Raw genomic sequence first — 72,089 nt, 5'->3', positions numbered from 1 at the left:
ATATGGTAAACTTTTGTAGCAAACAGTAAATTAGCATCCACAGTCCATGTAATAGAGTACAGCTGTTTGAACGTACGTGGAGGAGAGAACTAGTGGGAAGTACCAGATGTACTTTAAATTCTATAATTCTCATTCTGAGCAGCTTTACCTATGAGATTTCCATTCCAGATATACTTTAAACCCCTCTCACGCTGGAGGCGTTTTTCAGGCACTTTAGCACTAAAAATAGCGGCTGCAAAGCACCTGAAAAATGCCTCATCTGCAATCCCAGTGTGAAAGCCTGAGAGCTTTCACTCTGGGGTGGTGCGCTGGCAGGACATTAAAAAAGTCCTGCAAGCAGCATCTTTGAGGCACTTTAGGAGCGGTATATACACCGCTCCTAAAGCGCCCCTGCCCATTGAAATCAATGGGCAGTGCCGCCAAAGCGTCTCGGCAGCGGCGCTTTGCGGGCACTTTTAACCCTTTGTTCGGCCACTAGCGGGGGTTAAAAGCACTCTGCTAGCGCCCGAAAAGCGACTCTAAAACTATGGTAAAGTGCCTCTAAAACTAGTGGCGCTTTACCGCTGATGCCCCCGCGCTGTCAGTGTAAAAGGGATCTTAAGTGAAAATGACTCACTACAAAAAAGTAGTAAAAAAATACTTGCAATTCTGACTATCACCCTGATGAAATACAAAAACATGTTATTATTTGTTTAATGAAAAGCTTGCAGCCATCCTGCATGACAAACTCAAAGAAGGTTTAAAAAACCTAGCACCCCTTGGATAACTAACTATTTAGGGGGAACGTATGGATGAAACGGCTGATTGTGAATTTATTTTATTTCCAAAGCGTATAAAAAAGGATTGAGAAAGGGATTGTTTGAGATTGGAGATTTGTGAGCAGGATTTTTACTGTAGAGACTGAGCACAGGAGAGAAAAAGGAAAAATGAGAGGGGATGAAAAAACTGGGGAGTGGAGAGATTTATGAAATGAGTAGGTAGGAATATATAGATTTTCAAACTAGTTTATTGTTCTAAATGTAGGCATTGTTTTCCTTTATCATTTTGGGTTAACAAGATCCAATAATGCCAAGGTATACTGAATTGTGTTTTCAAAGAGAAAGTCAGATCCTCTGTATGTTTGATCTTGATGAGTTTGGTTACCCACATGTGCCCTGAAGATAGGTCGATCAGTATTGACATTTTATATGCCCTTACTGGTATGTATATACTAATTGTAATATAGGAGGAAGAAGAATGCTTCCTTGGAATAATGTTGTGACAGACTTACCCGGAACAGAGGCTTTTAGAGCGGACTGTAGGCTAGCCTCTTGCCTACTGACTATGGGCCCTGGTTTTTAAGGGAACACTACTCTTTGTGAGGTGTATGCCTGGGAGACCCTTGGAGTAATGTTACTTTGGATTCAAGTCCATGGCTTCTCAAGACATACAGACTCTGGGACTCTAGCCCCGGGGTCCCTGTATAGGGCCTAGCTGCCTCATTACCAATAGTGACTGCTTCACACTCTGAGACTCAAAGCAGATGGTGATGTTATCAACTCAAGCCACCAGTCTGGGGTCACCTGCTATAATGTGTTTATTGTAAGTAGGGCTAGTGTAGTAGTGTCTTTCACCCATTGTTAATTGTGCTAATTAACACACCTATTGGCTGCTAGCAAACTATTGTGGGGATGTGTTTATACTTGCAATAATGTGTATTGTACTTTGTGAGCTCGATGCCAGAAAGTCTGACCTGAAGTGGGGATATCTGATTAATCACAACATTGTCTGGGTGGGCATTGAGTCACCTAGGCTGGTTTAAGTGGCTAGTTAGCGCATGTTAATTATATTCCTGTGTACAGTTTGTATTGTTAGGGTAACATGATCAGGAGGAGGATGTCCTCCTGTGTAGTATTAAGTATCTATATGCGTTTCAATAAAAGGCCTTTCTTTTGGATTTTAGCTCACATCTTGTCTGTGTACGATGCTTGGGGTAAAAAGGGCTGGTATTAGCTCTTGATCTGCTCGGAAACAGTTTGGAGGGCAGGAAGCGCTGGTTGGCCGAAGGAAGCACCTAGACGGGGGTGCCCAAGCGGTTCTGTCACAAATGTAATCTGCAAATTTTTGGGATGACTGTCTAATTACTTTCCAGAATATTTTCAGTTTAGGACAAGACTAAAATTCTTTCTCAAATCTCCAGAAGTTGGGGGATATCTTGTGGGAGACTGAATGTAAAACTTCAGGGCTTCTTTGCTGCCTCATCACTATTTGTATTTATTGCTTATTGACAATTTCAGAGTTAGATGAATGATCTTCCCCTTTTGTTCTGGAGTAAATTGTCCATAGGTCTTTTTCTAATTTATTTGGCAACAAAACTACATAGTCATTCTTGGGGGAAGGTAGAAGGGAGCATTTGAGGGTAAAGAATGCTGAAATGTACCAATTTCTGTACAGATATTTTCAAAACTTGTAAACGGTCGATTGAGTCCGGTCTATAGAAATGGTTTATTGGATGAAATGAAATGAGAAAATTATGAAAACATTATGTAATCCAGAGGCGTGGTTGGTAGGGTCTTTCCTCTGAAGCTTTTTATTTTTATTTAGCTTGGGCACACTTCCTGTCCAATTTAAATAATTAGGCACACAGATTGATGCAAAGCGCTAGTGATATGACCACATGTGGCTCCAAAATATACCAGTTTGAGATGCCTACATTACAGCTTTATACTGTAAGCTTAGTACCGTATACATGACACATGGCAGGTAATTTACTAAGGGAAAATAGGTTGTTCACTTTGCAAGGGAAGTTGCACTTTCAAGAGAATTTTCCCCAGAGCTTAGTGAATGTGTTGAAATGTGCAAGGGAAATAAAAAAAACAGCACTTTTGCTTGCACATGATTGGGTGATGGAAGTGAGGCAGCCACCTTGGTACAGCAGCTGGACTTTATTTCCTCATGTCAGAAGACTAGTGGGATAATAGTTAAGCAGAGGGAGCTGTGGAGCAATCACAAATTCACTGAATAAATCACACAATAGCAGAGATATCATTGGGTACAGCTTCCTCCCCAGCAAGGAGAACAGTGAGCAGCACAACAGTGACATCACCAAATTTCACTCAAAATCTTGTGAGGCTATCAGTCAAAGCAGTCAAAGGCAGCCATGCCTTACAACGGCCCACAGGCTGAACAAAAAAAAAAAATCCTTCATTCGTGCTATTTCCCTGCTGGCTGTCAAAATACCCAAACAGCAGCTGGATCTGGGTGGATGTAGCCCCTCTTTGGCTGACAATTTTCCACCTGGCAATTTTTTAGTTGAAGGATGTTGGTGGGAGGGGGCCAACAGGGCCACCAGCTAAACAAGTTTTTTTTTTTGGCTCAAGCGGGCAAAACTAGCACAATGTATGCCTGGCTTTAGATGATATCATACTAGAGCTATGATATTCAAGGCATAGGAATTCCAGGCATATGGTTAACTTTTAGGTCTTGTCCATACGGGAGGCTGGGGAGATGGTAAAAACAGGAGGTTGATCCACATTTTAAAGTGGTTGTAAACCCACTTTTTGAACTTTTACCCATAGGTAAGCCTAGAATAAGGCTTACCTATAGGTAGTGGAAATATCTCCTAAACGTGCGCCGTTTAGGAGATATTTCACTTGTAGTCCACTGGAAATTCTAACGGCGCATGCGCGGGGAAGAAACGAAACAAAGTGCCGTTTCTTCCCTAGCCTATGCCATTAGTCGCGCCTCCCGTGCACATGCGCGGGAGTGACGTCACGTGGCTCTGGCGAATCACAGAGCCGGAGTCCACGGCCCGGAAGGAAGAGGGCCAGAAGATGGACGCTGCCCACACAGGGGACATCGCCGGATTATTTTGCAGGTATGTGGCACATAATGGGCTAGTATGCGATGCATACTAGCCCATTATGCTTTTCATTTGCAGGCTGCATCAGCGAGAAAAAGAGGAAGTAAAACCCATCAGGGTTTACTTCTTCTTTAACGCTCTTGACTGCTCCCTGTAAACTGTGCCAAGGCAGCAGATGGGGGTAGTACAAAATTATACAGCATGTTGCATTTGGCATGCAGTACCACCACCAACTGTCACCTATGCAAGTGAATGGGTCACACCACAACCATGAACCAAATGCTTGGCTCGCGGTTGCGGCATGGCATTTTAATAGATAATCCCTGTTTGAATAATTAAAAAAACGACGGGCATTCCGAAGACAGCAGTATTGTCTCCTGAATGCCTAGCAGTTGCTGCTCTGCCACCCTCTGAAAACCGATCCACCTCCACCCATGTAAACGAGGCCTTAGGGTACTTAGGCACATTCTAGATGTTCCCTATAAGACAGCAAATATTTGCTTTTTGAGTTCAGTCCATTTTATAGGTGCACATTCTTAATTACAGTAACCTATACAACCAGAAATAGATCATTGAAACCAGACTAGGCTGATGCAGCACCCTCCTAGATGGTGGCTAGGCTGCTAGGAAATTGTGGAGCAGTTGTGGACACTGTGGAGAAACTTCATTCAAACTCCTGCCCCATAATCTGCCTACATCTGTGTATCAAGTCAACTGCATTACAGGACTGTATATAGAGGTGATGCAAGTGAGTGACACCTGGAGGCAGGAGTTTTTTCTGCCTTCAGGATACAGACAACTGCCACCTCTTTGGTTGTTTTGGGGGTAAAGCCCAAATCTTTAGGCTATGTGAGAGCATAAAGGAGGCTGGGCTTGTGAGAGGAATCAAGCATCAATCTACCCACTGGTGAATATTATGCATCACCCATTGCTACCAAGGGTCAGGATTTCAAGCCTACAAAGATAGAGCTGGGAGAAACGGAGCCAAGGGATCTGTCTGTGGCTGCTCTACTGGAAGAAAAGAATAATTAGGGCATCAATGGACTTTTCTGGTGCATGAAGGTATTCCATACATTGATTATAACAATCTCTTTATTAAAGTAAAAATAAAATCATCGTATTAAAAGCTTCCATTGGTCTCCCATATGCAATACATAGGCTGAGGAAGTCCCGCCCCCCTTTAGGGACGTAACGCGTACGGCACTGCCCACGTTGTCTGGATCGTGACATCACCCGCGCTCCGCTCGTCCATCCGATGTGGATCATCCTTTCACTTATGCTGCTTTCCTCTGCACTGGGGTACAGTGCGATGTTTGTGAGTGTTTTTATCTGCTTATAAATAAATCACGTTTTAGCCATCAACAGAGAGCACTAGATTTCCTTTATATTTTACATGTCATGACTGCAAGATTATCTTATTGCTGAGGCTTGACCGGGATCTGCTTATATCGCCCCCTGTTTTTATCCCCGTGAGGGAACTGCTGATTTGACCTGACTGATTTTATTCAGGGGTCCATCTATAGAGGTGAGCGGCTTGTGCTACCGAAGGTGGAGGTCCATGTCACTACAGTCACATAATCAACTATTGCATGTCACGATTATCACTGAAGGAATTGCTGGACTTGAATTGGATCTATTTTAAATGGACATTTATTGACTGTTTTATTTAGGATTTTATATGCGCTGTACTGCTTTTTCCATATATTCCAAATACATAGCCCTACTGGGACATCTCATGTTCCCATTGACAATTTTTTTACAAGTTTTGACAATATAATACACAGTTAAGTTACATTTCATAACTTAGTATACCTTGTCCAGGGGAAGAAAAGAGAAATGTCCCAATCCATAACGCATTTTGTGGATTATTCCGCTTCTTCAGGAGAAGGGGGAGCAGGGAGTGAAGGAGGCAGCAATTTAATAAATCTAAAAGATCAAAAAATACAATCATAACATTATCTCATATTAACAGTACTGCATAACATATTTATTCAATACCAGTGGTATAGTGAACAATCCAATCCAGGGATGTCCAGTGTCAGCGAAACCCTACTAGGCATGTGCAATTCGTTTCGTTCCGAATTCGTTTTTTAACAAATTTCGACAAATTCGTTAATTCGGGAATATCCGAAATAACGAAAACCCGTTTAACGAATTTTTTCCGAATATTCGTAAATTCGATAAAATTGGACATTCGTAAATTCGGGCATTCGAACATTCGTACATTCGCAATTTACATTCGTACATTCGTGCATTCGTACATTCGTACATTAGTAAATTAGTGAATTCGTAAATTTGTAAATTCGAAAATTCGGAAATCTGAAATAATAGTTAACTAATAATAACTTAACTATTAGTAATTACTAGTAACTTTTAATTTATAGGTATTGTAATTTCCTTTTAAATTTGGCTGTTAGTGAACGTAACACGTACAAATTTATCCGAAGTTATAAATGATCCGAAAAAACGGAATGGAACGTAATGAATTAATAATAATAAATAACAATAATAATAATAACGTTTTATTATTATTATTTATTATTAATTTGTTCCGTTCCATTTGTTTAGATGCAGCATTCGTTTTGGATAATTCGTAACTTCGGTTAAATTTGTATTTGTTACGTTCACTGACAGTCAAGTTTGAAAGGAAAATACAATACTTATAATTTAATAGTTAGTTACTATTTTAGATTTTTGAATTTTCGGGTTTTTGGATTTTCAAACTTCGAATTTTCTAATTTACAAATGTACGATATTACGAATGTACAAATGTAAGAATGTACGAATGTTCGAATTACGAATGAACGAATGTACTAATGAACGAATTTACGAATTTACGAATGAACGAATTTACGAATCGCGATCATAACGAATGACCCGAAAAATAAAAAAAATAATAAACTAATGAAACGAAAACGAAAATAAACGAATTTTTTTGGTTGTGCACATGTCTAAACCCTACCACTGGGCACAACACACAAGAACACCCATTCACCCTGGAGGCGGGCATGGGGGGCACACAAAAAGAGAAAGGATTAATAGTATCTTCTAGTAGTGTAGGATAGTATAAGTAGTCAGTAGGCTTTGCATTTTTAGGATGAGGACTGTCTCTAAGGAGACAGTGCTCCACATGTGAGCTGTGTTTTCGGTATATTAACTGTGTTTTTTTTGCAGGTAATGAGAGATCTACACTTCAGGTGAAGTGTACAGTAGCTGTTTGATAATGTTTTGAATGCACTAACTAATTATTAGCTAGTGGTAAGGCTCTACCTAGCCAGACTGATCAGGGTCTCACAGGCTGCAGGCTTGATTGCCTCTCCCTGCCTTCTGGAAGGCTCCAGAACATAGGAGTGGAGCAGGTCAAATGAGTAACCTGAATATTTATGGGATCATGTTGTTAACCTTCACAGCAGATATTCAAAGGGTGCTGGTTTTCCTGAAGAAGCAGGCTTTGACCTCTGAAACGCGTCAAACGAACAAGCTGGCCCCGTCTGGATAATCTGTTCAGGGGTTTAATGATTTTATGTACTTCATGATTGTAATGATATACTGTGTAAAAAACTATTTGTTTGCATGCTCAAGCAAAATGTGCAACCATGTTGGATTATAACTTTTATAAGATGAAATAAATTATGTTTGTTACTTTTTATATATAAATGGTGTGGTACCTTTAAAGTCCTGCCTAACTTTTTCTTAGGGATTCTTTTGTTCTTTTTCTACTTCTCAATATATCTGCATGAAGGTCAAATCATACGTTCCTGAGGTTTTGGGATTAATGTACACAGTTCTTTATTTTTTTATTTTACCATGGGATTTGAAGAAGTGAAACCAGATGTTATAGTCCCTGGTTATCCGTGGGCTTTGTACACAAACTTCAAGCTTCTATAAATGAAGCTGTGGTCACAAAATATGTAGAATGTTTTGCTCATTTGCAGAAAAATTTACACAAAATAATGTACTGATGCCAATCTTGTACATAGCGCACCGAAGCTATGAATATAGGCAAGAGGCGGTACTGGAAAATGTTGCTTGCAAGGGGCAACTACGGCAGATCATGTGACTGCTGTGGGGCCCAGAGATAAAAATTTCATTGGGTGTGTTTTATAGCAGAAAGTAAAAAATATTGTTTTTTTTTTTAAATTGTCTGTCTTTTTTTGTTTATAGTGCAAAAAATAAAAACCGCAGAGGTGATCAAATACCACCAAAAGAAAGCTCTATTTGTGGGGAAAAAGGACATTCATTTTATTTGGGAACAGCCTCGCACAACCGTGCAATTGTCAGATAAAGTAACACAGTGCTGTATCGCAAAATATGGCCTGGTCACTAAAGAAGTTGTAAACCCCCCCCCAGAAAAAAAAAAAACCTGTTAGGCAAAATGAGCTGGTAGTAGCTCATTATGAAATACTCACCTTAGAACGAGGCCTCTCAGCGGCGCCAGCACACCGCTGAGACGGCTGTCATCTTCCCTGGTGTGTCTTCCGGGTTTGTGGGCTCTGGCGCTTTGATTGGCCACAACTGCGATGACGTCACTCCCGCACATGCGTGCGGGAGCCACCGGTCACAGCAGAGGGCCCTGAAAAAATGGCATGGGGGATTGTTCCTTCAGAGCGCATGCGTTGATATAGTTGGCGGCGTATACAGTAAATATCTCCTAAACAATGCAAGTTTAGGATATATTTACAGTACCTATAGGTAAGCCCTATTATAGGCTTACCTATAGGTACAAACAAACCAGGGGAGTTTACTTCCTCTTTTAGGCTGCATTCACACCTGAGCGTTTCAAAGTCGCGTGATTTTACGGCGTTTTTACCGTGATTTTGTTCAGATAATCAATGTAAAAGGCAGAAAAACACCTGTAATCTGCCCCAAAGAAGCTCATGTTCTTTTTTGAGATTAGGGTGTTTTTCAGGCATTAAGCTGTAGGTGACAAAACGCTCAGATGTGAACAGGTGCCATTGAAATGAATGGGATTTTGCTTGTTGGGCGTTTTTTCCGGCGTGTTATGAGCTGAAAACGCTCAGGTGATGCAGCCTAAGAGGGTAAAACCTTCCAGACTTTACCTCAGCACTTCTTCTCCAGCACACTACTTTGGAGCACCTGCCGCACTCTCCAGGCTTAGTTTCCTGTCACACCATGACTAGGCCACACTCTGAATAAGTCCCAGTATTTCATTACTTGATGCCCTTTTGTAGGTAGGGGTCTACGGTACCCCTCTTTGGTAGCAACTGATTTAGTTCAGAAGAATAAATGTGAAGGACTACTGATCCCAGCAAGTCCAATTGCAAATCCTGCTTGCCCTCCTGGCTGCAGCTACTTGACACAGAACTCCCACAGTCTCTCCCTCTGGCTCCACATCCAGCTCCCCTGGCATGTCTCTTGCAGGGCTTTCCACTCACCGACACCTGACCTGGATCCCTCCTGAATGACTTTACTCCGGACATGCTGACCAACTGTCTCTTCCAGCTCCTGTTCCAGGACACCTCTCCATGACCGTGTAAGAAGAGGCTCCCTCCCAGTTCCCCGCCTGAGGTACACCCCCCCCCCCCAGAAAGGGGGTTCCCTCAGACACGACAGTCTAACACTCCATCATCAAGTTCACCTAGCCGACCATTCCCACCCCAGTAGGCTGACCATAGGTATATGTAGAAAGCCTGCCCCCTGCCAATCCTAGTTGGGAATTGGTCAGGGCTCCCACATGCACCCCATGTCACTCCAGCTCTCTGCCCTGCCTCCTTTCCAAAACCTTCTCCCTGGAAACAGAGGAGGTGCCCAAGAGCTGAAGCACATGTCAGTCACCTACTTCTATACTAAGCCATTCCCCTGCCCCCAGATCAAAAACAAATAGGCCTAGCTCACATCATAGGCCTGCCTAAATTTACCTGCACTGGCAGCTTACACAAAAACCTACACTAGCACCTACCTATCCAGGTAGAGGGTGCTACAAATGGTTTAAAATAGTAAAAATAACAAAAGCACTGTGCAGAGCAGCATACAATCCTCGCTGGCTCTGTATAAACAAAGGTACATAAGTGGGTAACAATTTCTTTTAAAAACGAATTTTATTTTTAAACAAAAAACACTTTTTATCACCTATAAATTTGAATACACTATTGACCATCAATAAATTTAATAAATAAGTCCAATCCAGCAAACATGGTGAAAATGCACCCCTATGCCTTGTTTTATATTGGACAAAACACAACCTAGGGTATACTAAAGAGAAAGTGGGAGTAAAATAAGCTCCATGGTTAGTGTCACTGTGATAAAGTAAGTCACATCATTGCTGTCAGTGGGGAAAAATAAAGGTTATATTACCGGTGTCAGAGGGATAAAATAAACTTCTTATATTTGGCATCGGTGGGAAGAACTAAACTCCTTATTGGTGTCAGTGGGGTAAAACCAACTTCATATAATCTGTGTTAGAGGCATGCAATATATATCATTTATGTGATGGGAATACAATAAACTCTATATCATCTGTTCCAGCGGGATAACGTAAACACTTTAACATTGGCGCCAATGGAAGTAAACTACCGTATATACTCAAGTATAAGCCGACCTGAATATAAGCCGAGGCACCTAATTTTACCATAAAAAACTGGGAAAACTTATTGACTCGAGTATAAGCCTAGGGTGAGAAATGCACAGCTACTGTAAGTGGAAAAGAGGGTCAACAATGCCCATTTGCAGCCTCACTGTGCCCATTTGCATGCCTCACTGTGCCCATTTGCATGCCTCACTGTGCCCATTTGCAGCCATAGGTCCCCCGAACTTCAAACTCAATAGTTAAGGGTTCCTGGATGCCCCCTAGCTGCAGCCAAAATTTGGGGTCTCTGAACCCAAAGGGTCCCAAAATGACATTGCTGCAGACAGACACAGTTGACCAAATTTTGGGCCCCGTATCTTGGGGCCACTTGGTGCTAGGAACCCCAAATTTGGTGAGCAAACCTAGCACTACAATATATCCAAAGCTGGGAGTCCTAGCACCAAGTGGCCCCGAGATATGGGGCCCCGAATTTGGTTCAGAAAATGTCATTCTCTGCTGCAGAAAATTGCTTGACTCGAGTATAAGCCGAGGGGGTCATTTTCAGCACAAAAAATGTGCAGAAAAACTCGGCTTATACTCGAGTATATATGGCAAGTCCTGATTTTATTGTCAGTGAGAAAAATAAATCACACATCACTGGGATCAATGATTATTTTATCCCACTGACCAGGGCCGGCCCAAGACGTTGTGCTGCCTGGGCCCAAGAATGAAATGCTGCCCCCCCCCCCCCCAAAAAAAAAAAATCACGCCCACCAAAAGGCCCCCACATTCATTATTTTATATCATTATAACTAAAATTAAATTTATCAGAAAATCAGATTGAAAATGCCATAAATCTTTTCCCTATTTTGTAGACGCTACAACTTTTACCCAAACCAATCAATATACGCTTGTTGCGATTTGTTTTAAACAAAAATATGTAGCAGAATACATATTGCCCTAAACTGATGAAGACATTTTTTTTACAGCCAATATCTATAGGAGGGGTTTCCACCACACCATCCCTGCTAAGTTCCATTTTATACAATGTCTTATTTTCAGTTTGATGTGTATTGTATGTGAAGTTACGTATCAGAGACCGGTATTGTCCTAATATTGAAGCTTATTGAAATTTCTATACATTAGAGGATTCCACAATTATTGTTAAGTTATTGATCAGTAAGTTAGCGCTGCACTTTTTTTTCTTGTAGTTTGGGAACCCATAACAGTGCTTAGCGGCAGGCCTTTTACTGACACTTTTTTATTTTCCCTCCAGTAGTTTATTGTAAATAGTAGTGTGGTGATTACCTATTATACTAAAGATTGGCAGGTGGCATTAATAAACATCAACAGATTTCAGCTGTGCCCCACCATGCCAGCCCCCCATATACAATGTGCCTGGCTGCTGAGTTCATCGCCCCATCCCTGCACTCAGTGCACTAACTGGCACTGATTGGCAGCAATGGCAGGCAGCAATGATTGGCACTGATGGGTGGCACTAATTGGCACTAATAGAAAGCACTGATTGGCAACACTGATAGACAGCACTGATGGGCCCTGATTGGCACTACTAATGGCACTGATAGGCTGCACTGATTGGCACTAATAGGCAGCCCTGATCGGCACTGATTGGCAGCATTTAGTGTAACTAATTGGCAGCACTGATAGTCAGCACTTATAGGTGGCACTCATGGGCATTGATTGGCAGCACTGATAGGTGGCACTTATTGGAAACACTGATAGGTAGCATTGGTTGGCACTGACAGGTGGCACTGATTGGAAACACTGATTAGACCTGACAGGCAGTGACAGGTGGCACTGACAGATGGCACTGACAGGTGGCATTGATTGGAAACATTGACACTGACAGGTGGCACTGATTGGAAACACTGATTGGTACTGACAAGTGGCACTGATTTGTACTGACAGGTGGCACTGATTGGCACTGACAGGTGGAACTGACAGGTGGCACTGATTGGCACTGACAGAGGAGAGGGAGTTTAACACTGAGACAATATTAAGCTTAGTGAAACTCTTTCATGTAATGTAATTGCATGCAGAGAGAGACCAGCTGTCAAAATTCAGCGGTGATGTCGGGACCCAATAGCTATCAAACACCAGCCAATGATTGGGCCGCTTAAGAAAGGGGACAGGGCCACATACAGGTAGCGGCCCGAGCAGATCCCATCCCATTGGCTGGTGTTTGATAGCTGCTGGGTCCCACCCACCCCCGACATCAACACTGAATTTTGACAGCTGGTCTCTCTCTCTGCATTCAGTTACATTACAAGACAGTGTCACACACTGAGCGGCTCTGACAAGCAGAACGATCTGCTCAGTGTGAAACTATCTCAGTAGGGGCTGCACACTGATTGGATGCCGTCCCTCTTAAAATGCCGCCTGGGACCATGGGCCCACTGGGTCCCATGGTAGGGCCGGCCCTGTCACTGACACCCACGATGGAACTTTTTCACTCCCACTAACACCAACAATGGGATCTTTTTCTGACTGTCACCAAGAGGGAGCTTTTTTCTCTCTTTTAGTAGAACAAACTGTTTATTATGGTTGTATGTAAAGAGAGAGGATGCTGCAATATTAAAATAATCGACACCACAACAGGACCTATTTTACATTCACTGACACCATGAGAGGGTTTGTTTTTCTTCCACTGACACTATAACAAGATTTATTTTACTCCCACTGACACTACATCAATGGGAGCAATACAATCCCATCCTTGGTATAAAAACACCCCACATAACTGATTTCAATAAGTGTCAGTGGGATAAAATTAGTTCCATTATTGGTGTCAGTAAAATAAGCCCTACCTTTGGCCCCTGTATCTCCCCCTATACATTGTGGCCCCTGTATATCCCCCTATACATTATGCCCCCTGCATATCACCCTATATATTGTGGCCCTTGTATAATAAAGGTGCCCGGGACAGAGATGTCAATTACGGGATAGTCCCGGGCAATCCAGGACACGTGGGCACCCTACGTTTGGCCCCTGTATCTCCTCCTATACATCGTGGCCCCTGCATCTCCCCCTCTACATTGTGGCCCCTGTAGCTCTCCCTCTACATTGTGGCCCCTGTATCTGCCCCTCTACATTGTGGCCCCTGTAGCTCCCCCTATACATTGTGGCCTCTGTATCTCCCCTCTGCATTGTGGTCCCTGTATCTCCAACTCAACATTGTGGTCCCTGTATCTCCCCTCTACATTGTGGTCCCTGTAGCTCCCCCTCTACATTGTGGCCCCTGTATCTCCCCCTATACATCATGGCCCCTGTATATCCCCCTATACATTGTTGCCCCTGTATATCACCCTATACATTGTGGCCCTTGTATAATGAAGTTGCCCGGGACCGGGGACATAGATGTCAATTACGGGATAGTCCTGGGCAATCCAGGACATGTGGGCACCCTACCTTTGGACCCTGTATCTCCGCCTATACATCGTGGCCCCTGCATCTACCCCTCTACATCGTGGCCCCTGTAGCTCTCCCTCTACATTGTGGCCCCTGCATCTGCCCCTCTACTTTGTGGCCCCTGTAGCTCCCCCTATACATTGTGACCCCTGTATCTCCCCCTATACATTGTGGCCCCTGTATCTCCCCCTATACATTGTGGCCCCTGTATCTCCCCCTATACACTGTGGCCCCTGTATCTCCCCTTCTGCATTGTGGCCCCTGTATCTCCCCCTCTACATTGTGGTCCCTGTATCTCCCCCTATACATTGTGGTCCCTGTATCTCCCCCTATACATTGTGGTCCCTGTATCTCCCCTATACATTGTGGTCCTTGTATCTTCCCCTCTACATTGTGGTCCCTGTATCTCCCCTATACATTGTGGTCCCTGTATCTCCCCCTCTACATTGTGGCCCCTGTATCTCCCCCTCTACATTGTGGCCCCTGTATCTCCCCCTCTACATTGTGGCCCCTGTATCTCCCCCTCTACATTGTGGCCCATGTATATTCTCCTCTACATTGTGGCCCCTGTATATTCCCCTCTACATTGTGGCCCTTGTATCTCCCCCTCTATATTGTGGTCCCTGTATCTCCCCCTCTATATTGTGGCCCTTGTATCTCCCCCTATACATTGTGGTCCCTGTATCTCCCCTCTACATTGTGGTCCCTGTATCTCCCCTCTACATTGTGGTCCCTGTATGTCCCCCTATACATTGTGGTCCCTGTATCTCCCCTCTACATTGTGGTCCCTGTATCTCCCCCTATACATTGTGGCCCCTGTATCTCCCCCTATACATTGTGGTCCCTGTATCTCCCCTCTACATTGTGGTCCCTGTATCTCCCCCTATACATTGTGGCCCCTGTATCTCCCCTCTACATCGTGGTCCCTGTAGCTCCCCCTCTACATTGTGGCCCCTGTATCTCCCCTCTACATTGTGGTCCCTGTAGCTCCCCCTCTACATTGTGGTCCCTGTAGCTCCCCCTATACATTGTGGTCCCTGTATCATCCCTATACATTGTGGCCTCTGTATCTCCCCTCTGCATTGTGGTCCCTGTATCTCCAACTCAACATTGTGGTCCCTGTATCTCCCCCTATACATTGTGGTCCCTGTATCTCCCCTCTACAATATGGTCCCTGTAGCTCCCCCTCTACATTGTGGCCCCTGTATCTCCCCCTATACATCGTGGCCCCTGTATATCCCCCTATACATTGTTGCCCCTGTATATCACCCTATACATTGTGGCCCTTGTATAATGAAGTTGCCCGGGACCGGGGACATAGATGTCAATTACGGGATAGTCCCGGGCAATCCAGGACATGTGGGCACCCTACCTTTGGCCCCTGTATCTCCTCCTATACATCGTGGCCCCTGCATCTCCCCCTCTACATCGTGGCCCCTGTAGCTCTCCCTCTACATTGTGGCCCCTGTATCTGCCCCTCTACTTTGTGGCCCCTGTAGCTCCCCCTATACATTGTGGCCCCTGTATCTGTCCCTCTACTTTGTGGCCCCTGTAGCTCCCCCTATACATTGTGGCCCCTGTATCTCACCCTATACATTGTGGCCCCTGTATCTCCCCCTATACATTGTGGCCCCAGTATCTCCCCCTCTACATTGTGGCCCCTGTATCTCACCCTATACATTGTGGCCCCTGTATCTCCCCCTCTACATTGTGGCCCCTGTATCTCCCCCTCTACATTGTGGTCCCTGTATCTCCCCCTCTACATTGTGGTCCCTGTATCTCCCCTATACATTGTGGTCCCTGTATCTCCCCCTCTATATTGTGGCCCCTGTATCTCCCCCTCTATATTGTGGCCCCTGTATCTCCCCCTCTATATTGTGGCCCCTGTATCTCCCCCTCTTCATTGTGGTCCCGGAGTGCCCACAGTTCGGCTCCTGTGTGTTTTCCATATTATGGTTCCTGAGCGCCTCCTACAGTCCGCTCAGGGTGTGCGATGCTGGCTGCCCCCCAGGAGGTGGCGGTGTTGTTGTCATGGCCTCTTCTCCCTCACATTCTCTATGATTCTGGAGAACGCAGAATGCCTGATGTATCCTGGTCTGTGGCCCGTCCTCCGTTCCTATGGCTGATGTGATGTGCGCCTGCGCTCTGATTATAGTGAGGAAGGATAGGACTCCACACCGATCAATGGTTGCTATGTACACAGCGGCCATTTTGCCGCTTCGCTTTCTTCATTGGGAGGGCGGGGCCAGGTTTGGTCCGGCTGAGTCGCCGTCCTGTGACGTATTTCCGGGTAAAGCAGACTGCGGCGGACATGGTGAGTGAGCATCTTTCCTCCATAGAAGCCGGGCTGTGTGGGGCCCATAGGGGTTCACGGTCCGTCCGGGGCAGGACTACGGTGACATGTCCGGGGCCCTCAGCTCTAGTGTTGCTGGACATGCTGGGAGTTGTAGTTGTGTCCTTCCCCGGATAGAAGCGTTGTCATTGTAGTACGTGTGGGTTTCCTCTGGACACCTCCTCCCACCTCTGTACTGGGACTGGTGTGACTATGGGGCCCCTCTGGTGAGTAGAGTTGCCACCTCATCCCTTTAAAACCGAACACATTAATTACACAGGTTCTGTGACTGGTCAAGGTGGTAATTAAATTCACTTGGGGCCTTCTCTCCATTTAATTAGCCTCAGAGCCCGTGTAATTCATATGTGTTCTGGTATGAAGAGATGAGGGGGCAACTCTAATGGGGCCCCTGTGGTGAGTCCCAGGAATCTGACACCCTGGATCATTCGAGTGGTGCCTGGAACTCCATCAAAGCACAGATATCTTTATCCCTCGTTGTGCGGGGGATGGTGAAAATAGTCTGCGCCTTTACTGTCTCCGCCGACCGCCAAGCCACAAAATAACATGACCAGCGGCTTTGTCACCACACGCCACCGCAAAATGTGTCCAGGAGGCCGTACCACCACCAAATGAATAGAGCCACGCCGAAAACCGCCAGCAACTTCAAAACCTTTAATATCTTTGACAAAAAAAATAAAATAACAGAGGAAGGGGCCGCCTCCTGGCAGCTTCTGTACTTCCACCCTCTTATAAATGATGTGCCACACAATGTTTTTCAGAGAGTGTCCCTCGTGTAAATGTGTCCTTAAAGTGTAAGTTCACATTGACAGAAAAATCTGTAAGGTGAACTTAGACAGGACCCCCTCCGATCTGCAGCGCGGCGATCTCCCGTTCTGAGCCCCGGTATAGCTGCGTTACCGGACCGGGGCTTAGAAATCCCCTCGGCTTTCTCTTTTCTTCTTCCCCGCTGACAGGACGGGTTACACGGGTTCTGATTGGTCGGCGCCAACCAATTAGAATGCTCCTAAACGTACCTCCTGACGGGGTACATTTTGGAAATTAAGCCAAGGGAATTTCTAAGTCCCGGTCCGGTGACGCGGCTATACCGGGGCTCAGAACGGGAGATCGCTGTGCTCCAGGTCAGCGGGACTGAGGAGGGAGGGGGTCCTGTGTAAGTTCCCCATACAGATTTTTCTGTAAAGGTGAACTTGCCCTTTTAACCACTTCAATACCGGGCACTCCCCCCCCCTTCCTGCCCAGGACAATTTTCAGCTTTCAGCGCTGTTACACTTTGACAATTGTGCGGTCATACAACACTGTACCCAAACTTAATTTTTACCATTTTCTTCCCACAAATAGAGCTTTCTTTTGTTGGTATTTGATCACCTCCTGGGGTTTTTGTTTTTTGCTAAACAAACTAAAAAATACCAACATTTTTGAAAAAAATTTTTTTTTCTCATTTTCTGTCATAAAATTGTGTTTTTCCCTTCACTGATGGGAACTCGTGAGGCGGCACTGATGAGGAGGCACTGATATGTAGAATTGATGGGCACCACTGATATGCTGCACTGATGGGCAGCACTGATGATGAGGTACTGATGTGTTACAGCTGGTCTCTGATTGGCACTGTGGTGGTCTCTGATTGGCACTGTGGTGGTCTCTGATTGACACTGTGGTGGGCACTGGCAGTCTTTTATTATGTGGACACTGCTGGGCACTTATTGGCATGTGATTGGCACATCTGAGGGAGCTGTGCTGAACATCAGTGTGCTCTCCCTGTTAGCGCAAACCGAGCAATGCCGTTTACCGGCACTTCCTGGTTCACGCAATGATCAGCTGTGATTGGTCACAAAGATATATAGATGGAAGCAGCGCTAGCAAAGAATATATAGATAAGTGCAAAGAAATGTTACAGCTGCTGGATGCAAGTGCTACAACTTGATAGGATTATACAAAAAAATACAGCGCTAGTAACTAAAACATGAAAAATTATTGATAAAATATGTCTACAAAAAGATATATAGATATCGCTGAGAAAATAGGAATGTGATCAAAAATTGCACTAAGTGCTGGATAAACAAGTGACATATAGTGAATGTGAAAAATGTCTGTTTAAAAAACAAATAATACTGACAGTTGGAAACTAGACCTCGGTATACAGCAATACTGATTCACACACACATAATATAATCCAGGATAAGTATAAACTTTCCTCGAGATAAATCCCACTAATTAGTGATAGCAGACTTCCAGCTCCTTAACCCAAAGGATTGCATACAGTCACCTGGAAAATGCTGCAGTTGTTGCAAGAGGATAAGATGAAACCTGGACTGCTGTTAATGGGATATAGCCTTGGAAACCGCGGACATCATATTCCACCCAAAAAAATAAGGAAGAAAAACATAGTATAATACTGTTGGGAAATAGATCAGATGCGCATGGCAGCGCTACTCACAGAGTGGAGGCTGCAAACAGGCATTCAGAATGTATCTGTGATCGCCGCTGTGATAGTGTGCGTTCCACAGAGAACAGGAAACAGCGTCACTGGTTAGGAACGTGAGCTGGATATTGCGTTGACGCGTTTCGCCCCTCCAGGGCGGCATCAAAGACCAGGGCGTCGTCTTTGATGACGCCCTGGAGGAGGGGCGAAATGCGTCGATGCAATATCCGGCTCACGTTCCTAACCAGTGATATTTTATGTCACACTGCATTTGTGCAGCAGTTTTTCAAATGCAATTTTTTGGGAAACAATTACACTTTAATGAATTAAAAAAAAAAAAAACTAACCAGTAAAGTTAGCCCAATTTTTTTGTATAATGTGAAAGATTTTATGCCGCGAGAATCGTGAGAGAATCGTGTTCTTTTTATTCTAAGCAAAAAAAGTGTGATTCCCATTTTGGCTAGAATCATGCAGCTCTACTTTGTCTTACAGGTTTTAGGGTTTACAACCTCTTTAACCACTTGCCTACCAGACACTTTCACCCCCTTTCTACCCAGGCCCATTTTCAGCGCTGTCACACTTTGAATGACAATTATGCGGTCATGCAACACTGTACTCAAACTAACTTTTATTTTTTTTTGAGACAGATAAAGCTTTCTTTTAGTGGTATTCAATCACCACCAGGTTATTTTTTGCTAAACAAACAAAAAAAGTCAAAGTATTTTTTTTTTTTTTAGTTTCTGTTATAATATTTTTTTAAATATGTAATTTTTCTCCTTCACTGATGTGCGCTGATGAGGCTGCACTGACGGGCACTGATATGCAACACTGATGAGGAGGCACTAATGTGCACGGATAGGCGGCACTGATAGTTGGCACTGATTGGCAGCACTGTTGGGGCTGCACTGATTATGAGTTTAGAAAATACCCCAGAGGCCTACACCTTCATCTCTAGAATGTGGTGAGTCTTAATTTACAAATCTAGTAATCTGAGCAGTTAGCTGAAAGGACAGAACTTTTTTTTTTTTTTTTTTTAGATTTGGCTAGATTGGTGCGGGCTAACAACCCCTTGTCAGGTTTTCAATGCTGTCTGTCTCACTTTTTAACACCTTCTCGCCCGGCCTATAGCAGAATGACGGGCGGGCCGTGTTTTTACCATTCTGAGTGGATGTCATTTGACATCCTTTCAGAAAGCGCAGCGATCTGTTATTGGCTGTATCCACCACGCCAGCCAATGACTGATCAGTGTACCAGCTCGCTGCTGATACCATGTGACCAATCACTGCAGGTCACATGACAGTTGTAAACATTGGATGGTTTCCTTTCATGCCATCTATTGTGTTCAATTGTGGTCCTAGCGGTGATTGGTCAGTGTGATCATATTGTACAGACATGTGATTCGCTTTGACCAATCACAGCTAATCACAACAAAACAAACCGAATAAATCAGTTTCATTCAGTAAAATGCTTGCTTATAGCAATGTAATTCACTGCTATAAGCAATCATAATGTGTAAAAAATAAAAATAAAAAAAAATACTGATTACTCACTACTTTACATTGTAGCAAAGTGTCATTTCTTCAGTGTTGTCACATGAAAAGATAAAATATTTACAAAAATGTGAGGGGTGTACTCACTTTTGTGAGATGCTGTATATAGTTTGTGGACTCCATAACTTTTAACTTTCCTATAGACTAGTATACACTGATTTGGTTTTTTTTTCACCAAATAAATGTAGCAGAATACATTTTGGTCTAAATTTTTATGAAGAACATTTATTTGCAAAATATAACAGAAATGAAGAAAAAACATATTTTTTTTATTTTTCATAATTTTCAGTCTTTTTTTAATTTTTTTTTAGCAAAAAATAAAGAACCTAGTGCTGATTAAATACCACCATAAGAAAGAAAACTCTAGTTGTGTGAACAAAATGATAAAAATTTTGTTTGGGTACAGTGTTGCATGGCCGCGCATTTGCCATTCAAAGTGCGACAGCTGAAAATTGGCCTGGGCAGGAAGGATGGTATTGGTTAATCTCTGGCAATGTGCCTTTGAACATGCTAGAAAATTTGACTACTCCAGGAAGGAGTCAGTTGCTTAACACAGGAGATTCACTCTCTCTCTATGATTGTTCTGATCACCCATGTCCCTAGGAAAGATAGCGACAGTAAATCCAACATTTTGAGTTGCCAAAAGAACAGGAAAAGAGGCAAGAATCTTCCAATGGGGGAAACTTGATTCTGTGTCCAAGAGGGGATTTCCCACACATTGAAGAGAGAATCCTCTCACTTCCTGTTGAGTTAACAGGACAGGAAGTTAAGGGAAATTGCCCTAATGAGACACCTCCACCTGTCCGAAATGAAGAAAAAGCTTTGGCTTTAGATATACTTAAAATTTATTATATTGATATGTGTGGCAACCTTGGGATTCTATTTATCTGTGATGAGCTTCGTAATTATTCTCCATGCCAGTGAACCAAACCAAATCCTCAGTTCTGATCTGATATCAGAAGGTTGCCACCACCTTAACCAGGAATAGAGTTTTTTATGGGACACTTTCATGAGAAGTTCACTGGCAGACTGCACTGTGGGCACAAAAGTACCAAAGCAGAGAAAATCCAAGCTTCACCGCCAGCACGCAGAGGTTGTTCTAGCCTTGTATATCTTATACCTTGTCTGTGACTGTAAGAAATATGTTATCTTATTGTACTGTTAGATATTTGTGGCTTTCTGTTATGCTGTCTGCCATATAGAGACACTCGGATTGATTTACAAAAACTGGAGGGTGCAAAAGCTTCTAACTTTATCTTCAATTAAGCATTGACAAAAAAACCTGGAAGCTGATTGGTTTCTATGAAGAGTTGCACCAGATTTTGCACTCTCCAGTTTTGATACACAGGATTATGATTATTATAGGGTATGATCAAACCTCAGTTCATTCAAAACAAAAGAGTATCACAAGGTATTCATAGTCCAGGTAACTGATGTTGCTAAAAGTAAAACTGTTGACAATAATACCGATTGGTCTTTTTTCCTTTAGGGTCAAAGTCAGAGTGGTGGTCATGGGCCCGGTGGAGGCAAGAAAGATGACAAGGTAATAATTGCTGTGTTGTGTCATTGAAACAATATTTTATTCATCGTAACTGCTTGTTTGTCAACAGAACCTGTGAAATCAAAAAGCAGAAATAAAATGATTTTTTTTTCTTTAGGCCCCATTCACACTTGTGTCACCTGAAGCAATTGAAAAAAAAACAAAAAAAAAAAACCTTGAGCAGGCCGATTAAAAACAGAAACAAGCTCATGGCTGCTACTGCTGCAGTGAGCTTTTTTTTTTTTTTTTTTAACATTGGTAGTAAACTGTAAAAAAATAAAATAAACTGAACAAACTGGCCCCTCTGCAGGTTAATGTCAAAGTATGCACTGCATACTACCACATTATAATAGACTTGTCTATAAAATGGATCCCTCCAGCGACATGCTGTCACCGCTGACAGGGATTCCATCTTCACCCCCGGTCTGTTTTCCTGGTTTGTGGGGTCCAGCTGTTTGAATGGCTGAGCTGCAATGACGTTGAGCATGCACGCCAGAGTCAACATCACGGAACAACACTTTCAATGGATGGCACACTTGAGTGTTCCTTCAATTCAGAGCGCAGTGTGCATGCATCGGTGATGTCACTGGCTGCTACACATGTGAATATCTTCCAAACAGTGCACGTTTAAGAGATATTAACTGTACCTACAGGAAAGCCTTATTATTGGCTTACCTGTACGTACAAGTTAAGAGGCGTTTACTACCGCTTTAACCTCTTCAAGCTTTGGACATGTCCAAAGAGTTGAAGAGGTTAATTACCACTAAACTCCAGTCAAAACTTTTTTCTGTTTTGCATAATTGTGAAGTACTAGAACATGTGTTTGTTCCATCTGCAGCATTTTTCTATTACTTTCCTAGGTACACATCTGGAAGTGAGAAATACAAATGGTAATAAAAAAAAAAACTGACTAAGGCTTCTTTAATCTTCCTCACTCTACCAAAAACTAGAAAATAAAAATGTTTGGATAAAGCACCAATTTAAACAAACTCAAGTAATTATTAAAACAGTTGTAAAGGCGTAATTTTGTTTCTTGAAATAATAAACCCAATAAAAATACCTGCGCTATTGCACAGGGCAGCCCTGAACTGTCTTCTAGGGTCCCCTGCTGGCGTTTTCGGTTCCTTCTGTGCGTGTGCCCCCATAGCAAGCCCCATGCATTGGGGGCACATCTGTGTGCTCGCTCCTGAGCTGGGCTGTGTGGGTCCATAGGCAGGTTCTACCTGCTGTTGAATAAGGCACTCGGCACTGCACAGCGCTAATCACAAGCAGTGAGACATTTCCCGATGTGCGGGTGCAGGGATCGGGAAATGTCTCACTGCTTGTGATTAGTGCAGAGCATTGCCGACTTCCTGGCGGGGTCGGCACGTGCAGCATGCGAACATGCCGGAGCTCATCCTTACTGTTGAAATCTGGTTACTGTAGGTGTCCGCACTTTACCCGTCATTCCTTGCACTTCATGGCTTAAACCACATGTTTTACTGTGTGGTTTATCTGCCCATAGGAGGATGTTTAATCTCAAATACATTTTAACTGTGAATAATCATGTCACATATCACAATTCTTATATAAAAATGAAAGCCATGAATTGGGGCTTGTTAAATCTCTAACCTTCCTTTGGTTGTGTGGGGTGGTGGGGCCTAGAATTAAAGGCAGGCTGATGCCAGGATAACATTTGTTTCTGTGTGTTATATCAGGATAAAAAGAAGAAGTATGAGCCACCAGTACCTACACGAGTAGGGAAAAAGAAAAAGAAGACGAAAGGGCCTGATGCCGCAAGTAAACTTCCTCTTGGTGAGTACTCTGCGTTAAAGCCCAGTTGAACCTTCAGTTTAAATCGGGTGAATACATTCCAGGTACATTATAAAGTGTTCACTGTCTTTTTATATATTTTTTTTTTAAAACAACCACAGCTTGAGTATAAAAGCCTGTCCCCTGCCAGCAGATGCAGTGTGGGACCTTTTCTTTTTGTAGGGAAGAAGATGTCTATTTGTAGAGAGTTATTGTACGGGTCTGATTAAGTGTTTAAACTGAGAAAATGTACCATTTTAACAAAAAAAAGTCGTTTTGTAATGTCAGCAACACATCTCAAAAAAGTTGGGACAGAGCCATGTTTACTACGGTGTAGCATTCCCTCTTGTCTTAAAGTGTTACTAAAACCAGGATCCTATACATTCACTATATCTGGTCTACCACAGCTATGTTTCTCAAGTACTCCCAACAGGTCATATTTTCAGGATTTCCATTATTTTGCACAGGTTATTTGATCAGTTTCACTGCCTTGGTAATTACCACAGCTGTTTCATCTGAGGGAAATCCTGAAAACATGACTTGTTGGGGTTACTTGAGGACTGGAGTTGATGAACATTGTCCCACAGTACACAGAAATGCAATTATTTTAGTAAATATAAGCTGCTAAATAACTTTTCTCATCAGCAGTATATAGTAGTCTTGTAACTTCTATCAGTGTCTGGCCAAGCACCGGTTAAAGCTTCTAGGAGTAGTTTTCATTCTACTCTGGTCTATGAGGCTGCATGACCCTCTGGACAGTACTGATTGGCCCTGTGCTGATCATATGCACTCTCCCAAGAAAAAAAACCTCTATAGCAATACACACAAAACTGAGCATGTGCAGCTTGCCCCCAAGGCTCTGTTCTATCAGTAGATGGATTGGGGACATTGGAAGATTGGATGCAGCTTTTTGAAGATTGGTGAACCTCTGCCCATCTTTACTTCTACGACACAATGGAGGGGTTACTAAAACTGGAGTGCACAGAATCTGGTGCAGCTGCGCATAGTAACCAATGACCTTCTAAATTCAGCTTGTTTAATTAAGCTTTGACAATAAGGCCCAGAAGCACAGCTGCACTAGATTCTGTGTACTCTTATTTTAATAAATCTCCCCTCTGATGCTCTTTTTTTTTTTTTTACCTAGTCATGTTACTGACCTGTTGCCAATTAGCCTAATTAGTTCCAAAATATTTTTCCTGCTCTTCCTTGTTAGTACTTCTTTGCCAGCTTTTTGTTGCCCTGTCCCAACCTTTTTGAGAAGTGTTGCTGCCATCAATTTCAAAATGACCTTAGTTTTTCTTAAACTGGTACATTTTCTCACCTTGAACATTTGCTATGTTTTCTATTGTAAATAAAATATGGGGTTATGAGATTTGCAAATCATTGCATTGTTTTTATGTAGATTTTGCACAGTCTCCCAACTTTGGGAATTGAGGTTGTATTTGGCCAATTTAAACAGAAACAGCAGAAAAAGACCAAGTGGTCCAAGATTTTTACTTTCTCTTTTTTTATTTTATTCTATATGAGAATAGAGCTATATTTATCTCAACATAACATCATAATATCTCCATCAGTCATTGGATTTAGTAACTATCCTTTACTGTACATTATTAGCGAAACCAAATTAACTTCTACTTAAAAAATAATAATTAGGATTGCTTAGTGTGCTAAAAAGATGCCTTAGCGATGATGTAATTCGTATGTATACACTTACAGTATCTCACAAAAGTGAGTACACCCCTCCACATTTTTGTAACTATTTTATAATATCTTTTCATGTGACAACACTGAAGAAATGACACTTTGCTACAATGTAAAGTAGTGAGTGTACAACTCCCTCAAAATAACTCAACACACAACCATTAATGTCTAAACCGCTGGCTACAAAGTGAGTACACCTCTAAGTGAAAATGTCCAAATTGGGCCCAAAGTGTCAATATTTTGTGTGGTCAGCATTAAATTCCAGCACTGCCTTAACCCTCTTGGGCATGGAGTTCACCAGAGCTTCACATGTTGCCACTGGAGTCCTGTTCAACTCCTCCATGATGACATCATGGAGCTGGTGGATGTTGGAGACTTTGCACTCCTCCACCTCCCGTTTGAGGATGCCCCACAGATGCTCAATATGGTTTAGGTCTGGACACATGCTTGGCCAGTCCATCAGCTTCTTTAGCAAGGCAGAGATCGTCTTGAAGGTGTGTTTGGGGTCGTTATGTTGGAATACAGCCCTGTGGCGTAGTCTCTGAAGGGAGGGGGATCATGTTCTACTTCTGTATGTCACAGTACATGTTGGCATTCCCTCAATGAACTGTAGCTCCCCAGTGCCGGCAGCACTCTTGAAGCCCCAGACCATGACACTCCCACCACCATGCTTGACTGTAGGCAAGACACACTTGTCTTTGTACTTCTCACCTGGTTGCCGCCACACACGCTTGACACCACCCGAACCATCTCATTAGACCACAGGAAATGGTTCCAATAATCCATGTCCTTAGTCTGCTTGTCTACAGCAAACTGTTTGCGGGCTTTCTTGTGCATCATCTTTAGAAGAGGCCTCCTTCTGGGACAACAGCCATGCATACCAAATTGATGCAGTGTGCGGCGTATGGTCCGAGCACTGACAGGCTGACTCCCCCCCACTCCTTCAAGCTCTGCAGCAATGCTGGCAGCACTCATACGTCTATTTCCCAAAGACAATCTCTGGAAATGACGCTGAGCACATGCACTCAACTTCTTTGGTCGACCATGGCGAGGCTTGTTCTGAGTGGAACTTGTCCTGTTAAACTGCTGTATGATCTTGGCCACCGTGCTGCAGCTCAGTTTCAGGGTCTTGGCAATCTTCTTATAGCCTAGGCCATCTTTACGTAGATCAATAATTCTTTTTTTCAGATCCTCCGAGAGTTCTTTGCCATGAGGTGCCATGTTGAACTTCCAGTGATTAGTAAGTGAGAGTGAGAGCAATAACACCAAATTTAACACACCTGCTCCCCATTCACACCTGAGACCTTGTAACACTAATGAGTCACCTGACACTGGGGAGGGAAAATGGCCAATTGGGCCCAATTTGGACATTTTCACTTAGGGGTGTACTCACTTTGTTGCCAGCGGTTTAGACCTTAATGGATATGTGTTGAGGTATTTTGAGGGGACAGCACATTTACACTGTTATACAAGCTTTACATTGTAGCAAAGTGTAATTTCTTCAGTGTTATTGAAAAGATATAATAAAATATTTACAAAAAATATGAGGGGTGTACTCACTTTTGTGAGATGCTGTATGTAAGGTAAATTTGACAATAAAAACTTTATCTACCGAGGGCAAGTGGACATGAGTTGCACATGGTGAAAAAAAAATGTTACTATCAGTATAGAAAGACTTTTTTTGCAAATCTCGTTCACATCTGCATTTTTTGCATGCAAATGCAATGTGCGGGTATTGTGTGCTCTGCATACATTACCTTGTGACACACATTTTATGGGAGCAGATCTTTTTTTTAATGCATGTGCACCTAAACAATGCAAAGCCTGGATGGAGTGACCTGCTGTATGGTGTAGTAATTAATAGCAGAGTTTAAAAATGGACTGAATGCTTTCTTATACTGGTGTTGCCCACATTTAAAATTAATGGACATGGATTCACTCATCGATTAGATCCGACGTTCCTTGTGCCTCAGGTTTTTTTTCTTTCCCTCCTGAATGGCAAAAGTGGCTAGTTGCTCTTCAGGGGGTTGTTTTTATCTGCTGAAATTAGAGCTGGAATTTGATAGGTATAATTACTCCTATAGTGCTATTGCTGGTAATCAGTAACAGGTTATATGAACAAGTCTATGTTGGTAGACATTATTGGTTCTTTTGTTTGTCTTACAGTAACGCCACACACACAATGCAGACTGAAGCTTCTGAAAATGGAGAGAATTAAAGATTATCTCCTCATGGAAGAAGAGTTTATCAGAAATCAGGAGCAGATGAAGCCTCTGGAGGAGAAGCAGGAGGTAAGCAGTGGCATTTGATAATAGTCCTGTACTGGGTCAGGCCCTCAAAATGTGAAGTTAAGGGGAACAACCTAAATAAATTGTGCTGTGCATATGGGTTTCCTTTCCACAGTATTATAGTGCATTGAAAGTTTGCTCTCCAGTATAGTGCGCAGTGATGATCTCTCACTTACACTTGACCAAACTGCAGTGGCTAACCAGTGCACACAGAAGGGCTAACAGCAAGCCACCTTCTCTGTTCACACCGCATTATTGTAAATAATGTTTATCTCTCTAAAACATGGCATCCTCTTTTGCGGATGTTTTCCAACCTTTAGTCTTGTTTAATGTGGCATCTGTCTCGGGTAACAACGTAGCAGTCCAGATAAATTTGTTACAGTTGCAGGACTATAGTCTAACTAGGTTGGGATGTGGGTTCCGTTTTAAAGCCCCTCTCTAAGCTGCTGTTAAATATACCAATCCAAACTCACTCCACCCCGTGTGTGCTAAAATCACACACTGGAACAGATTGACCTTTAAAACAAAAGGTATAAATGTGCCTGTGTTAAGGAAACTTCTATGAGTAGCAACAACTCCTTCACAATTTCTGGTGTGCCAGGCTCAAACAAAAAACAGAGTGTAGTATGCAAATAAAAAAACTTTATTAACTACTTGCCACCCGCCAACAGTAGATGTACTGTGGTCAGGCGGCACAGAGAGGCTGGACAAGGTATCTGTACGTCGCCGCCTGTCTCCTGGGTTTGGGGCATGTTTGCTCCCTGATGACCTGTGCTGTGAGTGGACACGAGTTTGGCAGCAGATTTCACTTAATTTTGTCTGAAACCTGCTGATCAGCTTTGTTCAATCACAGACAAGAGTTCTGTGTTTAACCACTTCACCCCGGACCATTTCGCTGGCAAAAAACCAGAGCACTTTTTACGATTCGGCACTGCGTCGCTTTAACTGACAATTGCGCAGTCGTGTGACGTGGCTCCCAAACAAAATTGACGTCCTTTTTTCCCCACAAATAGAGCTTTCTTTTGGTGGTACTTGATCACATTCTGCGTTTTTTATTTTTTGTGCTATAAACAAAAAAATAGCGACAATTTTGAAAAAAACACATTATTTTTTAATTTTTGCTATAATAAATATCCCCAAAAAATATATATAAAAGTTGTTTTTTTTTTTTTTCTCAGTTTAGGCCGATACGTATTCTTCTACATATTATTGGTAAAAAAAATCGCAATAAGCGTTTATTGATTGGTTTGCGCAAATGTTATATCGTCTACAAAATAGGGGATAGTTTTATGGCATTTTTATTAATAATTTTTTTTTTTTTTTTACTATTAATGCCAACGATCAGCGATTTTTTTTTTTTTTTTTCATGGTAACTGCGACATTATGGCGGACAGATCGGACACTTTTGGCTCTGTTTTGGGACCATTCACATTTATACAGCGATCAGTGCGATTAAAAATGCATTGATTACTGTGTAAATGGGACTGGCAATGAAGAGGTTAACCACTAGGTGGCACTGTAGGGGTTAAGTTTGTCCTAGGGAGTGATTCCACCTGTGGGGGGGCGGCTATGTGTGACACGACACTGATCACCGCTCCCGATTACAGAGAGCTGTGATCAGTGTCCTGTCACTAGGCAGAACGGGGAAATGCTTGTTTACATCAGCATTTCCCCATTCTCCCTCTCCGTGAGACGGTCGTGGGTATACCCGCTGACATCGAGTCCGCGGGACCCGCGATCACACTCACGGAGCGCGTGGCGGGGACGCGCCCGCAAGCCGCTTCTTAAAGGGCAACATATAGGTACATTAATATGCCTGTACGTGCCCTTCTGCTGACGTATATCGGCGTGAGCCGGACGGCAAGCGGTTAAAAAAACACAGAACAGTGATCTGGCTGTTTCTCGTCCCTGAAAAGCAACAGCCAGGTCAGTAAGTAAAAGCAGCACACACTACACACAATACAGTTGTTAGGCACATAGTTAACCCCTCGATTGCCCTGAGATGTTAACTCCTTCCCAGCCAGTGTCATTAGTACAGTGTACAGTATTAGCACTGATCACTATTGGTGTCACTAGCGAAGTCAGTGTCAGTTAATGACCTTCCTAGCCAGTGTCTGTTAGCGCCAGCTTGCTTGCCACCCTATCACGCTCATACTATAAGTTGCTGATCACCGCCATTACACTATAGCGTCTATAGCTACTAATTCCAGTATATATACCATAGTTTGTAGATGATATAGCTTTCACTCACATAAACCAAATAAATATACATTTTAGTTTTGCGTAGTGTGTCGCATGACCGTGCAATTGCCAGTTAAACTAGCACAGTACTGAATAGCAGAAAATGTCCTGGTCATGAAGTGGGTAAAACCATTCAGAGCTCAAGTGGTTAAAAGATATTAAAATACACCCACATGTACCCCTCTGCATTGGTATACGAGTTGATTGTACTCCCAGTATTGAATGAATGCAGTAGTAAAGAATAAGGTAGGTAATTTCAGTTTATTGTCTTCTAGACAAAGCAGGCATTTACCTCATTCAGTGCGAAAGGGCCCACTGCATGGGTAAATTTACTGCATCCTAGATTTACATTTTAAAGGCTTTTCCTGGGTACATGTCATTTGTGGATTTACAGAACCAGAGCCATTCAGGTATGCCATTACTGTATGACTTAATTAACACAACTTCTGTTGCTGTGTCCTTTTAGGAGGAGAGGTCTAAGGTGGATGACCTACGGGGAACTCCCATGTCTGTGGGCACACTAGAGGAGATAATTGACGACAACCATGCCATCGTTTCCACATCTGTCGGGTCTGAGCACTATGTCAGCATTCTGTCATTTGTAGATAAAGATCTGCTGGAACCAGGCTGCTCCGTCTTATTAAACCACAAAGTGAGTCTTTGAATTGTGTGTCCTAGAACAACAGTTGTGAGGGATAACTGAACAATTGGTTAACCACTTCGGCCGGGTAGACATCATATGATAGAATGTACTTTGAGAGAAGGTATCTGGATGATGCCTGCAGCTAACTAACCAAGAATGCAGCAAGCAAGATTTTTAACACCACAACGGAAGCGCAATGGACCAGTGTAAAGACATACATAGAATAAAAAAGGGATGCATTTTTCTTGAACTATTCTTGCGCTAAAGATGCCAATAATGGCCGACAATAAATTCATTTAAATTCATGGTATTAATTAAAAAATCAAAGATAATACAAGTATATATAAAAATATATACATTTTTTAAAAACTGTCATTTTCTTTTTGTGACAAAGTGCATCTAGCATTTTCGCTTTCGGGACCAAAAATTCCCGTTTGGTGCACCCCTAGTGTCTATTTACTCAGCGTAACATCATATTTCACATTATACAAAAAAAAACGAGGTAAATATTGTGTTTTGTTTTTTCCAAAAAAAAAAAAAAAATCACGTTTGAAAAGTTGGTGCACAAATACCGAAACGACCGCTATTTTATTCTCTAGCGTCTTTGCTATAATGTTTGGGGGTTCTGAGCACTTATCTAGCAAAAAAAAATGATGATTTTTACATGTAGGAAAGAAATGCCAGAATTGGCTTGGGTGGCAAGTGGTTAACCAGTTCAAGACCAGAGTGCATTTTATGCTGCCTGTGCTTGAAGAGTGAGAACTTGGTTAAAGTGACTCTGTCAGTTTGCCCATTCAGGGAAAGGTGACAGGTTTGTTTTTGATTTAGTTATTTTTATTTATAAATAGTCCGATTATTAGCAATCTGAGATCATCTGCTAGACTACTTTTACAAAAACCTGTTTATGTATACTTAATTTTTTAAGATCCATCACTAGGATTTTAGTATTGTGATTAAAGAGGAGTATTACATATATGTGGGGGAAGAGATGCACAAAAATCCCCAAAGCCAATATCAAGTTTACAATCCAAGTTAGATTAATAAAGTAGTGCTTAAAGATATAAGAACACTATTACAAGGTAAGCTTATTATTATGCTAAGCGTAACTGGCAGGACAAAAGAAAGAGATAAACATCAAAATAAAAGGTTTCACTTTGACTTTAGGCATCCACTATTAATAAATTCAATAACTATCCGTAAATATTGAGTCTTGGTAATCTTTTCCTTTTTAAACATGGTCTTTATTTATCATTCAGGTGCATGCAGTAATTGGCGTTCTCATGGATGACACGGACCCCTTGGTAACTGTCATGAAAGTGGAGAAAGCCCCTCAGGAGACATATGCTGATATCGGTGGCCTGGACAATCAGATTCAGGAAATTAAGGTATGTTCTGTGAGCGTGTATTAATGTTGTTTTTAGGTTTGCTTACTGTGCTTTAGTAATGGGGTGTTTAACCTCTGTATGTTTTACTTAAACCTCCTAAAACTGCTAAACAAATTCTAGGTGAAGGCAGCCATAGCATATAACACTGATCTCTGCCTTGTTTTCCATTTGCATGCTTGTACTTTTCTGTGTGCAAGTGAGTGCACATTTAGATCTTCATTACACTCCTACACTAAAAATGTGTTTTAAATTGCGCTTTTATGCTTTTGTGGTGCACTTTAGCCTTTATTTAAGGGATACCGATACTTTCTTAAAAATATCCTTTATATGAGACGCCATCCCCACCCTATCCCCAAAGTGTTATATACTTCCTTGTCTCACAATCATGGCATTTCCACGTTGTGTGACCCTCAGGGGACCAGAGTCTGATGGAAACTCTTGGCCAGTCCTGAAGTCTTCTGCACATATGCAGACAAAATCCCAAACATTTCTTTGGAAAGGAGATCTATTATTGATTTGTATGATACAAAAAACAAAAGAAAACACTACGCTAGAGTAAAAAAGCTGCCAGTACTGAGCCAAGCATACACACCCAAAAAATACAATAGTGGGTAAAGTGCAGCGCTAATAGAAAGACCACTGATCATACAATAGGATAAGAAAGGTTTGGCAAGAGATGATCTCACCACTGTTCATAAAATTGAAGCATGACTAATATAGAATACATGTGAAAAAATGGTTGAAAATATAGTCCATATAAACTAAGTCCAAGTAATTCACAACACAGTTCTCCTTTCACATGGGTTATACCCTATTAGCTATGCTTCAATTTTATGAACTATGGTGAGACATCTCTTGCCCAACGTTTCTTATCCTATTGTATAATCAGTTGTCATTTTATTAACGCTGCACTTTACCCACTATTATGGTTTGTATGATAGATGGTCTCTCCATAGGAATAAATAGTATTTTGCTACTCAAGCAAAAGAACATTTGGGAGACTGGTTGGGAGAATTTTCATCGAAGATTGTGTTGTTCCCCTTTGGGTTACACAACATGGGTCAGCCATGACCGTGAACAGGGGAGTGTAAGACCGGAGGTGGGGGGGGGGGGGGGGGGTTGTCATTTAAAGTATAATAGGCCTTTTCATGTACTTTTTATGAAGGCAACGCCTTCCACTTTTTGTGTGATATTTTACCTGCTGTATCCTTTATCTCTATGGGTGAAAAAAAAGAAACTGTAGAATTAAGGATATTTTAAAAACGGGCTGTTGAGAGACAAAACACTCATTTGGCTTAGGTGCAGAATAAACAGCTGGAAGTCGAATCTGAAAACAAGTGTGGCTTGGCCCTGAGAAAAGTACAATGAGGATTCATAGGTGACATCTGTAGAGTTTACACAGCTTCCCTTACTTTGCACAAAATGCCCAAAAGAAATGTTTCTTCGGGTGCTTTATTTTCTTGGCATGAGCATGTCCATTATTGTATAAAGAAAACACAAAAGTTTTCTATGAGTTTATATTTTTGTTACCTCTGCATTGTAGGAGTCTGTAGAGCTTCCACTCACCCACCCAGAGTACTACGAAGAGATGGGCATCAAACCACCTAAAGGAGTGATCCTGTATGGTCCTCCTGGCACAGGTACTGTGGTATCAGACACTACTGGTTAACTGCTTATCTATTCACATATTGCCAAGCTCACAAGAATCTCTTCATAGGTAAAACCCTTCTGGCCAAGGCTGTAGCCAACCAGACATCGGCCACTTTCCTGCGGGTAGTGGGCTCAGAGCTGATCCAGAAATACCTGGGAGATGGACCCAAGCTGGTGCGGGAGCTTTTCAGAGTGGCTGAAGAACATGCTCCGTCCATTGTATTTATTGATGAAATAGACGCCATTGGCACAAAAAGGTATGGCAGTGTTATTACTTGGTTCTCCATTATGAAATGTGGTATTGGGAACTCATTATGTATTATTCAGTTCATGAAAAGGTATGAGAGGTAACTAGGAGAAAATGCTTAGTTTTGTGCTGCAGTTGTGGCAGTGGTTTATGGTATCCCAGTTGCCAGTGGATTCCATGGTTTGTCCCCACCCCCTCTTACAAAATCACAGTAGTATTATTGACCTGTGTGATTTGGTTACTGTAGGAAAAGTGGCTGGTGAAGCTTTGTTTTCGAAGCTCTTCTCCCCAGCAGTAAAGCGGCAACACACTAGTTAATCTCTCTGCTTTGTAAATCTTACAGAACTGAGCAAAGCTATAGATCCTTATGGGCTGTTTTGCCCTCTCCAAGTGTAAGAGCTGCTGTGCATGCATTTATAGAAGTATGATTGCAAGACTGATTCTGGAACCTAAGCTACCTGCATGGAAAATATTCCTAATGAGCTTTTATGGGATATGTAACTGGATTGACTGGCTTAAATGGTGTTTCTTAAATATTTGCATAGGCTTCAACTTAAATGCCTAATGCCCCGTACACACGGTCGGATTTTCCGATGGAAAATGTCCGATCGGAGCGTGTTGTCGGAAATTCCGACCGTGTGTGGGCTCCATCGGACATTTTCCATCGGATTTTCCGACACACAAAGTTTGAGAGTAGGATATAAAATTTTCCGACAACAAAATCCGTTGTCGGAAATTCCGATTGTGTGTACACAAATCCGACAGACAAAGTGCCACGCATGCTCAGAATAAATAAAGAGATGAAAGCTATTGGCCACTGCCCCGTTTATAGTCCCGACTTACGTGTTTTACGTCACCGCGTTTAGAATGATCGGATTTTCCGACAACTTTGTGTGACCGTATGTATGCAAGACAAGTTTGAGCCAACATCCGTCGGAAAAAATCCTAGGATTTTGTTGTCGGAATGTCCGAACAAAGTCCGACCGTGTGTACGCCCTATAAGGCTTCATTCACATGGGCATGCTTTTATAAGGCATTTCTAGATGCAAATAAATGCGTGATTTGATTTTAAATGGTATAATTCACACAGTATTTACTTGCGTTCAGGTGAGTTCAGTTTAGCTGTGTTTAATAAATATATAAATCTGTGCATCCAGGAGCAGATTAGATACTCTGAACGCATCTAAATGCGTGTGCATTTAAAGTTCTGAGAAATGTATCTGGAAAGTAGTATGAGGTTTGTTTATACTTTCCAGATCAATTTCTCCTCTCTCCAGATAGAGTGGCGTTCAAGTTTTTTTACAATGGTAAGTGTGCGGTGATGTGGCTGCATAAACTCTACTAATACTTCTAATGCTGCACATTTACCTTAGGATACAAGGGAAACCTGGGCTGGGAGTAATATTGGGGCTCTTGTTGCTGACCTGCTTCAGAAAATACTAGTTTTCAAGCTGCCATGCTGATCTTTTTGGCTTAAAACTTCCCTTGTCACAGGCTTAGATCATGCATGCAGCAATTTAGCTCTAAACCTTTGATCTGCTTTCTTGGGACTCAAATTATGGAAGCTAATGTTTTCAGGAGAGGTCAGCAGTAGCAGCTTCTCTTTTTTTCTCTTACTCTAGGTTTCCTTTAACCAACAGTTTTACTAGTTTTGTGATGGTATAGTTTTGCTGAGTGACAAATCTTTACCGCATGTTCAGTAATCTGTGAACTAATGACAGAGTACACATGCTATTCAATAAAAAATGTAGTGCAGCGCTGGAAATACTAATCAATTATCATAAATGTCCATAAATGAAAAATCAGAGGGTGTCAGCGGTGATGCAGGGTGCCAGTCAAACCGCTCACCTTGTTATAGGGACCCCTGAACTAACAGGAAGGCCTCCTAAGCATTCACCACTTAATAGTGGTTGGGGTGGTATCTTGACTGGAAAGCCGGAAACCTCTTCAATAATATGGCTTAAAAGTTTTCATCCATATAAGCATGAAATAAATAAAGAAAATATATAGTGCTCTCTGTATAGCTAAAAAACGATTCCCTCTATTAAAAGACAGGTACTCACATATGTAGCACTATACCCAGTGCTAGGAAATAAGGCGCATGTAATTTACAGGTGACAGTGAATGATAAGGGACGTCCAAACGGGATAAAACCAATCCGCACGCGTATCGTCCAGCAGGACTTCCTCAGCGGTCTTTGGTCCCTTACGTCTAGTCAGTGATTTATATAAAGCCCCCTAATTTACTCGTCTGTTGCAAATCAATTCCCGAGCGGTGACCGTCCAATCAGAACGCACCGCTTGGGAATAGGAAGTATGGAAAGATAAATGTTTATCCTGGTTGCCATAGTGATCGGCGTCATGATGACACGACTTCCTGCATCGTAAAGCACCTCCCTCCTGAGTGTACAGGCAGGGCATCAAGCCACTGCAATAGGCTGACACTCAGGTTTGGGGAGTGACTCAATACAGATTTTGGACGTAGTCCCGTCGTCACGATGACGCGGCGTCGGGTCATGTGACGGACTCAACTCTCCGCAATAAATCGGTCTTTAACCCCCCTATCCGAGATAACAAACATATGGAAGTGTTTAGGAATATGGTTAGTAAAGACTTAGATACATTAAAAATTCGGAAAGTCAACGATCCAGTATATATCAAAAGAGATATTGGGTCTCTGATAGAACGAAAAGATGTCGTAATACGTCCAGCCAACAAGGGCGGGGGCTTGGTTGTCTTGAGCAAAACGTATTACAATAATGAAATGGAAAACATGTTGGCCGATTACAATACCTGTTTTACTCACTAAGGACCCGATGCTTCAATTTAAAGAAGAGTTACACTATCTTATTGAAAGAGGAAAACACATTGGCATCCTTAGCTTAAAAGAAGCCTCTTATTTGGATCCTTTTTTTTGTCGCACTCCAATTATTTATTTTTTGCCCAAAATTCATAAAAATAGTACCCATCCTCCTGGCCGCCCCATAGTCAATGGGATCGACTCAGTCTCCTCCAGACTGGGTCAATACATTGACTTTTTTCTCCAGCCTATGGTTATGAAAACTCGCTCTTTTGTAAGAGACACTAAACATATCATCCATATTTTAGAGTCTCTCCCACTTTCATTTTCGTGTGTGCTAATTACGGCGGACGTTAGTTCCTTATATACGATCATTAGCCACGAAGATGCACTAACTTCAGTACAGTGGGCATTTGGTTCATCAGACCTGACCAAAAGACATAAAAATGATATCTTAGACTGTCTGCGATTTTGTTTGGCCAAAAACTACTTTTGGTACAACAGACGTTTTTTTCTCCAAACAAGGGGTGTGGCAATGGGGGCCCGCTTTGCTCCCAGTGTTGCCAATTTATTCATGGCACACTGGGAGGAAGAAGTGATTTATAAGAACACACCCCCTGAACTCCTCTGTTACCAAAGGTACATCGATGATATTATTATGATTTGGGAGGGTGACAGATCTAATCTAGATGTTTTCATGCAAAAATTGGATGAGAACAATAGAAATATTGTCTTTTCTTGGAATGTGGGTAACGATCATGTCACGTACCTGGATCTTGATATCTACATAAAAGATAACCAGTTAGAGTTAAAGAATCATTTTAAACCCACGGACCGCAATGCGTACATTCCCCTCGGAAGTTGCCACCATTTACAATGGTTGTGCAACATTCCTAAGGGACAGTTCGTACGCATTAGGCGGAATTGCACACATGAGCAGGAATACCTTGCACAGTCTGAAGTTCTATCAGCTCGTTTTGTGCAAAAGGGATACAATAAATCTGACATCATTAAACATATTGAGACAGTTCGTACAATGGATAGAACGACACTTGTTTCCAATGGTCCTAGGGTCAAACAGGATAAATCAGGGAATATAAGAATTATTTTGGACTACAATGCCCAATATAAAAAATTCGAAAAGATCATTCGCAAGTACTGGCCTATTTTGAAGCAGGATAAAACACTTGGCCCTGTTCTCCCCGAACGTCCTCAGTTTGTGTACAAAAGGGCACCATCCCTAAGAGATAAGCTAGCCCCAGGGGTTATTGACCCACCTCTCGCGTTTGAAAATAGGATATCCAACATCCTGACAGGTTTCTACGCATGTGGACGTTGCCCACCATGCAAACAAGCTAGGGGGAACATTAAAAAACGCAAAGAGTGTATTGCTACAGCAACCAAGAAGGTCTACCAGATCAAAGACTTCATTACATGTTCCACGGCAGGGGTGGTATATATTATGGAATACGAATGCGGCTTACAATATGTGGGGAGAACGTCCCGACCATTGCATGTCCGCATTGGAGAACATATTACTAATATTAAAAAAGGATGTTTCTAAACATTTTAAAATATGTCACAAATGTAGTCCTGCCAAATTAAAATTTTGGGGAGTCGAAAAGGTCGCACCCCACTGGAGAGGTGGTAATTTCATAAGACAATTGAGCCGCCGTGAGTCGTTCTGGGTGTATGAGACGCATGTGGGAGTACCCACGGGGCTCAATGTCGAGTTCGATTTGAACTGTTTTATTTCTGATCACTAACAATTTATTAATTATCTTTTAGTTTTTATATACATACATTTTTTATTCTGCTGGTTATAGGAATGCTAACCATTTATTGGAATAATGGATGATGACTGTATTGTAAAAGGTGGCTGCAGTGAAGGGTCTTCTATGAACGTATCTTTAGAAATAGTCTTATTTTTTATTTATTTTAATTTTAATTTTTTTGTAGCCTCTTTAAAATCCCTTCCCGGTATCATTCGGTCTTTTGACCAATTAGGCATAGCATTGCCACACTATTAGTATGCTTGCTGAGAGAGATTAGTTAAGTACTGTGGTGTCAGCCCTATTAACGTCCCTTCTCTGTGTATCCAGGGTTATACAGAGGGTTTGTGTTCATTGCCTTCCTCCTCTGCTTACACTGCACACAGATGACGTGAGGCTGGTAGGATCATGTGACCCAGCGTCATCCTATCACAGCTAATCTAGCTCCATCTTTGTTTAGGGAAGGAGGCACTCACTGACGTAGTCCGTCACATGACCCCACACCGCGTCATTGTGACGACGGGACTACGTCCAAAATCTGTATTGAGTCACTCCCCAAACCTGAGTGTCAGCCTATTGCAGCGGCTTGATGCCCTGCCTGTACACTCAAGAGGGAGGTGCTTTACGATGCAGGAAGTCAGGTGATCCGACGTCGTGTCATCATGACGCCGATCACTATGGCAACCAGGATAAACATTTAGCTTTCCATACTTCCTATTCCCAAGCGGTGCGTTCTGATTGGACGGTCACCGCTCGGGAATTGATTTGCAACAGACGAGTGAATTAGGGGGCTTTATATAAATCACTGACTAGACGTAAGGGACCCCAAGACCGCTGAGGAAGTCCTGCTGGACGATACGCGTGCGGATTGGTTTTATCCCGTTTGGACGTCGCTGCAGCCGCCTTATCATTCACTGTCACCTGTAAATTACATGCGCCTTATTTCCTAGCACTGGGTATAGTGCTACATGTGTGAGTACCTGTCTTTTTAATAGAGGGAATCGTTTTTTAGCTATACAGAGAGCACTATATATTTTCTTTATTTATTTCATGCTTATATGGATGAAAACTTTATGCCATATTAATGAAGAGGTTTCCGGCTTTCCGGTCAAGATACCACCCCGACCACTATTAAGTGGTGAATGCTTATGAGACCTTCCTGTTAGTTCAGGGGTCCCTATAACAAGGTGAGCGGTTTGACTGGCAAGAGGGGGGAGCACGGATTTAAGAGCACTTTGGATTTGCATGAAGCACCCTGCATCACCGCTGACACCCTCTGATTTTTCATTTATGGACATTTATGATAATTGATTAGTATTTCCAGCGCTGCACTATATTTTTTATTGAATTACATGAAAGGACTTATATATTTGCCTTTAGTGTTCAGCAGCTTTGTTTTTTTGATGTTTTTTGCGCTGACTGTTTATCTTTGAATAATAGAGTACACATGCTAATTTTTCTCCTCACATTACCTTTATAGATACGATTCCAACTCCGGTGGAGAGAGAGAAATTCAGAGAACCATGTTGGAGCTTCTGAACCAGCTGGATGGATTTGATTCTCGAGGGGATGTAAAAGTTATAATGGCCACAAACAGGATAGAAACCCTGGACCCAGCATTAATTAGACCAGGTTCTTACTACTGCTTCTTTTCTGACTATTCTTTCTCTTGTGCAAAATTTAGATCCAAGTTCAAGGATTCAAGTGACAGGTGGACAGCAGACCTATCAAAGTAGACTTCTCCACCTATTCTTTAGCCATGTAAAAACTCATTTACATTTTTAAAATTAAACTTTAGGCTGAAAGTCAACAATATACCTTACACCTCACCTGCATGCATTATGGTGCCTAGGTGTGAGGGTGATGTTAAAGACCCTCTATCAACATACTGGGAAAGCTTGAGATGTAAAATCTGGCAAGAAGTGGCTCTGTCAGTGCAGAAGCCACTTCACGTGAGATTTGGGGATCCAGCATTCTTAGGATCTTGGGTCAACATGCAAAAAATTATAAATGATACAGCGCTGTCTAAAAGAAGAATGTATTCACCCGTCTGTTTCAAAAGATGTAAATAATATGATCTTGCAGCAGTTAAAAGTGTGAGATACTCACAATAAGCAAAATGTTAAAAATAAAAAACTGCGCTAAATGAGATCCAATCAAAATGTATGAATACCCAATGGGTGTTGCATGACTTAAATTAAGATTTGCAATAAATGAATAAAGAATCACTGTACTCCTCAATGTTTTCTCACAGCAGTGTAGCAAATGATCACATCGTAAAGAAAACACAACTTAGAAAGTCCATATTAGTGAAGAGTAATAAGCTGATATTGTTGTTGGTCAGTGAAAGGTCACAATATGAGAAAGTCTCTCCTTCATATACAAAGGTGACATCACAAATGAAAGACACCGGAGAAAATAGTGATGTGGATAGAACAATCCTTCACCTAGAAAAACACAGCCTCTTACCAGCTGCCCAGATCTCTTATCAGGAGATCAATTTCGCCTTTTAGCTTATAACCCAGCCACAGTCTCTAGATAAACCGATATGTGTCACCTCTCCTTCTTCTCTCCAATCCTTTCCAAATAGCTCACAGACAGTAACTCACAGACAGCCGTCGAAATGGACTCTGATGACAGCCAGACAGAGGAGTGTGATCACACAGAGCCTCATTTTCTTCTTTGTACGGAACAGGTGTTTATCTAGAGACTGTGGCTGGGTTATAAGCTAAAAGGCGAAATTGATCTCCTGATAAGAGATCTGGGCAGCTGGTAAGAGGCTGTGTTTTTCTAGGTGAAGGACTGTCCTATCCACATCACTATTTTCTCCGGTGTCTTATTTGTGATGTCACCTTTGTATATGAAGGAGAGACTTTCTCATATTGTGACCTTTCGCTGACCAGCAACAATATCAGCTTATTACTCTTCACTAATATGGACTTTCTAAGTTGTGTTTTCTTTATGATGTGATCATTTGCTACACTGCTGTGAGAAAACATTGAGGAGTACAGTGATTCTTTATTCATTTATTGCAAATCTTAATTTAAGTCATGCAACACCCATTGGGTATTCATACATTTTGATCGGATCTCATTTAGCGCAGTTTTTTATTTTTAACATTCTTAGGATCTTGCCATTAGGCTCACATCATCCTTTCCTAGCTGCAAGGCAAATATATTTTTAATTTTTCTCCTAAAAGTTTGTTTTATTTTTTAAATTTGACTGTTTTTACATATAGGTTTTCTTTTTCTAAAAAGACCTAAAACAACATTTCTTATCGTACATCACGGAACACAGAGCCATAGTAGTTACTATGTGGGTTATAGGCCACCTTCAGATGATGCACACTGGCACGCCCTAAGACAAAAAGTGCACTCCCTATATAACCCCTGCTGGGAGTACCTCAGTTTTTTCATCAGTGTCTAAGGTGTTGGTCACGGGTAAAGATGTGCTGTGCTGAACTCCACTGGAGCAATCCTTGCTGGGGCTAGCCATGCAGCCGGATCCACTCAAAGTGTCTTTTTGGCTGAATTGAATGGTACCCGGCCTCATATCCGAAGAAACGAGGCCTTTCCTTTAACGCTTCTCTTTTTAGAGAGCTGGACCCCGGCATCCAGTACTTTTTGGTAGTAAGGCCATAAAGTTTTACTGGCGGTGGTGCTAATACAGGTCCAGGATTGTGGGTTTCCTCGAGGATCCCCAGCTCCTGAAGGTTTAACGGAACCCACCATGAAGGGTGAAGATTGGGTCTGTTGGATTACCACGGAAAACTCTGCAGCGGGAAAGGTAAGTGGAGTTTTTTCTAAGAAATTTTCAAAATTTTCTTATGAATTTTGTAAATGTTGTCATGCCTATGTGTCACCACTGGGGGCTGTATAGAGCACTCACCGTATCATGCTTCTCAGAAACCTCACGATGTGTCCAGGAAACAGCAGTTTTCTTTTCCTTCGGCCGGCAGCAAACCTCTGGTAAGTCTGGGGGGCAATTACCTCCCCCCCCCCCAGACGCCCCCCTGTTTTTTTTTTTTTTTCTTCCCCTCTTTCGGGGGAAGGAGTGCTTCAAAAAAAAAAAAAAGTTTGGCGCAAACGGCACACTGCTCGGCGGCTTCCAGGCCCCCCTCGCCATTACTGCCTCTCTTCTGCTGATTCCATGGGATCGGAGCCAGAGCTCGTGCGGGAAAAACTCCTTTTTGATAAAAAGAGGAAAGGCCGTAGATGACATGGGGGCGGGGTTTAGTGTGGCGTTGGCTTCCGTCCTCCAATGCACAGCGTGGGAAGGTATGTTTTTTTAAAAGGCACCATTGTTGCTGGGGAGGGACAAGCTGCGGAGGGACACAAGAGCAAAGGTGGCATGTAAGTTTTGGTAACACAGGCATTCCTTTTGACACATTTACTACTGCATCAGGCTAAGAATTAATAGTAGCAGCAGAGCTGGACTATTGCTCCAGCAGTGGATGCATTCCTTCTGGTAGTACCTCTGCTTTGTGCATCGGGCTATGGTCAGAAGGGGGGTTAAAAACACCTCAAAAAAGGGCTCTAGAAGGACTATAGTCACACGGCAGCCTAGGATCATCTCAAGAAAGATGACATCCTCCCCTGAGATTAATATGGCTGGTCAGAGTGAGCCATCAGGAGGGGCAAGTGTTGCAGCTGCTCTTAACACTGCAGCCCCTGTGCATATTACTAAGGAGGTTTTTTCTTCAACCATTTTAAGTTTGGAGCAAAAAATTGATGCTTTAATCGCATCTCAGAGTGGGACTAAGCGTAGCAGGTCCCCGTCCATTGCTCAGGACCCTCATGCTGAGGAACAAGGGGCGAGGAGAGATGACAAATTTCTCTCGAAGGACCAGGAAGAGGCTGATGTCTCCTCTTCCGAAGAACCTGATATGGAATCAGGTTCGCAGGAAAGGTTGTTGGTACAATCCCTCACTGAATTGGTCTGCTCCACATTTTTACTGCCAGTAACGCAGTCAGTCGATAAGCCCACTTTTGGTTTGGGTTCATTAAAACCTCCACAATCTGTTCATGTTTTTCCTATCCATTCATGGCTAAAAAAGCATATGTATTCTGAGTGGGAGCACCCAGATAAACAGTTTTTCTCCTCTGAGAAATACTTTATCCTCAATACTTTATCCTATGGAGGAAGAGTTCTATAAGAAATGGGGAATTCCAGCAATTGACGCTGCTATATCCACTATGAACAAAAACCTGACTTGTCCAGTAGACAATGCTGATATGCTAAAGGATCCAACAGATAAGACGTTGGAATTCATTTTTAAAAACTATTTTGCTCACAGGTTCAGTTGTTCAGCCTGCACTGGCAGTGATCGAAGTATCTCAGTCCTTAAAGGACCAGTTTATAGAGGTACTCAAGGTTATTCCTGATCAGCAGGCCCAGGATTTGGCCGGGTTATCAGAAGCGTTGTGTTTTACAATAGACACTATGAAAGATTGTATTCTCTAGGCCTCACGGCTCATGGTAGGGCTGGTACATGTGCGTAGAGTCTTATGGTTGAAAAATTGGTCAGCCGTAGTGCCATGCAAAAAGCTCTTGGCCAGTGTCCCATTTCATGGTGAACTGTTATTTGGAGAAGATCTGGATAAGTATATCCAAAGAATTTCTAATGGGAAAAGTTCCCTTTTACCGGTTAAGAAGTTTAAGATTTTTCTTCCCCAGGGGCATCAGCCTCCAGACAGTCATGACGGCCTCCACCGTCAGGTTCAAGAGGTAAACCTCAGGTTCAGTCCCAGGGCCAAAAGAGGACACTCACAAAACAAAATACTAAAGCCTCCTTAAGGGGCTCCCCCGCTCGCTCGAGTGGGGGGAAGGCTTCTACAGTTTTCAAAGGTCTGGCAGGAACAATGTCAAGACAGATGGGTGGCTTCCTCAATTTCCCTAGGCTACAAACTAGAGTTCCGAGAGTTCCCGTCTCCTCGTTTTCTCAGGTCAAGCGTTCCCAGAGATCCAGTGAAAAAGAAGTCTCTCTTTCTAGCTTTGGATCATCTCTTGTCTCAAAGAGTGATATCGGTGGTCCCCTTGGTAGAGCAAAGATTGGGGTTTTATTCAAACCTTTTCACAGTTCCAAAACCAATTGGGGATGTCAGACCCATTTTAGATCTCAAAGATCTAAACCAGTTTTTGAATATCCGTTCTTTTCGCATGGAGTCAATCCGAACAGTAGTCTGCATCCTACAAGGGGGAGAATTTCTGGCGTTATTCGACATCAAGGATGCTTATTTCCATGTACCGATTTTCCCCGCTCACCAGAAATTTCTACACTTCGAGGTAGAAAATCTTCATTTCCAGTTTGTAGCTCTGCCGTTCGGTCTAGCTACTGCACCTTAAGTGTTTTCAAAGGTCCTGGCCAATCCTTTAGCCAGGCTAAGAGCTCAAGGTATAACAATATTAGCCTACCTAGACTATCTACTCTTGATAGATCAGTCGGTAGCCCACTTAAACCAAAGTTTGGTCACTGCAGTCAGCTACCTGGAATACCTAGGTTGGATTCTCAACCTAGAGAAATCCTCCTTAAAACCATCAAGGAGATTGCAGTACTTGGGGCTGATCATAGATACAGTTCAGAAGAAGGTGTTTTTGCCCCAGGAAAGGATCAGTTCCATAAAGGAACTGATTCAGTTGGTCAAAACAAAGAATAATCCTTCTATTCGACTTTGCAGGAAATTATTGGGAAAGATGGTGGCTTCTTTCGAGGCCGTTCCTTATGCGCAGTTTCATTCATTCAAGACTGCTGCAAAACAGTATCCTGTCAACTTGGAATAAAAAGGTCCAAGCTCTGGACTTCCCAATACATTTATCCTCCGAAGTGTGTCAGGGCCTCAATTGGTGGTCGATATCCAAGAATCTTCAAAAAGGAAAATACTTTCTACCAGTTACCAGGAAGGTGGTAACAGCAGATTCCAGCCTTCTGGGCTGCGGAGCAGTCCTGGAAGAAGCATCTGTCCAAGGGAAATGGTCCAGAGATGACCTTGCCCATTAATATTCTAGAGATTTGGGCAGTACGCCTGGCCCTAGAGGCCTGGACGCTCAGACTACGGAATTGTCCTGTCAGGATCCAATCCGACAATGCCACAGCATTGGCCTATATCAATCACCAAGGGGGCACGAGAAGTCGTGCGGCTCTGAGAGAGGTGAATCGTATTCCTTGCCTATCAGCGATTTTCATTCCAGGGATAGAGAATTGGCTGGTGGACTACTTGAGTTGCCAACAATTGTTCCCGGGAGAATGGTCCCTTCACCCCAACATCTTCCTGTCAATATGTCAAAGATGGGGACTTCCGGACATGGATCTGTTTGCGTCCAGGTTCAACAACAAGATCGACAATTTTGTGTCAAGGACAAGGGATCCGATGGCATACGGAACAGATGCCTTGGTTTATCCATGGGATCAGTTTTCACTGGTCTGCTGCTTCTGCACCTTCTTTGCAGGATCAAGCAAGAAGGAAAGGAAGTGATTCTTGTGGCCCCAGCATGGCCCAGAAGATCTTGGTTTGCCGAGATCATAAAAATGGCAGTAGGGGACCCTTGGACCCTACCATTGTGGCCAGATCTTCTCTCGCAAGGTCCGGTATTCCATCCTACCTTACAAACGCTAAATTTAACCATTTGGCTATTGAGACCCACATTCTGAAAAACCGTGGGCTGTCAGCTTCAGTAGTTTCTACTTTGGTTAATGCTAGGAGGCCAACCTATAGACTATAGAGTCTGGAAGGCATATGTCTCCTGGTGTGAATCCAGGGGTTGGCACCCCAGGAAATATGTCATAGGTAGGATCCTTGAATTCCTACAGATGGGATTAGAAATGAAGCTGTCCTTGAGTACTATCAAAGGCCAGGTGTCGGCCTTATCGGTGTTGTTTCAACGACCACTTGCTTGACACTCTCTGGTTCGTAACTTTATTCAGGGGGTGACGCATATTAATCCTCCAATTAGGTCACCCCTGAACCCTTGGGACTTAAATTTAGTCCTGTCAGCATTACAAAAACAGCCTTTTGAGCCAGTACGAGATATTCCCTTGGTCCTCTTAACGACGAAAATAATTTTCTTGGTTGCCATATCTTCTGCAAGAAGAGTATAAAGAGTTGGCTGCTCTTTCTTGTAAAGAGCCATATTTGATTATTCATAAGGATAAGGTTGTATTGCGGCCTCATCCGAAATTCCTACCGAAGGTAGTGTCAGGTTTTCATTTAAACCAGGATATTGTTTTGCCTTCATTTTATCCAGAACCTCGTTCTGTGGAAGAAAGGTCACTACATTCTCTTGATGTGGTGAGAGCGGTCAAGGTCTATTTGAAAGTGACCGCTCAGATTCATAAAACAGATGTTTTGTTTGTGTTGCCAGACGGTCCTAAAAGAGGACAGGCAGCGTTGATATGTACTATTTCTAAATGGATTTGTCAAGTGATTGTTCAAGCTTATGGCTTAAAGAGGAAAATTCCTGCTTTTCATAATAAAGCGCACTCCACCAGGGCTGTTAGTGCTTCTTGGGCAGTGCATCACCAGGCCTCCATGGCTCAAATCTGCAAGGCCGCAACTTGGTCTTCAGTCCATACATTTACCAGATTCTATCAAGTAGATATAAAAGGTCATGAGGATATCGCCTTTTGGGCACAGTGTACTGCAGGCTGCAGTATAAGTCCTCTAGTCTCTTATTGTCCTACTTTTGTTGTATCTCCCTCCCTTCACTTGGCATTGCTATGGGACATCCCACATAGTAACTACTATGGCTCTGTGTCCCGTGATGTACGATAAGAAAATAGGATTTTTAAAACCGCTTGCCTGTAAAATCCTTTTCTTTGAAGTACATCACGGGACACAGAGGCCCCTCCCTTCTTGGTATACACGTGTATTGCTTTGCTACAAAACTGAGGTGCTCCCAGAAGTGGGAGGGGTTATATAGGGAGGGCACTTTTTGTCTTAGGGCGTGCCAGTGTCCGTCACCTGAAGGTGGCCTATAATCCACTTAGTAACTACTATGGCTCTGTGTCCCGTGATGTACTTCAAAGAAAAGGATTTTACAGGTAAGCTGTTTTAAAAACCCTATTTTTGTAGCTAGGAACTCATTGGTGTGATAAGGATAGTTGCACATAAAATCTCCTGCTGATGAACACTTATTCTATCATGCATAGGTCGTATTGACCGTAAAATTGAATTCCCCTTGCCTGATGAGAAGACAAAGAGGAGAATCTTCCTGATACACACCAGCCGCATGACCCTGGCAGACGACGTCACACTAGATGACTTAATCATGGCAAAAGATGACCTGTCTGGAGCAGATATAAAGGTATGCCCATTTGAGATCCTTTCTGACTGCTTCTTAAAAAATAACAGGATTACATTACAGTGTAGTATTTAAACATATTATATAATTCTGGATTCGGTGGGGTAATTAAATTCTTGTATGTTTTTTTTCTTTCCAATTTTGTGTGTCTCCCACTGTGGGGATTTCCCTTTTACTTTCTTTTTCACAAATGTAACAGGAAGTGAGGGAAATAAGAAAAAATCCAGCTGTTACCAAAACAGGTGTTTGTGTTACAAGATTACTCCTCACCTCAAGTTTCTGTGACAACTGTACAGTTTTGAATTTCCCATCATTTTCTGCCCTGGAGGCAATGGTCACTGACAAACGGAGTAAATCTTTCTAGTGGGGACACACAATACATCTATCCAGAATTTTAAAAAAAAGTGTTGGCTTTAGATGTAACTTATTACTTAAACCAGACAGATTTTCACAGCTTTCTTCTAAGTCACATGCTTCTCTGTCTCCACAGGCTATATGTACAGAGGGTGGCCTGATGGCTCTGCGTGAGAGGAGGATGAAGGTCACCAACGAAGATTTTAAGAAGTCAAAAGAAAATGTCTTGTACAAGAAACAAGAAGGCACCCCGGAGGGCCTCTATCTCTAACTTTTTCTTTTCTTTTTTTTTTTTTTTTTTTCCACTGGGTAGGGGAAAATGTTAATGTATGTTTGGTTGGCTTTGTCTGAGTTCTCTAGATGCTGCAATCGGCCTTTGTTATCCCTTTGGCAAAGGGGTCTGTTCATAGTGTGGCAAAGGTGTTACAGGACACCTGAAAGATACCAGGCCGGCATTTAGCACTGGAGGGCGCAAAATAAAGTTCTGTAAAACCCCAAAAATTGGATCCATTGCAGTTTGTGTGTTTTACAGGCCCGATGCCTGTGATAGTGTTGTGAAGGAAACTGCTACATTTTTTTTTTTTTTTAAGCTTAAAGTAGAACTAAAGGCACAACTTTACTTTTAGACTGAATAAGAGAGGTATATAACTCCTGTAAGGTTTATTTTGACATCTCTGCCCCATTTAGGGGATTTCCCTTCACTTTCTGTTCCGTAGCCAAAGGAAGTGAGAGAAAACTCCTCTGAAGTGAGAAAATCTCTGGTTGTTACCAGAACAACCTTGTCCCCATTGGAAGATAACCCTACTATTTCTGTTATGGGGAAATAGTGGTGGATGGGGAGAGGGTGAATATCCTGGATAGGGGAACAGGCAGCAATAAAATCTAACGGGTTTAATTAATCCCTATCCAAAAGTAAAAAACAAAAAAAGTAATTTTTGTGGTGCTCTTTATTACCAAAGTAAAGTGGATCTATGTTCTATGAGATCTAGACAGCTAGTTCAGGCACTTCCTGTTATAGGATTACCATTTTGTTCCTGTCTCCCAACTGTGCTCCTACATTGTCACACCAGCTTCTGACAGAGTAAAAGCACCCCTTTCAACACACATTAGACACCCTGTGGTTTACTAACGGACAATACAAGTGGCCATTTCAACATACACATTACACAGGCATTGTCTGTTGCTGTCACCACTAGGAAACCTGCCCTGGCAACTGCCTTGAAGCCATCTTGGGAGTGCATGTAGACAGGAAGTGGCAAAAATTCTGCAGATCAGCAGCACTGAAATGCAACATTGTAGAACCTTTTTCTGTAATTTTTTATTTTATTTTTTTCTCAATTGAAATGTAGTCACTTCCAGGACAATTTGCACATGCTTCCAATAAAATACGAAATTCTGCTTCATATTGCTTGCGTTTGAGAGCTATCAGGCATCTAGCTGTGGTATGTGTAGTAGCAGCTTTTTAGCATGAAAAGCATGTCTGGGGTAAACCCAGGAGATAAGATTTTGGAGAAAAGAGAATCTATGTGTCAAATACTCCATGAACTAGACTCTAGAGACTGGATAGATTTTTCAATATGGTTTAATAAGTGAGCACTGCCAGTGTTTATGTTACGGAGACCCCAATTCCTTTTAGCAACATCCACATCTTTCAATCTTTGCATATACCAATGGAGAAGTATTTTATATTGGTTCTTCAAATAATGGGTACATTTTAAACTTTACCCGCTTGCAACCAGATTATTTACTAAATCTCCAGAGGTAACTTCCCCCAGAATCTTCTGCCATTTTCTCCCTTCGTCTTTCAGGACAGCACCTGGAGAGAGCGCAGCTCCACCCACTTTCCCAGGAAACACTGCAGTCAGTTTCTTTAAAGACCGGACACTTCCACCATGGCCTCAGTTGTAGTGTTTCCTCCGCCATGGTGGAAGCGCTGCAGGGAACCAGGGGTGTGCTGCGCTTTCTCCAGGTGGTGAAGGTTAGGGCATACCGGATCGTTTTTCTTCTTTTCCAAAGACAGCCCAGCATCCTCCCTGACGTGTGGGGGATTCTCCGGTGCCTCCTCCTCTTCATGCTCGGCGAGAGCCAGGCTGCGAGGGTCCCGCTCCTACAGACCGGTGGCAGGGCTGTGGAGTAGAGCGGCGTCTATTCCACGGGCCGCACGCCTTCCGGGTTCGGATGGCAAGCGTGTCATTTCCGACCGGGGGCGGGGCCTCGAGCGGCGCGACGCGGCTTCCGGTTCCGGCCGCTGGAACGCAGGAGGGGGGGGCGGTCTCCATGGCTGATTTCATTTCCGGCCCTCACAGCGGTGAGCGGCCCGGGAAAATCAAATAAAAGAGCACAAACGCCGCTGTGTGTCCTGTCAATAATGGAGGACGATCAGACGGCGGTGGCAGGAGCAGGAGCCACAACAATCAGCCAGGCTCAGGTAAGCAGGGATACTGGTCTCTGTCTTTTACTCTATGGGCATTTATAATGTTTAGTTATTTTCCCTTCCCTAAAAAAAAAAAAAAAAAAAGTGGGGAGCCTGCAGATCACTTGGTCCTGAGTACTAAAGGAGGGATAAGTGATTAATTATGTTTTAAGGTGGATCTGTGGGGTGATTCACCGGCTGTGGAACAGATCATAGGTGTTAAAGGGTTAACTTCCTTGGTGGTGTTTTTTTCTGTGTTCCTTATACAGCATGTAAACTGTTGTTTGTGAAAGATGGTTCAGCTATTGTCTTTTTTCCCTTGGGATATTGCAGAAGGCTAAGGAAAAGACCAAGCATGTCTCCCCTATTGTTAAAAGGAAGTGTCCCTCTTGTAAGGGGTTACTGAGGGATTCCTGGCCCAAAGTATTATGCAAATCTTGCATTACGGACATAGTTAAGGAGGAGACAGCTCCTGCTAGTCCTGCAGCTCAACAAAGCGAATTGCTAAGCTCTTTCAGGAAGGAACTGGCAGACACCTTTGAGTCCTTCAGGTCCTACCTAGATAGGCGGCCAACGGCGCATAGCAGTGTGGTGCCACATTCTCAATCCTCTGTTTCAGCATCCAGAGGGGGCAGCGACTCAGAGGAGGAGGAAAGTAACATTTTACTAAATTCGGAGGAGGAAGCAGAAGAAGTAAATGAAGCTTCTTCTCCTTCTTCTAGGTACAAGTTATCCCTTGAGGAGGTAGATGATTTACTAAGAACAATTCATACTACCCTTAACATCACAGAGGATAAGGCTCAGCTATCCCTACACGATAAGATGTTCCAAGGCCTCGGGGAGGAAAAACACAGGGTTTTTCCTGTACATAAATTCCTATCAGAGACCATTAAAAGGGAGTGGAAGGATCCAGAGAGAGCCCCCTTCTTTTCTAAATCCCTCAAGCGAAGGTTTCCGTTTGATGAGGATAGCTCGCATATTTGGAATAAAAAGCCAAGACTAGACGCAGCCTTTTCCCAGGTATCTAGGAATACTGACCTGGCCTTTGAGGACATGGGTATCCTTAAGGATACCATGGACAAAAAGGCAGACTCCCTATTAAGGAAGGCATGGGATTCTTCTTTAGCAAATTTGAAGCCTGCCATGGCCTCAACTGTGGTAGCCAGAAATCTGGAACACTGGCTGGAGCAGCTGAAGATCCACATTGAGGCAGGGACGCCTCGTAAGGATCTGCTAGATACGCTACCGGTGTTATCAAAGGCGGTAGGGTATATAGCAGATGCCTCAGCGGAGTCAATCAGGATGTCAGCCAGATCCACAGCTCTGATAAACTCAGCTCGCAGGGCGTTATGGGTCAAGACATGGACAGGGGATACTGCTTCAAAGACAAAATTATGCGGTTTACCCTTTGAAGGTGATCTAGTGTTTGGCCCTGGGCTGGAAGCTATTCTTGACAGAACAGCTGACAAAAAGAAGGCTTTCCCTATAAAGAAGAAGGTACTTCCGCAAGGCAACAGAAATTTTCGTGCTTTTCGAAAGACCCCAGATACCAAAGAGGCAGGCTACAAAAGGCCTTGGAAGTCTCAAAGGGGGAGGGGTAAGTCAGGAGTACTTTTTCGCCCCCCAACCACAAGCCCAAAAACCCAGTGACGGTCAGCCAACTGTGGGAGCAAGGTTACAGACCTTCTTTTTACAGTGGAAGACTATAACAAACAGCCAGTTTATCCTCAGGACCATCTTGGAGGGTTACAGGCTGGAATTTTCTCAACCTCCTCCTGTGCGTTTTTACATAACCCAGGCTCCCCGAGACTCAGAAAAGTCACTAGCAATGACAGCTATCCTGAAGGACTTGATGCTACAAAAGGTGATAGTGAACGTACCCCCTGGGGAATTAGAACAGGGGTGCTATTCACACATATTTCTTGTGAAGAAGCCGTCGGGAAAATTCAGGCTCATCCTGAACCTGAAGATTCTAAACAAGACTATCAGGTACAAGAAGTTCAGGATGGACACAATATTCTCAGTAAAGAATCTCCTGACCCCGGGATGTTTTATGGCTTCCATAGACCTGAGAGATGCATACTTGCATGTACCAGTAGCGTCAACATCTCAGAAACACCTAAGGTTTGCGATAAAACTGGGGGAATCTACCCTTCATCTCCAGTTCAGAGCTCTCCCTTTCGGGCTGTCATCCTCTCCGAGGATTTTTACAAAAGTCCTGGCGGAGGCCTTGGCCCCACTCAGAGTAGAGGGGGTATCAGTCCTGCCCTATCTGGACGATCTACTAATTTTTGCCAAAACAAGGGACCTGTTAGTGAGAGATCTGGAAAAGACAATGAGACACCTGGTAGGTCTAGGATGGATAATCAACGAGGAGAAATCAAACTTGATTCCATCTCAGACCATACTATTCTTGGGTTACACGATAGATTCCATCCAGGAGAAAATTTTTCTCCCCGAAGGGAAGAGGGAGAAGCTTCAGGAGGCAGTGAAGAAGACGCAGACAAATATGCCAATCTCCATAAGAGCAGCTATGTCGGTCTTAGGGCTACTCACTGCGACTATTCCAGCGGTGCAGTGGGCACGTCTACATGGAAGGGAGCTCCAGCAGACAATTTTAACGAGTTGGTCCTATGGAGAGTCCCTAGAAAAATTAATAAGGATACCTGCGCGGGTTCAGAGGAAGCTTTGGTGGTGGAGAAATCACTCAAACCTGAACAGGGGTCTGCTCTGGAGTTTTCCTTTGCAGAAAAGATTAACAACAGACGCAAGTTCCTGGGGTTGGGGCGCCCACCTGGACGAGCAGATGGCTCAGGGGAGTTGGACAGACTGGGAAGCCAGAAAGTCCTCCAATTGGAGAGAGCTGAGGGCTATTCTCTTGGGTCTATGGGCCTTCGAAAGAACAGTCCGGGGCCATCATGTTCAGGTCCTTTCGGACAATGCCACAGCGGTGGCCTATATATCAAGGCAGGGAGGAACAAGGAGCAGGGCTCTGCTATCCTTGGCACTCCAGATTCTAGCCTGGGCAGAAGACAGGCTAAATTCCATAACAGCGATACATCTGAAGGGAGATTTAAACCTTATGGCAGACTTTCTGAGCAGAGAAAGAGTATTGGAAGCAGAATGGAGTCTAAATGTAGAGACTTTTCAACAACTAACAGAAAGATGGGGAATGCCCCAAATAGATCTTTTCGCATCCCAAAAGAATGCAAAAGTAGAGGCCTTCTTCTCACTGAACAGGCAGGATCAGGCAGAGGGATTGGATGCATTAGCGCAGCCATGGAAATTCCAGTTGTGCTACGCCTTTCCCCCCTTTCAGATGATCCCCTTGGTCTTAAGAAAGCTACAGAAAGAGAACACGACGATGATTCTGGTGGCTCCTTTCTGGCCCAAACGGGCTTGGTTCGCAACAATACAGGGGATGGCGGTGGAACCTTATTGGGAGCTTCCGCTTCGGAAGGACCTCCTAACGCAGGGCCCCCTTCATCACCCAAATACCCAGCATCTCAGGTTGACAGGTTGGTTACTGAGGAGCAGATGTTAAAAAATAAGGGCCTTTCAGATAAACTGGTCTCTACCCTGCTGAACAGTCGTAAAGAGGTTACCAGGGCCATCTACTTCAAAACGTGGAAACGATTTAATAGCTGGTGTGCGATTAGGATACTTTCGCCACAGGAAATCGCTTCAGTGCTAGAGTTTCTCCATGAGGGAATGGAGATGGGGTTGGCAGCTAGCACCCTAAAAGTGCAGGTAGCTGCATTATCGGTTTTTCTTGAGAGGCAGTTATCAAGGGAGCCGCTTATTATTAGGTTTTTCAAGGCATTGGCCAGAGCTAGGCCAATACCTTTTAAGTTTTTTCCTAGATGGGACCTGTCTGTGGTTCTGCGGGGTCTAATCAAAGGGCCGTTTGAACCTCCAGAGGAAACGTCAATCAGGCTATGGTCGTTAAAAATAGTCCTGTTAGTAGCAGTAACTTCAGCTAGGAGAGTAAGCGAGTTACAAGCTCTTTCCATAAGAGAACCCTTTTGTTATATTTTTCCAGACCGGGTAGTGCTAAAAACTGACCCGGGTTTCTTGCCAAAGGTGGCATCAGCATTTCATAGGGAACAAGAGATAATTCTCCCTACCTTTTGTCCTAACCCGTCCAGTGCTAAGGAGAGGTCTTTCCATTCCCTGGACGTGAGAAGGTGTTTATTACATTATATAGAGATAACGAAAGATTTTAGAAGATCAGATTCGCTCTTTGTTCTCTTCTCTGGTCCACGGAAGGGGTATAGAGCATCCAAAAGCACCATAGGTAGATGGCTCAGAATGGCCATCAGCGAAGCTTATAAAGCTTCAGGAGCAGAGCCCCCTAAGGGGGTAGTAGCCCATTCAACAAGGGCAGTAGCAACGTCCTGGGCGGAGAGGGCAGGGGCTTCCCCGGGTCGGATCTGTAAAGCGGCCACGTGGACAAGTTTCTCCACCTTCACCCGCCACTACAGGTTGGACTTGCTATCAGCAGCGGAACAGTCGTTTGGCAGGAAGGTCCTGCAGGCGGTGGTCCCACCCTAGAGTAAGTACTCTTTTATCATCTCCAGGTGCTGTCCTGAAAGACGAAGGGAGAAAACCCTAGTTAGACTTACCGGTAACGGTATTTCTACGAGTCTTTCAGGACAGCGCCGATGACCCGCCCTAAGTTTTGAGGTTGTAAGATGTGTTATTGCTGTGTTCTGCTTATCTAATTTCAGCATGGCTGGAGGTACTCTATGAACAACTGAGGCCATGGTGGAAGTGTCCGGTCTTTAAAGAAACTGACTGCAGTGTTTCCTGGGAAAGTGGGTGGAGCTGCGCTCTCTCCAGGTGCTGTCCTGAAAGACTCGTAGAAATACCGTTACCGGTAAGTCTAACTAGGGTTTTTTTTTTTATACATATAGGGGGGCTTATATGAATGTTGTACGGGGTTTACGTTCAATAATTTCTAAATATCAGATATTCTTTGCAGGAAGGACCTACCAAGTAAATTTCTTCAAACGGAGTCACTTGTCTGATAATATCTGGTTATAATGATGGATTTGCAAGTATCATGGAATTATTGCTTCGGCAATTTGAATTTCTCTTGGAATTTGTCTAAAGGGGAAAAATTTTCTAGCGTTGACATTTACCAAATGTCTGAAATGAAAAAGGGCCATAAACATCCAGGGCTAAGACTTGTGTGATTAGGCTGTCTTGGAATCTTGGGGTTGAATAAGAAAACTGTCCTTTGGACGTATTTATTGTCAAGGGATATTGTGCTGTGCCAAATGTTTCTAAGAAACGCCATAGTGTGGAGCAGTTTAGGCGGTTCTAAATCTCTATCGCTACTCTGTAACAGGGTGAGATTTACTAAAACTGGCGCACACAGAATCTGGTCCAGCTGTGCATAGCAACCAATCAGCTTCTAGGTTTTATTGTCAAAGCTTAATAGAACAAGCTGAAGTTAAAAGCTGATTGGTTGCTATGCACAGCTGGACCAGATACTGTGTGCTCCAGTTTTATTAAATCTCCCCCAATAAGTTAAGGTGGATGGGTGCCAGTGCAGCTTCTCCACCTTGTTACAACAATTGTAAGCATATAAATTAGATAGGAGGCCAAATGTTTGATATTATTTAATTATGTTTAGACATTCTAGGCTAACCTGGCTGTGAGAGACACATGTAGCTGTTCTGGAGACCCTGTGTCATTTGTACCCCATGTGAAGTCCAATAAGTTTGTTATTTTTTTTTAATGGGGAGCAGAAATATGATTTGCTATGAACTGAGAAGTGGATTTTCCTTACTATGGAGAGATTTCTTCTTCACTTTCTGTTGTTTTTTGAGACCGGAAGTGAAAGAAAGTCTCCCCATTCGGACACGGACCGTAACCGTTTCCTACTCCAAAAAAAGTTTGGCTTTGGATATGCTATGTAATTAGAGATCTGCCTAAATGGCTTCAACCAGATTCAAGAGATCTTCTTGCACATCTTCATGTTTGTGGGACTCTGTTTTGTAACTTTCTTTATCTATACATAGTTACATACTAAGAAAAAAAAAAAATCGTACAATCCTATACCCACAGTTGATCCAGAGGAAGGCGAAATCCCTCCAGCAAATCATGATCCAATTTGCTTAAAGCAGGGGAAAAAAATTCCTTCCTGATCACCTGAGAGGCAATCTGTTATTCCATGGATCATTTTTTTTTTTAAAGTCTTATTATTGATTTTCAAAAAGAGAAACCAAAAAGAGAACAAACACTCTAACATACATTGGTCTTGTATGTTGTCAATGTGATCCTTGAAGGAATCACGCTATCACCTTATCATACATAAACATCAGGTATGAAATACATATTATGATAGTGGTTATAGCAGCACAGTTCGCTGGGTCACAAGGTACACATGCACATGCACAGTTGTACATGGTATGGTAACTAGGGTTGTCCCGATACCACTTTTTTAGAACCGAGTACAAGTACCGATACTTTTTTTCAAGTACTCGCCGATACTGATTACCGATACTTTTTTTTTTAATGTCACGTGACAGTTTTTTTTTTTTTTTTTGATATCTGATATCTCCCCCTTGAGACAGAGAAAGAGACCTAGGATAGATTCCCCAGTCCCTTTCTCTGCAGCCTCAGCTGCACTGAGAATGAATGGAGAGAAGACAGCGGCTCCTCTCCATTCATAAACTGAGACATCGTAATCACAGGAGATTACAATGTTTCAGTTATGTGAATGGACAGAGTCAGCTGACTCTGTCCATTCACAAAGGAAGGAGGAGGACATGGAGAAAGAGACAGCACAACGGAGGGGGACAGCAGAACGGAGAGGGACAGAGGAAGAGAGAGGGACAGCGGAACGGAGGGGGACAGAGGAAGAGAGAGGGACAGCGGAACGGAGGGGGACAGAAGAAGAAGAGGGGGACAGAGGAACGGAGGGGGCATGGAGGATGCGGTGACAGCCAGCAGTGATTGCTTGTGGGGGAGTTACAAGCACCGATCACCGCTGTATGTCACTAAAGCAGCTGAAAGCCGCGGGAGGAGAAGCTTGTAACTCCCCCACGCGCCGATCACTGCTGACTGTACAGGCATCGGGGGAAGCATCGGGAGCATTTGCCCGAGTACAAGTACTTGGGCAAATGCTCGGTATCGGTGCCGATAGCGATACTAGTATCGCTATTGGGACAACCCTAATGGTAACACATTATAGATTCATTGTGTACACTTGGCACCCGCTTGGGAGCTATTTCGGGATCGGGATCTACTAAGAGGTCTCAGAAGCAGTGGAGGGATCTATTAGTCATTTAGACCAGACTTTGCTGTATTTTTTGGGGCAGCCTCTGTTGTCATATGTGTCTTTATGCAGAGGTAAGTTATTGTTAATTAATTGTTTCGACGGAGAGAGGATGGGGGGTTGGTTTGTGCCAACTAAGGGCTATGGCTTTATGGGCATAAATTAGTTGTTCTATCAGGCCTAGTATGCAGATTGACATTGATGGTTGTAGTGGCACAGAGGTGATTTGTGTGATAAAGTCTAATATCTCCCTCCAGTATCCGACAATTTGCGAACAGGTCCAGAAGATGTGGGTGAAGTCCCCTGGAGTCCCACCACATCTCCAACATTTAATGAGGGGAGTCGGGGTTCATTTTGTGTAGTCTGGGGGGTGACATATGCCCGATGGACTATCTTAAATTGGATCAGGCGATCTCTCAGAGAGACCAGGGAGCTAAATGGGAAATCCCATATGTCATCCCAGTCATCATTGTCAAAATCGGGGACGTCATGGAACCATTTAGATCTTAGCTTTTCTAGAGTCGGGAGGGAGGTGATAATCAAGTGTGAATATAATTGAAAAGTGGGTTTTTTCGCACAATCTGACCTAAGAAGTTCCTCTAGTGAAGATTGGACTAGTTGAGGTGGGGAGTTTGGCGGCCGAAGGCATGGGAGAGTTGAAGGAATCAGAAAAAATAGGACTGCGGTATGTTAAAATCGGAGTTCAGTTTGGAGAGTGGGACTAGGGATTGATTGGAGACAATCTGTGTCACCGTTTTGATGTTAAATTTGGTCCAGGCATGGGGCTCGGGCAGTTTATAGATGTGCTTCAGGGTTTGGTTTAGCCAAAGGGGAGCATTGGGTGAGATTGCCTGTTGAGGGTATTTTTAAATTTTGAGACCTGCCCCCCATGCCCGCAGTGTAGTGCGCATGGAGGGTGTCAGTGAATAGGGGCCTTGAAAGAGCAAAAATTTGAACGCCTCTAGGGATCCCAGCACTGCCGTCTCGACCTGGGTAGCTGGGTTGGAGATGTCCTGATTGAGCCACCAAGCAGCCGTTACTAGCTGGGCGGCTAGATAGTACTTGTATAGATCTGGACACGCCAAGCCACCTTGGGAGATCGGGCATATCAGTGTAGTCCAGCTAGGGGATTGGGATCCCCATATGAAAGAGGCGAGGAGGCGATGTAGACATATGAAAAAAGATTTAGGAATCCACTGTGGAGAGTGGCAAAATAAGTATGTGAACTTATTTAGATATATATATATATATATTTTAATTTTAAACAACAAATTTATGCGTCCCAACAGTGAAAGAGGCAACGATTCCCATGCCTTCAGCTGTTGCTGAGTGTCTTGATCTACTGGGGACAAATTTAGGGGTCAGTAGTCACGGGCTGCAGGGTCGATGGGGAACAGGAGTGATTTTGTCCAGTTAACTCTGAGGCCCGTGACAGAGGAAAAGGCGTTGAGGACCTGTAGGGCTCCCTCGAGTGATGGACCCGCGTCATTGAGGAAGAGTAGGAGGTTCTCTGCATACAGGGTGACCCTCTCCTCCAGCCAGCCAACCCGCAGCCCCCTAATGTGAAGAGAGGTGCGAAGGGCCTCCGCAAGTGGCTCCATCGTGATGGCAAATAAGGCTGGAGAGAGAGTGCAGCCCTGCCGCGTGCCCCTGGACAGATGGAAGGACTGTGACAGGCCCCCTCCCAGCCTAATGGCCGAGGTGGGGTCACGGTAAAGGACCTTCATTCATTTCATTCATTCAATGAAGATCAGGGGGAACCCCATCCTGCGGAGGACCTCCCAGAGAAAAGGCCACTTGACCGTGTCGAAGGCCTTTTCAATGTTCAGGGAGGCCACCACCCTAGATCCCTCACTGAGATGTTGCGCGTGTATGTTGGTGAACAAGCGCCTCAAGTTTACGTCTGTCGCTCTATTGGCCATGAAACCAGTCTGGTCCTTGGATCATTTTTACCTATTAATACCCAGTTATTTTATGTACATTTAGGAAAGAATCCAGGCCTTGTTTAAAGCAATCTACTGAGCTGGCCAGAACCACCTCTGGAGGGAGTCTATTCCACATTTTCACAGCTCTTACTGTGAAAAAAGCTTTCTGTATTTGGTAATGAAATCTTTTTTCCTCTAGATGTGAATACTGTCCCCTTGTCTTCTGTGATATGTTACATATTGTCAGTCAGATTACATTTTTTTTAGGGCAGAGTTGAATTTGCTTGCGAGGCTAACAAGAACATTTTAGTACTGTCGCTTTTCTGCATATAAGATAAAGCAATAAGCCTGCAGAGGGTGTGTTTGGGAAAACCTCTCTTACAAAGGTGGGCAAAAAGAGGTTCTCAGCTCCCCATATTACCAGTGACTTGAACGAATGCACTACACGGTCTAAAAAGACCTGAGTCAGGGGGCTGTGCTCGCGGCTTGCACATCCGTGCTTTATTTTTGGGTTTAAGGAGAGTGTACACCTAAAAGATTCAACATCTGCTTTTTCTTATATAATCTCGTCAAGCAAGTTTGTTTTTGGTGTAGTAAACACTGCCCTCAAGTGTTAACTTTAATGAAATGCAGCTATTTTCAGACAATGAGGTCCACTGCAGTGCAGTTCTCATCTATTATTTATTTTTTTTTTTTAAACATGCATTGTGCTAATAATCTAACATGTAAACAAGGAGTTTAATGCAACTGAAAATTTCTAAAATGATGTTTTCCATCACACAGTTGATTTTCTGTTCTGCACTTCTCTGCAGGAATACTGCCATCTGTCATCTAATGTCAAATATGTTAAAACTGACCTTCATCCTAAAGGTGCCTTCTCCCCTCTCCCTCCCTTACAAATGGACATTTTTTTTTTTTCCTTAACAAAGTACTCTTTGTGTTTCTTGCCTAAACGATAATTTCTTCTTGTTCCGAGTTGTGGCACGCACGTGTGGGGTTTGCGCAGATGTGCCGATGGACTCTGCCAGGAACTGAAAGCTGGACAGAGTTCATTGGCACATCTCCATGGGTGCCATAATAGTGGTGCCTGAGGGGTAGTGGAGCCACCAAGTGAGGCGGACTAATATTCTGCCTTAAGGCCCGTTTCACACTAGAGAGGTGCGAGAACCCTGCAAATCCAGTGCGGGTTCCCGAATTGCACCTGAATCGCACCGCGTTTCACACTGAGAGCTGCAAACCGCTGCGGGTGTCAATGTAAAGTTAACGACACCCCCAGATCGGATCGCAGTGCAAACTGTAAAATGGTGCAGCGATCCGATTCCAGTGCAGACCAAAAAAATGGCCCTGCACCATTTTGGTGCGAATGCAATGTGATTTCAGCCATACAGTTTGCATGGCTGAAATTGCATCACACAGACCGCATGTGATGTGCACCGCAATGCGGTGCGAATCACATGCGATGTCTGGCATCGCACTAGTCTATGCGAATAGAGCCTTTGACCAACCCTGCATGCAGCCAGTGTGCAGCTAATAGATCAGTTTGTATGTGGTCATAGCATAGAATGTTGCTGCGTCCAGAGACAGCATTTAGGCCTCATGCACCGAGGGCTTTCACACTGAAGCGGTGTGCAGGCAGGATGGTGAAAAAAGTCCTGCAAACCGCTTTTTTGGAGCGGTGAAGGAGCGGTGTATTCACCGCTCCTTCACCGCTCCTGCCCATTGAAATCAATGGGACAGCGTGGCAATGCCGCGGCTATAGCCGCGCTGTAGGAGGGATTTTAACCCTTTTTCAGCCACCAGCGGGGGTTAAAACCGCACCGCTAGCGGCCGAATACCGCTGCAAGAACGACGGTACAGCAGTGCTAAAAATAGCGCTGTTGTACCGCCGACGCCCCCACCGCCCCAGTGTGAAAGGGGCCTAACTGTGTCTAAGTGCAGCATACTAGCTGCCCATGTGAATCTAGCTTTACTCTTCCACTGGGCCAACACCTACAGTAATACAAAGAGATGCCACCTCATGTTAGTTGATCCTTCAACTGGAACGAACACGGGATCAACAGAAGCAGTACAAATATATTTCTTATTACTCGTACAGGACAAAGGTCCTTTAATCATTATGACTGGGTTACATGGAGCTACCTTCAAATGATTGGACATTGGCAAAAACGAAGGCTGCAGGGACATCCCCACTCCCCTCCCCCTCAGGAAGCCTTCGTTTTTTCTTCATGGCCTTAAGAAAAAAAAAAGCAGTCACTCCCACCGCTCAGGAGTCCTCCACAGCGGGACAGGGCTGTGCATCAACAAAACCATAAAATTCTGTAATGCCTGGAGGATGCATCCCTCCTCGCTGCGGGAATCCAAAGAAACAAACAGGAAGGAGTAAACACCTAGTGCATTACCGAAAATAATTTATTGGAAAATGTAAAACTAGTAAAAAATGAATACTCCCAAAAGTGCAACAAGTGCTTAAAGCGGACCTTCAGTCATTTTTTTCATTCATCCATCTATTAAATCTAAACATTTTTTTTTCTGCCAGTAAATGCCTTATACAGCCCACGTCCTCTTTCTTGTCTGGTAAAAAGCCTAGGCTTATGACATCATGTACAGCTCTCTCTCACTCGAGAGAGTATGCCAGGAAGGGAGGGGGGATGAGTCATAAGAGGACCAATGAGACTGCAGAGCTGGAGGTGTGTGTATGTGTAAACCCAGGAAGTGAACAGGCAGCAGCTTCAGCTGCCCACAGTTAAAATGGTTGCAGCCAGACTTAGTAGAGAGAGATTTCTGCAGCATATTTGGAAAGTACAAGATCACAATATTTATAAAATAATATGCAAAGTGGTAGGAGGGAAGCTTCAGAATGGCAAAAATGTTTTTATTACAAATTATGTGAGCAGACTGCAGTTCCTCTTTAAGCTTAGCTCTGAAAAAGGGGGTGTGCCCCAAAATGCATTAGCCTGCCAGCATAGCGGGGTGCTGTGGGAGACGCGTATCCTGCACTGTATGGTCTCGTCTTGCTTACATTCTCTCACTTCTTTCATTTTTACTAGTTTTACATTTTCCAATAAATATTTTTTGGTAATGCACTAGGTACTTGCATATTTCTTTGTAGTTTCTTCATGTCCTTAGGTGATGGACCTCCTCTATATACTGGGAGAAGCTTCCTATATGGAGATTTTCTCTCGATCCTTCACTGGATGATGACGTTCCAAGATGATTCCTCTGTAAATAGGCTGCATCATAGACACTGCAGCTTTTCATGCTTGTTCTGTGGACTCCTAGACACGGGGTGATTTACTAAGAAGAAGGCACTGTACCAGTTCATACATTAATTGGTGCACCGGAAAAGTCATTAATTGAACATGTGAACCGGCACACGTTGAAGTGCAAATAACAATAATAAATACCCGCATATGTAAACTGGAACTGGCGCTAGGGTAACTGCGGTTTTCTCATTGATAATAGCGCATGCCCAATCCAATTGGTTAATTTCATCTCATTGGATGTGTCTTGTTAGGCAATTAGTAGGCGTTCTCAGTGAATTAACCCTTTTGATGTCAATCTCATTCCTATCACTTCTAATATATCTTTGAAATTTGTTTTTTTTTTTTTTTCTTTTTTTACCCAAATCTTTTAATACATTACAAAGAACAGAGAAGTGCTTCTAAACCCAATAAATTAATATTTTCAGATCTTGATCTTTAAAGTTGACCATACACTGCAATCAGTTAGATCTTAAATAAATTAGAGCCTGTTTGATTTCCTATAATTTGAATTAATTGTTCAAGTGTGTCTTCCTATTACCTATTTTGCCTAAATATCGAGTTGTACAGAGATTGGCCAATCAGATTGCATAGTGCAGGACCATCTTAAGTGCTAAATTTGGAATGTAGATGTTCCATGACCCACTTCTATTTTCCAAACGATATTTCTTGGGCATTATACAAGGCACATGAGAAACCACCTTTTTTCAAGACATGCTAGAGCAGTGGTCATCAACCCTGTCCTCAGGGCCCACTAACAGGCCAGGTTTTATGTATTACCTTAGGGCGATGCAGACTAGAATACTGCAATCACTGAGCAGCAAATCATATCACCTGTGATGTATTTCAGTTATCTTGCAAACCTGGCCTTTTAGTGGGCCCTGAGGACAACGTTGATGACCACTGTGCTAGAGTGATGAGGAATCTTCAAACTACGGCCCTCCAGCTGTTGCAGAACTACACATGCCATGAGGCATTGTAAAACTCTGACATTCACAAACATGACTAGGCATGATGGGAATTGTAGTTCCTGAACACCTGGAGGGTCGTAGTTTGAAGACTCCTGTGCTAGACCATTGTTATGCCTCCAGAATTGGGAGTGTGGCATCTACCCAACTTCTCTCTGCTGGTGGACACAAGAACCTACATCTATAGATATATATTATTATTATACATGATTTATATAGCGCCAACAGTTTACGCAGCACTTTACAATGTAGAGGGGGGACAGCACGATCACAGTACAATTCAATACAGAAGGGACAGGAGGGCCCTGCTCGTAGAGCTTACATTCTAAAGGGAGGGGTGGTGGTACAAAAGGTAATAGATGCAGGGAATAATTTGATGGGGGATATATATATCTATATATGTAGGTATATATATATATATACATACACATACACTGAAGCAGGAAGCAATATACATTGGCCCGGAAGTGAATCTGCACACAGGAAGTAGGCGTGTGTTTTGAGGCCAAATCATTTAGATATACACACGTGACCCACACAAACCACCCCATGTAAAAATAAATAAAAAATTATCTTAATTTTCAAATAAGGATCATCTCTTCCTCAGAGAACAGTGAGCGGGGCATAGTGGTGGGAAGAAATTAGCAGCAGTACAAGCAACTTCCTGGAGGGGCGTGATGTCATTCCTGTGTGCTGGCCACCGCTTCCAGGAACCAGATATGCGCCACAGGTACATACTTCCACACACACAGCAGTTGTGCATTTGGCACATCTAGATGCAGGAACCCAATTTTTATGGAAATTAATAGTGAAGCAGATGCAGATTTCCAGCACTGGACTAACAAATGTTTATAGTGAAAGGCAACTGGTGTTTTCTATTAAACAAGGTCTAAATGGGCCATTGACATGCATCACAGTTGAACTTAGGAATGTGTCTTTGCAAAGTTAAGCTAAATGAAATCCTTTCTTATTTTTCCTTGGGTATAGAGTGCAGAGGGATTAGAAGTCTTGTCAGTTTTTGGGGATGTCTGCACCCCTGATAGGGTGAAGACACCTCCCAAATTTTGACAGTTTCTCCTTCAAATGTATTCACTTCCTGCCACATAGCCAATCGGGAAGTGAAGGTAAAACCCTACCAATGTCTTTCCTTGGGGACGCAGGTCAATCTAAATAGTTTCCCAATTAGGTAAAATTGCACTCTAGCATTTTGCTGTGTACACCCCAAATGATTAGGTATCTTGGACTTTGGGATTTTATTTACTAAAAGCAAATCCACTTTGCACTACAAGTGCACTTGGAAGTGCAGTTGCTGGAGATCCAAGGGGGACATGCAAGGAAAAAAAAAACAAAAAAAACAGCATCTTTGCTCCTACATGACTGGATGATAAAATCACCAGTGCCCCTCAGATTTACAGCGAGTACACTTGTATTGCAGAGTGGATTTGCCTTTAATAAACCCTCAAATACCTAATAATTTGGGGTCTACACAACAAAGTGCTTGAGTGAAATTTGCCTAATGGGGACGTTAGCTAGATTGACCTATGTGTCCCCAAGGAAAGACATTGGTAGGCTTTTAACCTCACTTCCTGTTTGGATGTGACAGGAAGTGAAGCCAATTTTCAGAAAAGGGACACAAAGCCCAACTTAAAAAAGACAAGCAGGGGTTCTAACATTCACTTAATTTCCCTCAAATGCCCACAATTAGAATAGGATTGTCTTAAGCTAGATTTTAGCTCAGTGCAGTGGGTCTCAACCCTGTCCTCAATTACCCCCAACAGGCCATGTTTGCAGGTTTTCCTTGATCTTGCACAGGTGCTTTAAATCACAGTCAAGGGCTTGGTATTTTGGACAGCTATTTTAGCTAAGAAAAATTCCCAAAACATGTCCTGTCGGGGGTACTTGAGGACTGAGGCTGAGAACCACTGCGCTAAAATGGAAAATTAGATACTTACCTCTCTGTAATTTTCCTTTCCTGGTGCCTATCCATGGCAGCATAGGCACAATCCATGCATATGCTACCATGAAAGCACCAGGAAAGTAGCTTTTAGACAAATCAACCTTTTTTGTTTTTCCATGCCAATCAGCCTAGTTAAGCTGCAGCTGCGAAATCTGTTGCATGAAAATTGTTTGGGGGAGGGGGGGAGAGTGTAAAATGCATTACTTGGATTGAACATGCATCTGCAAAATAAATTATTAACAAAACACATAAAACAAAAATTTGCTACAAATTTTATTGGTCAACAAAACAGGACTTGGAAAAGAGTAAGGAAAACAAAAAACACATATATGTTAATTTGACGGAAACTGGTTTTGAGGTCTGACCATTTTGCAGAGGAAATGAACAGGAGTTAAAAGAACTGCACACACAAATGGTCAGTCTCTTAAGGATTTAAACATTTTAGACACAGACACACACTTCAAAGTGGGTATACCTGTTAAGGATGTCCTTAAATTACTAACCCAAAAACACACTTTCTGAGCATGCCCAGAAATATCCAAGTGCTGTTCACACACACAAAAAAAAAGAACAAAGTCCCTGAGCATGCCCAGAACAACCCAAATGCAGCTAGCACAAAATAAGCCATCCCCTGTCCAAAATTAAGCACATCATCCAGCATGCTACAAAATTACAGATGGGATAAACACCCCCCGGTCCAGGGGGGCAAACAAAGACCCTAACATGGGCAAAAGTTATACAACAAATACCATTGCAGTCTATGGGAAATGACTTGTTAATTTTGCTAGTCCCCACTTGGCTGACTTATATTCTAGTGATTGGCCTTAAAATGGGTATGGGGGCCCAGGTCCCACCCTAAGGGACATGTATCAATGTCACCAATTTGGACAACCCCAAAAACGAAACAAGGAGAAGTGCCTTTAAAAATGCAAAATTGCTTAAAATCTAGTAACTTGGGGTGTTTACTCTGCCTGTAAAGTGGTGCATCTGTAGCATGTTTCCAAAATGCTGCTTCAAAAATGTACGGCTTTAGAGAAAACATACAAATCTGCAAGATTTTAACCCAAAACAAAAAATAGCCCGTCCCCTCAATACATACAAGGCCATTTGGGTCTGTTAAGGCTTAAAATGAGAACCCCCCCACGTGAAAAATACCACCCCAAACGAAAAAAAATATTGTGCCAATCCCACACACTAACAAACCCCTAGCCAAACACACAGCAAGCCAGCCCATGAAAGGGGGGTGGATGCTTGGAGGCAGTAGGGGCTCAGGCACCGCAAAAGTCAACCACCTTGTTCCCATATTCAGGGGGACAAGGGCCTCGTCCACACAACCCTAGGCTGGGGTTGTGGAGGGCTGTAGACAGGGGGCTTTACGGAGTGTGGAAAGCCCCTTTAAACTAGTGGGTACAAGGTGCTTTGTGGTTGGTATTGGGCTGAGCCCAACATGCCCCAAAGACGGCCAGCTATGTTGAGTGCATATGGCCTTGTATGGTTGAGGAGGGGGTTGGGCGTTCGCTCTTCTCGCCCCTTTCCTAGCTGGCCCTGTTGTATGCTTTGTAAAAGGATGTGGTTTGGGTTGGTGAAGGCAGTTCATAGCCTTTTGAGAATGGGGTGGAGTGTGGAGTTCCCCTTTAAAAGTAAAATCTAGCCCATGAAAATCCAAGGGGTTAGAGGGGGGAGACAAGAGCACTGGAGAATGGAGTTCCCCTTTAAAAGCAAAAGCTAGCCCAAGGAAATCATATGCATTAGAGGGGGGAGGGTAATGCCCTTTTAGGAGGAGCTAGAGGACAGAGAGTATTTTTACATAATTTTAACAAGGTGCATGTCACATGTTGGCAACATAACATGCTAACATGACCTGTGAGCAAATCTCCTTTAAAAAATACATAGGTGAACCAGCGTAAAAAAAAATTGTCAAGTTTAGAGGTGCGCCTGTTCAACCCGTGCAAATGCATGTATGTTGCTTAACATTTACTAAGATTTTAGCCACGCAGTGAACAAACGCATGTGAACGAGCGCAAGAGCCGCTTGTGCATGCGCACTGCTTACATTGATCTCATGCAGTTCTAAACGTACTTGCAGGCACAGCAGGCTTTCTCTGAAAAAGTTACTTTCTCATTCTATTTTGGGCATATTTGTTACTTGGGCAGTTGTTACTAAACTTCCTCACATCACCCCATAATATTGGCACCATCTTCTGTCAGTATTAATTTGGAGATGCCATGGGCCATGTCCATAGTGGCACACAGATTGCATTTTCCCGTGCGCCGAGATCGCTATAGTAAATGGGGGATTCGCGCTCTGTTACCGGCGCACCATTTCGTAAATGTGTAAATGTACATTGCGCCTCGCCGTGCGCCTCTACTGATGGCGCACGACTTTTGTAAATCACCCCCACAGTCTTGGGGGACTGAACCCAGGCCCCACATGGTGGAAGATGTAAAGACAGCCTGCAATGTTTTGCACTGGATCTTTCTGTGGGTGCATGGTGTTAAACTCAAGGTGCTTTACAGGGCCCTAAAGACCCCTGTGAAGGGCTGATCTCTACTGCTCCTGCATTAATAGGTGCTACTGTGCCTGTAAGCCTACCTCTTCCTATTTGCATACACAACACTGGGCTGGCAATATCTGGTTCTTCCTTTGAGGGCACATTAGAAGTGGGTATTCTTGCAATACCTAGGTTACATAGTTACATAGTTAGTAAGGTTGAATAAAGACACCAGTCCATCCAGTTCAACCTGAGGGAGTGTCTACAATTGTCCCTATCCCTGTACATTGTGTCTCATTAAGATACTCATCTATTATATCATCATTTATTTAAGGTACCCATATAGCGCCATCAATTTATGCAGCACTCCACACTCATCATGCCCTACCCTCAAGGAGCCCACAATCCAAGGTCCCCAAACTCACATTCTTATACTCGGGCCAATTTTTTGAACAGAAGCCAATTAACCTACCAGCATGTATTTGGAGTGTGGGAGGAAACCGGAGTACCCGGAGGAAACCCACGCAGGCACAGGGAGAACATGCAAACTCCAGGCAGGTAGTGTCGTGGTTGGGATTTGAACCAGCGACCCTTTTTACTGCTAGGTGAGAGTGCTACCCACTACACCACTGTGCTGCCCTAGTGTGGCTTACAAGTGCTCATCACCGAGGAATCCCCCTCACTCTCTCTTGCTGCTGGGGTTGTGAGTATTGCTCTGGGGACAATTTTAAAAGTATGGCACATCACAGGGAAATGGGGTCAGATGGACTTGCTAGCTCAGGCTCAGCTTTTTGTTCCTTTAGGGGTGGTCTGACCATTCTGCTAACTGTTGGCCACACCAGCTTCCCATTTCCTTAAAGAGGGACTTCTGCCACAATTTTGAATTTCATAGGCAGAATTTCTGACGTTACTGAGGCCATAGATAGCAGGGGTCACACCTGTGCCCCTTCAACTTCTCCTTCTGAATTGCTCTTTAATTTCACCTGTGACACAGTGCCTTGGGTGGAGGTGACAGCTGAGGAGGATATGTTGCCTTTTGAGGCATCAGATCAGGATGGCACACCTGCTACATAGATTTCCCCAAACTAATGCTTATTGTTCAGTATGGGGTCTTTTACATTTTCTTACTAGCAAATAACTTTCTGGTGACGATGGGATCTGCCATGTATGGAGACTGTATCACCTGGAGAAGATTTTTACACCTTCAAAAATGTTTAGTTCAACAGCATCTTATTGAAGAAAATTTCCTTACAAAAGGAGTGCTTCTTGTGCAGACCCTGCCATTTCATGCCTTAAAGTGGTTCTAAAGACAGAAAGTTTTTCTTTCTCTTAATGCATTACGGTAAAAAAAAAAACCTTCTGGGTGCAGCTAGCCCCCTCCTATACTTACCTGTGCCCCATCTCGATTCAGCGATGTGCATGAGAACAGCATCTCTCTTGGGTCTCTCTCTCTCCTCATTGGCTTACACAGCAATGGAAGCCATTGGCTCCTGCTGCTGCTAATCACAGCCACTGGGTCAATGACGAGAGAAGCGGAAGCTCTAGAGCAAGCCCGCTTTAGTGCCCCCATAGCAAAAGGCTTGCTATTGGGGGGCGGTCAGCAGGGGGGAGGAGCTAGGACCGCCAGAGGGGGACTCAAAAAGAAGAGATTTGGGGCTGCTCTGTACAAAGCCATTGCACAGAGCAGGTAAGTATAACAAGTTTTTTTTTATTTGTAAATTACAACCTTTAGAATCACTTTAAGAAGACAATTATGGCCCCCGTGGAAGAGAATATCCTGCGTTAAAAGTCCCAATAGATAAAAGGTTAGAGGTCCTCTTTAAAGCCCACTTTTTTGGTGGGCCCTGCCATGCAACCCACAATTATATCTATGGTAGTCTGACAAACCATTGCTGTCTGGATTAGGAAGATGGTCCAAAATTCCAGTTTCATCTCTATGGATAGCTCTGTCCACAATCATTTAAAGCTTTTATCTACTTTTTTACTGACAGTAGATCTTCTACTTCAGGAGTAAGGAAGAGCTTCTTCTTTCTATCTCAGTTTTTCAATGCCAAGTCTTAGACAGGATCATACTTTTAAAGGGAGACATGGCCTTCCACGGCAAACAAGGTTGGTGCCAAAGCCTCTTTACAGCAATGGGATTCCCCCACAAAGTTAAGGCGGGGGGGGGGGGGCATCTCCCTGCCTTCTTGGACCTCTGGTCCCAGAAAATCATGGATTGGTCCAGAGTGCCTTTTCCAGAGCCTACAAACTGGAGATTGGCCTGTTCCTGCTTCAAACCTCCCAACTTTTCTCCTTCAACGCCATGATGGACGGATCTAATTGCCGCTGTCCGGCAGCTCCTAGCTCAAGGGGTTATTACCCCTTTTCTAACAGGAGAATACTTTTAAGGTTACTACACCTTTTACAGTTCTTGAGTAGAGGAGTTTGGCCCATTCTAGATCTAAAAATTCTTAACTTGTTCCTATGGGTTCAAAAGTTTAGAATGGAAAATGCCAGGTTGGTCATTGTTTCTCACCTTCTGGGTGATTTTCTTGCCTCAATAGACAATTGGGATGCTTGTTTGCACATTCCCATCAATGCCACCTAAAATCACAGACATGAAAACAATGATCATGTTCCACATAGTGGACCTCCTCACATCTCCTTAACAAGTGATACAAGTTAGCCAATATGTTTCCTGAGTTGTATCAATTGAAGCTTGAGCTGTGAGGAAGTCCACTGTGTGGAACATAAGGATTGGTTTCATGTCTGTGATTTTAATACTTTTGTGAGTATTTTATTGGATTTTATGCAGTAAAGAGGTGTCAAAGGTGTTGTAAAAGGCTAGAGTGCTCTCTTTTCCGCAGAGCTTTGGTTTAATCCTTATTTGAAGGAGTCTTCACTGGACCCATCTTAAGGATAGGTGTACTACAGTCTGATGCTGAACATGGCCATGTCTAGAAACTTTCTGCCTTGGAACAAACTTCCATCATTTAGTTTTCCCCCGTCTATGGGCCTTAGCCCAGGCAAGCATACATGTTTATGCCTACCTAAAGAATATGTAAACCTAACATTTCATATTTCTAATATGCGCCTGCTGTACCATGTACTTGTATGAAAAAGTGTCCTGTTCTCCTTGTATTGATTGCTTTGTTTGAAACCCATGGTGTTCCTGCCAGTCCCCCGGCTTTCCTATTAAAAACTGAGCACACTAAGCCGGAGAACACACTGTCATCAGTTCTTTAGCTAGGCTGGGAACTTAGTGTGCTCTCCTCCAGCACAGCCTTTCACTGGGGAGATTAGTGACCTGCTGTTTCTGCTCCCCCAGCTCCTATGCAGCTAAAAACCGGGAATGTGATCACTTCTAAAAAAGGGGGAAAAAAGTGTATTTATAATGTTTTTTTTTTTTTATATCTATACACAAATCTTTTGCCTTTCATTTCTATTGAATGGGTTGTTTTACAAGGTGATCATTTTACAACCACTTTAAAAAAAGAAGGACCAAACCTCTCCTATCGAGCACACCTCAGTTCGGCTCGGTTCACAACTATGTGCTTTTTGGAGAAACGCACTACAGTCCATTTAACATGGTTTCCTATGGGATACATATACATCTATGCTTTTTTTCAGCCGCTGCGTCAGGGATTTTTTTAAGCAAAACGGTGCAAAATGCACTGCAGAAATGGATCAAAAGCAAACTGCATAGGTGTAAACCGAGCGTTTGCAGCAGTTTACAGACTTGAAACCATCAAAAATGTTCGGAATGGGCGACTGTTATCTCGGGTCTATGGCCAGTCTTAATAACAATCCTTGAATATATTAGCTTGCCAAGGTCAAATTAAATTATGCTGAAGAAAAATCCCTGTGGGATGGAACAAGGGGAATGTCTTCATCCCTGGCATTGAGCTTGCTTATATTCTGCTAGCATCGACCATCCAATAATTCATGTACACTGTCCAAATGCAACATATTTTACAGT

General features: G+C 43.2%; 1 protein-coding gene across 1 annotated transcript; it reads left to right on the top strand.

The window, feature by feature from the left end:
• Positions 1 to 16,010: 16,010 nt before the first annotated feature.
• PSMC1 (proteasome 26S subunit, ATPase 1) lies at positions 16,011 to 49,229 on the top strand. The gene is made up of 11 exons (XM_073636702.1): positions 16,011 to 16,110; positions 21,608 to 21,661; positions 23,356 to 23,452; positions 27,317 to 27,441; positions 30,146 to 30,331; positions 31,579 to 31,707; positions 33,251 to 33,347; positions 33,425 to 33,614; positions 39,656 to 39,807; positions 47,321 to 47,475; positions 47,963 to 49,229. The coding sequence occupies exons 1-11, from the start codon at positions 16,108 to 16,110 to the stop codon at positions 48,095 to 48,097; spliced, it is 1,323 nt and encodes a 440-aa protein (XP_073492803.1). The 5' UTR covers positions 16,011 to 16,107; the 3' UTR covers positions 48,098 to 49,229.
• The last annotated feature ends 22,860 nt before the right edge of the window (positions 49,230 to 72,089 follow it).

Source organism: Aquarana catesbeiana, linkage group LG06 (genome assembly GCF_042186555.1).
Source record: "Aquarana catesbeiana isolate 2022-GZ linkage group LG06, ASM4218655v1, whole genome shotgun sequence".
In the NCBI taxonomy this organism is placed as follows: Eukaryota; Metazoa; Chordata; class Amphibia; order Anura; family Ranidae; genus Aquarana; species Aquarana catesbeiana.
This window is presented reverse-complemented; position numbering and strand designations above follow the sequence as displayed.

What these genes read in the sequence shown, in the direction of transcription:
- PSMC1 (XM_073636702.1), top strand. An exon ending in CGCAAGTAAACTTCCTCTTG is followed by an intron (nt 23,453 to 27,316) that starts GTGAGTACTCTG and finishes TTTGTCTTACAG; the next exon opens with TAACGCCACACACACAATGC. An exon ending in ATCAGATTCAGGAAATTAAG is followed by an intron (nt 31,708 to 33,250) that starts GTATGTTCTGTG and finishes TCTGCATTGTAG; the next exon opens with GAGTCTGTAGAGCTTCCACT.